Source organism: Ochotona princeps, chromosome 8 (genome assembly GCF_030435755.1).
Source record: "Ochotona princeps isolate mOchPri1 chromosome 8, mOchPri1.hap1, whole genome shotgun sequence".
NCBI classification, from domain to species: Eukaryota; Metazoa; Chordata; class Mammalia; order Lagomorpha; family Ochotonidae; genus Ochotona; species Ochotona princeps.
Genome location: NC_080839.1, coordinates 47,212,810 through 47,273,757, shown reverse-complemented (window position 1 = coordinate 47,273,757; position 60,948 = coordinate 47,212,810). Strand labels below are relative to the sequence as shown.

The following is a 60,948-nucleotide window of genomic DNA, read 5'->3' as shown; positions in this document are numbered from 1 at the left end:
TCGAGGACAGCCCAAAGCTTTGGGACACTGCACCCGTGTGGGAGACCTGGAAGAGGTTCCAGGTTCCCGGCTTCGGACTGGCGCGCACCGGCCGTTGTGGTCACTTGGGGAGTGAATCATCGGACGGAAGATCTTCCTCTCTGTCTCTCCTCCTCTGTGTATATCTGACTTTGTAATAAAATGAATAAATCTTTAAAAAAAAAAATTCACCTTTTTTCTTTGCTGTTGTGTTTGAGGTTTGTTTTTGTTTTGTTTAGATTTGTTTGCCTGAAAGGCACAGTTTTATTTCTTTGGTATCAAGTGTAGTGTCACCTTTTTAATCTCATGTAGATGCTTTTTTACTTGGTTAGTCTAACTAAAGGTTTGTGAGTTTTGTGTATATTTAAAAAAAACCACATTGTTGATTAATGTGTTTAGCCTCTATTTTGTTTATTTCTGCTCTGATATTGTGGTACTTGTTTCCTTATAAGCCTCATTAGGTTGTTTATTTGACGTCCGCATCGTTTTGATGTGGGTACTTAATGCTGCAAGTTTCGTTTTCATCATTACTTTGCCGTATCCCACAGGATTTAGTATGTTGTGTTTTCACTTTCATTTGTTTAAATTGTTTTCAAATTTCTCTTTTGTTTTCCTTACCCATTGGTCATTCTGAGCATACAAGATGTTTTTTCTTTCTCTCAGAAATTTGAATATGTTCTTCCATTCTTTCTTAGCTTGTAAGAGATTTTTGCCAAGACGTCTGTCATTAGGGGAATCCCTGACAAGTGATTCGATGCCTTTGTCTGTTGTTAGAACTCTTCATCTTGTGCGTTGACAGTTTGACTACAATATCCCTTGGAGAGGAACTCGGTTCCTTGAATCTTGTGTCTTGTGCAATTTCTGAGTTGTTTCTCAAGATTTGGAAGTCTTTTCAATAGCGATTCTGTTGGATAGGCCTTCTGTGGCTTGTCCCTTCTCTCCTTCAGAAACATACATCAGATGACGCATGCTTACTTGCTGATGCTCTACAAGTCTTGAAGAGACTTTCTTCATTATATTTATAACATATAATATGTATGTGACTATTTCACTATTGACTATTACACTCACAAATTCTTTTTTAAAAATATTTATTTTTATTAGAAAGGCAGATTTACAGAGAGAAAGATCTGCTATCCATTGGTTCATTCCCCAAATGGCTGTAACGGCCAGAGCTGAGCTGATCTGAAGCCAGGAGCTTCTTTCAAGTCACCCACAAGGGCACAGAGTCCCAAGGCTTTGGACCATCCTTGGCTGCTTTTCCAGGCCACAAGCAGGGAGCTGGTTGGGAAGTGGAGCAGCCAGGATATAAATTGGTGCCCATACGGGATCCCGGTGTGTGTAAGACGAGAACTTTAGCCACTAGGCTACTGTAGACCAAGCTTCTGAGCAAGGGTTGGCCCACTGCTTTATGGGCCACGAGAGGGTGGGTGGGGCCACTTGGTTGCTTCCTTCAAGGCTCAGCAGGCCAAGTGAGTCTGGAAGAGCTGCTGGACTCCTTCTCAGGGTCACAAGTGGGTGGTGAGGCCTGCTTCTCTGAGTGCTTACTGATGGAGTTTCTTACAGCCCTACTGAGCTGAGATCTGGACAGAGAGAACACCCAGCGCAGCCTGGACACACAGGAGCAGTCCAGGGTGCAGCCTGTCACACACACTCTTTGGTCATGAGCAAAGAATCGACTGCTTCAAGGATGTGGTAACGACACCTCCCAGATAAGCGGGCAAGATCACCCTGGGTGTGTTCTGTGGTTAAAGAGCCCTCCAAGGAAAAGAGCACACTGCCATATAAACAGAAGAACTTAACAGAAACCCATATAACTTGGCATCAGGATGGTTTTATTTTAAAAGCCCATGGTGTTGTTGAAGAAGAGACTGTGTCCTCGGCCCATTTTGGCCACAGTTGCAGACTGCTTAGGGAACTGTACGATTGATGCGTATGTTCCTGGGCCTGGAGTTTTCTGGAAACAGAACAGAAAATAGGGAGTGATGAGGTGGTGGCACTAAAACCCTGAACCTGCCCATACCTGACTTCTGGTTAGGATGCGCTCAAGCCTGGTGGACCCTGGAATCAGATGGAGTGTGTGTCCTTGGAGCAGGAGCAGCTCTTTGTCAAGGATAAGCCAGTCACAAGGGAGGAGGTGTCTCACTGCACATGCACTTCCAGGCATACAGTGAACACTCTGCCCAGGCGGTTCCAGTCCCAGGGAGTGCCCGCGGCCTGCCCTTCAAAGACATCAGGCTACCAGCAAGGGGCTGGAGCAGTTGCATCCTCAAGCTGAGTGGTCTAATTCAGAAGTCCTCTAGGACTTGGCCTGTTTCCATCCCTCACCCAGTGCAAAAAAATAAGATGCTTCCTAACCAGGCTCTGTGGGCCCCAGATCAGAAGTTGTCTCCAGGGATCAGTGAGGTCTGTTTCAAATCCTGTTGCTTTAGTTTAAGGGAACAATACAGAGAACGAGAGAGAGAGAGAGAGAGAGAGAGAGAGAAAACACTCCCATCTGCTGCTTCATTCCCCAAACTTCACCCATGACCCAGGCTGGATTAGTCTAAGTCAAGAGCCCAAAACTCAATCCAAGTGGGTTACAGAGACTGTTACTTGGGCCAACACCTGCTTCCTCCAGGGTCTGTGTGAGTAAGAACCTAGAAATCGGAGCAGGAGAGAGGGATCAAGTCCGGATGTCCCAATGTGGGATGCCAGTGTCTTAACCACAGGCCACCCCAGAAGTCACACTTCCATTTTGATGAACTGTCTGAAAAGTTATTTTGCCAGTTGTTTATTAAGTTTGCTTATTGCTATTTATTCAAAAGGAAAGAGAGATCTTCCATCCACTGGTTTATTCCTCCAATGCTTGAAACAGCTTAGCCAGGCTGAAACCAGGAGCCAGGAACTCCACCCAAGTGCCCCCCAACTGTGGCAAGAGCCCACACACTGGAGTTGGCACCTGCTGCTTCAGCGTGTGCACCAGCCAGGGGCTGGATTGGAAGTGGTCATGGGACGAGATCCCAGGCTCTCTGGGGGACGTTTCAAGCAGCAGTTTAACCTAATACAACACAACACTTGCCCCACATTTTGCTGATTATTTAAAGAAAACTTTTCTTCCCTAGTGATAACATGCAAATGAATTCAGGTTTGTTTGTTTAAGATTTATTTATTTTTGTTGGAAAAGCAGATTTGCAAAGAGACAGAAATAAAAAGATCTTCCATCCACTGGTTCATTCCCCAAATGGTTGCAATGGCTGCAACTGAACCAATCTGAAGCCAGGACCCAGGGGCTTCTTCCTGGTCTTCCACATGGGTACAGGGGGCCCAAAGCTCTAGGCCGTCCTCTACTGCTTTCCACAAGCAGAGAGCTGGGTGGGAAGTAGAGAAGCCAGGATATGAACTGGTGTCCATACGGAATGCTGACACTTGCAGGTGGAGGATTAGTCAGTTGACAGCCATTGTGCCAGCTCTGCCCCATGAGTACCATTTTCATAGAGTGGGACTTCAGTGTCATAGGTTGGGTTTTCCATGAAGGGTGTGGCAAGGGGGCTGCACATCTTAAAACCTGAAAGAAAGTTGATTTAGGGTTCTCCTGGAGGAACACCCATGGAAGAGTTAAGGATGAAGACCAGCATCCCACAGGCCTGGATCGGAGTCCCAGTCCACCAGCCTTGGCTCATCAGGACCCTGAGGCATCCATCGGGGTAGCATGTATGCCTAGCTGTGGTATGTGAAGACCCCTGGGCCAGACCAGCAGCAGGTGCTTCCCACCTGCCACCTCATGTTGCCCTGTTATCTCCCACTGGCTGTTTCCAACCTCCTTTGCGATGAGTTATTTCTTTAGGAGACAACCGAGAGTGAGCAGAGTAGGGCCTGCAGAAGCCGCTAGAAATGACAGGATGTTTCCCTTGCCAGAAGCGGAATGAGCAGCTGGAGAATTTAATCAAGGCTAAGCCCTACGTCAGAGGAAGCCACGGCCTTTATTACTGCTGTTCAAGAGGCCGCCATGGCCATGTGCAGCCCTGGGGTGCTGGGCCATGGAACAGCAAGCACAGTGGGGCAGAGATGGGGTGCTGTACCCTACAAACTACTGCATGGCCCTCTGGCCCTCACTGTCACCCTGTGACCTTCTGTCTAGCCTTGACTTTCCTGCAGACTCCCCCTAAGGGAGGGGCTTCCCAGAGCAGCAGCCCAGGATCCCAGGACCCTCTAGGTGAATGCTGAGAGCTGAGCACTACGGTCTCCAGAGTCTTTCTCAAGACCTCAGAAACATGTGTTTCTAAATCATGGTGATACACCTGCTTCCTGGTGTGAGTCGGTGGGCAATCTCACCACCTGGCCTCCCAGCACTCCTCCAGGTCAAGGCCTCAGGACTCTGGCACTGCAGTTACATCACTCCAGGGCAAAGATTTCTAAGGTCTCAGCGTGGGGCAGCCCTGGGGGCTGGGAGCATTGGCATGTGGACTACACAGTGGCCAACCAGCCCCTCCTACCACTGCCCCAATCTCCTCCTTTAGCCCGTTGACTGCCCGGAGTGAGCCCATATTCCTGTCTCTCTAGCTATCTTGGGGCCTCAGAGAGCTGGGAACAGACTAGCCTTGACAAAGCCGTGGATGTTGGAGCTGACTTTCTGTGGTAGACTCGGGGCCCTGTAGGCCACTTGCACATTCTCTGTGGTCTTATCTCTCTTCATGGACTCATGCCTACTCCCTTGTCTATCCCTTGGGCACAGCGTGATGGCCCCAGGTCTTAATGGTCCCTTTTGTTTCCTGGGGCTCCCAGAAGCCACGCCCACAAACAGTGGTCAGGATGGCTGTGGGTGGCCATAGCACAGCAAGTATACACACAGCATGCAGTACACACAGGTGCGCCCACGATACCTGTTTGGAACATGCACAGTTTCACATCAGGCGCTGAGCCCGCAGCTGGCCAAGGCCTTCCAGGTGCTAGACACCCTGTCTGCCTCAACAGGCAACAGTAGATGCCAAAGACCACCCATGCACAGTTCCTCCAGCCCCAACACGACCCATGACTGCAGCTGCCCTGGTGGGGGTGTCTGCCGTGTACAGTACTCACCGAGCCACTGGGCAAGAACCGAGGGACTCTGGATTGAAAACAAGAGGTAATGCAAGTTGCTGGTGGTGTTTTCAAGTCATAATGGCCTGGTCCTGGTCCTTCATGCTATAGAACATTAAAAGAAAATGTTGTTTCTATTGTGACTAATGATTTATCCACCTTATTTAAGAGACAGATATCTTCCCACCTCTGGTCCACTTCCTAAATGCCCGCAATAGCTATGGCTGGGCCAGGCCAAAGCTAGAAGCCGGGGACTCAGGTGGTGATGTCCTTGTAGTGGTAGGGACCCGCATGGTTGGACCATCCCCTGCCTCCTCCCTGGCTGTACATCAGTGGAAAGCCCAGATAGGAAGCAGAGGTGCCAGGACTCCAGCAAAGCACTTGATAAGGGAGGCAGGTATCAACTGCTGTGCCAAGCATCTGCCGCGTACCATCTGATGTATTTTAATGTCTATTTGTCTTCCACAGACAAATGTGACTCATTGTGATGCAGCAGAAAAATACTGGGATTTAGTTGTGACCTAGGAAATAAGAGTAACACATATTGTACCTGCCTAACCATCCTTGTGATGATGGTGAGAGCTGAATGAGACTAAACGATCTATTTAAAGTTTCTATCACCAGACCAGTGCTGTATTTGCCACGGCTTAGTAAACTAACCCCCAGTCAGCAGCAGTGCTGGTTCTAGTCCTGGTTGCTCCACTTCCCACCCAGCTCCTTGCTTGTGGCCTGGGAAAGCAATGGAGGATGGCTTTAACTCTTGGGACCCTGCACCCATGTGTGAGACCTGCAAGAAGCTCCTGGATCCTAGCTTCAGATCAGCTCACATCTGGCTACTGCGACCATTTGGGGAATGCACCAGAGGATGGAAGATTTTCTCTGTTAATTTTTACTTTCAAGTAAAATATATATAAATATTTTTTAAAATAAAAGCAGACAAGCAAACAGAAATCTGGCTACAGATGGGTCCGGTGGACTGGATGTTAGTTATTTAAAAAGATGATAGAGTTCTAGTTCATATGATATTACGATATTGTTACGCGCAGCTAATTCCCACAACCTGGTTCTTTACTGTGAGCTGAAACACACCAGACGCAACGAGGTATCTTAGGAGGTTTATTCCAACGGGGCAGGAACAGGGTAGAGGTGGTGAAGATCAGGAAAGAAGGGCAAGAGAGAGAAGAGAAGGAGAGAGGAGAGACCAGAGAGTGAGCCACAGCTGGGGGGACCTTTTTGTCTGCCAGGTGTAGGGGGCGGGGATTGGGAGGGATTGAGGGCAGGCCCCCAGGGGATTGGTGCCTGCAGGTGAATGCCTAGGGATGATTGGCGAGTGGGTGGGGTTGGGGAGGGGACTGGAAGATTAGGGGGGTGGGATTCAGGTGGAATGCCAGGTTACATCCGATTGGTGGATAGCTAGGCCGGCGGGAATTTCGTGAGCTATGAGGAAGAAGGAATGGCGCCAGGTCCAGGGAAGGACATTGGAATAAGCCCTTACACTGGACAGAACAAGCACGCAGATTGCAGCCACTCCATGGGATTTCAGAGCAAGGCTGCGCCAGTTCACATGGCTTCACCAAGAACGGAGTCTGACAGCCAAGGGCTGAATGAGCCTCATAACCCTCAACTCAAGCAGCAGTGTGCCCAAGCTGAAGCCAATGCCCATGAGTGGCAGAGGTCACCGACGGGGGGAGGCTGCTTGGTGTGAACCTGCATTCATGTGAGAGCAACTGGAGCCACCAGAAACGTAAAAGAGAGGAAGCCTAGGCAGTTGGGACAGCAACCAGGCATACAAAGTCCCCTCCGTCTGGCCACAGTCATGTAGGACTCAGCTGAGTGGCTGAGGCAAGCCAGGATGCTGAAAGTGCTACCGGTGGGTCCCCACCTGCCACAGCTATCTGCGCATGCCCTGATCTCGCTGCCAGCACTGCAGCCCGCACCCTCCCCCACACCTCTTTCTTGAGCTTTGGCTAACAAGCTCTCTGGGAGTTCAATGTCCTGCCTAGGGAGGCTCTGCTGGGGCTTCCTGCCAGCTGGCAGGCTCCTCGGCCTGGGCTTGAGGATCTGAACGAAAGGGACTGAGACTGGGTGTGAGAAGACACGATTGAGCTCTACAGCATGAGGGCCAGATGGACTGACTCTCCAAGAGGGATGATGGGGGAAGTGGATCCAGGCCCATGGTCATACTCCAGAAGCCACAGGAATGTGGTGGCAAAGCCAGGACAGCAGCATGAGACTGATCCCTGGAGGGTTGTGTGGTGGTGGGGACGCAGGGTGGACTTGGGGACAGGGAGTGTGGATGGCTCCAAGAGTGCCACTCCTGGAGCCAGTCGACGAGAGGGCACTTAAGACTTCTCTGCTTTGGGGTGGGCACATTCTGTCCCCTCTCTGGCTTGGGGGCCAGGAAGGGAGGTGGGCCTCCCTGGGCGAGACTCAGAGCTTTGGACTTGCATTGCATGGGACAGGCTGAGAGCGGGAAGGGATCGATCTAGATCACATGGCCTTGGGATGAAGACCTTGGGGGCAGCTCAGAGAACAAAATGCCAGGTGCCCCTGAACAACGACACTAAATGAGCCTGCCCCCAGGTGTTGCGTGTTGAATAAATGCTCCCACAATTCATAAACCCTGAGCTTTTTTTTTTTTTAAGATTTATTTATTTTTATTGGAAAGGCAGATATACAGAGAGGAGGAGAGACAGAGAGGAAGATGTTCTGTCCAATGATTCACTCTCCAAGCAGTCACAATGGCCAGAGCTGATCAATCCCAAGCCAGGAACCAGGAGCCTCTTCCAGGTCTCCCACACGGGTGTAGGGGCTAAAGGTTTTGGGCCATTCTTGACTGTTTTCCCAGGCCACAAGCAGGGAGCTGGATGGGAAGTGGGACTGCTGGGATTAGAACCAGCACCTGTATGGGATCCCGGAGCTCTCAAGGTGAGAACTTTAGCTACTAGACTACCACGCAGGGCCCAATCCTGAGCTTTTGTGATGGGTTGAGTTGTGGTCAATGATGAATGGGGTCTCCAGGCCCTTCAAATGTGACCTCATTTGGGACAGGTTGGGACAGGTGCAATCAATAGGATGGGTGTGAATCCAACATGGTTAGTGTCACCTATTATAATGCAGACCCCAGGAGGCAGCAGTGATGGCTCAAGCAGTTTGGTTCCTGTCATCCACTTGGGAGGCCTGGATTGAGTGCCAGGCTGCTATCCGGAAGATTTCTCTCTCTCTGTATCTCTATGTCTCAAATAAATAAATCTTTAAAGAGAGAACACAGAGTGTTTCTTGCTGGGTAGCTCCATATTCTCTGCTCTCCGGGATCAGGAAACCTGCTCCGCAGAGCAGCCTGCAGGAGCAATCAAAGGCTATAGATCTACCACATCAACCCCAAGCTGCCTACAGCAGGGACTTCTGCTGCTTCCCCTTCTTCCTTCCTTCTTTTCAGATTTGTTGTTTGAAAGGCAGAGTTACAGACAAAGACAGAGAGAGAGAGATCTTTCATCTGCAGGTTCACTCCCCAAACTGCCACAACAGCTGGAGCTGGGCCACTCCGAAGTCAGGACCCAGGAGCTTCTGCTGCATTTCCATCAGGGAACTGGATCAGAATTGGATCCACCAGGCTGTGAATAAACATCCATATGAGATTCCGGTACCCTGGGTTGGAAGCTTTGCCTGCTATGCCACTGTTCCAGCCCCCAAGGCAAGAGGCTTCATAGAGGAGAGAAACAGATGCAGCATAACTTAGTCCAAACTGGCCAGAAGGGTGTGCCTTTCCTGCTGCAATACAGTTTACACTCTAGTGGAGAAGACAGATAGATGATAGATAGATAGATAGATAGATAGACAGACAGACAGACAGACAGCCTGGTCCACGGGGCCCGAGGAGCCCCTTAAGGAAGTGCATTTTAGTCAATACCTAAAGAATCATAAGGAACTGGCAGGGCAAGCAGCTAGAAGACAGGCTTGTGCAGGAGACAGTGACAGGGAGGGTTAAAGCAGGTCAAAGTGGGCAGGTCCTGGAGGATGATGAATAACACGGGGGGTGGTTATTCATCAGAATCTGCTGGAACAAACTCACTGCATTGCAGAAATAAAATCAGAAGAGCTAACAAGCTTGTGCTGATTTCATCAGTAGAGAAGACTAAAGAACCAATAGTTCGTGGCCACTGGGATGTCTCCATGGGTATGTGTGATCCTACCAGGAGTTCTCTTCCAGTCAGCTTCCCGCAAACCACAAAAGGTTTCAGGGGGCCAGGGGCTGGGGCTGGGCTGAATGTGTCAAATTCCGTTAAAACCCAGCTTAATAAATCAACTCCATGAATAGTCACGGAAGCCTTCTGGGTTGTAAGACATTTATGGTAGGGGTGCTGGTAGGTGTCAAAAATGTTCCGGGCAAGATTGTAGACTCAGGGGAAGCTGCTGTCCAGTTGTGAAAACAGAGACAAAAATTCAGCCAACATGACAACGAGACAAGAATCCAAAAACAGAACAAATAATACCGTCACAGACTAGATATTACTATATTGACATCCAAGAAGGGATTTATTACTATTATTAGTGCTATTATTATTATTTATTTGAGAAACAGAATTCAGAGGCTGGCTCACTTTCCAAATGCTTGCAATAGCCAGGGCTAGGGAGACGCATGAGGGCAGGGCAGGCAAGGGCTGAGCTAGGAGTCCAGAACTCAAACCAGGCCTCCCACACGAGTAGCATCCCGTTGCAGAATGCCCAAGTTTTTAAGTCCCAGCTCTGCTTTCTCCTCCAGCTTCCTGCTAATGAGCATCCAAGAGGGCAGCAGGTGATGGCTCATGAACTTGCACCCCTGACACCCGCGTGGAAGACCCAAGTTGAAGTGCCCTGCTCCGGGCTTTGACCTGCTGCAGCTGCAGGCATCCTGGGCATTTGCAAAGTGAACTGGTGAATGGGCGAATTCTCTGTGTCCCTGTCTCTCTCTGTCTCCCAAATACATTTTTTTTCTAAGTATTCCTTTTTTTTTTATTAAGATTTTATTATTATTGGAAAGTCGGATATACAGAGAGGAGGAGAGACAGAGAGGAAGATCTTCCGTCCGATGATTCACTCCCCAAGTGAGCCACAACAACCGGTGCGCGCCGATCCGATGCCGGAAACCAGGAACCTCTTCAAGCTCTCCCACGCGGGTGCAGGGTCCCAAAGCTTTGGGCAATCCTCAACTGCTTTCCCAGGCCACAAGCAGGGAGCTGGATGGGAAGTGGAGCTGCCGGGATTAGAACCGGCGCCCATATGGGCTCCCGGGGCTTTCAAGGCGAGGACTTTAGCCGCTAGGCCATGCTGCCAGGCCCTAAGTATTCTTAAGAATTGTTAAAAAATGTGTCTAAACATGTTCAGACTTTTTCCTTGACACTGTTCCATAAACAGTACAGTAAAGGAACTATTCCTTTAGCACGGATATGGTGTTAAGTCTCATGGGTAATCTAGAGTGACTCAAAGTAGATGGGATGATTGCATGGAGGGCATACACATGCCGGAGCATTTTATAGAAGGGCCGTGAGCATTGCAGCCATTTGACACACTTGGGGGACCCTGGGACTGGTCTTCAGGTGCACCCAGGGACGATCATTTTGTACTGTGAAATTTTAGCTTTCACTTAAATTTTTGAAATAAAAGCATATAAACTGCTAAGGAAAATAAACCACAGAGCAAAATTTCAACACAAGACTTCATGACTGAATTATTCTCCAGAGTAACCACTGGAATTTGCTAGACCCATTTTTATCAAACCGTCTTTCCATTTCTCTGGCAAAGACTCTCTGTGCACCAAGTAACTGTCCATAGACGCCTGCCTAGACGCCTCCCAGTCAGCACCTTGCTGCTTTTTCCAAGGTGCATTATTTGGCCTTGACAATGCCTTCTACAATTTGATCACAGCTATACATTCTTCCACCACGCACTTCCAGTCTCTGTAAACCTTCATGGCTTGCAAGCCTTCTCTGCAGGAACAGGTGCAGCTGGGGACACCCATAGGTACTAGTCGTGGGAGGTTGACTCGATACAGGTTAATCCAGCCTGATCTGAAATCAGCTCAGTACACGCCTCCGTGGCTGCCCATGCCAGCTGCCTGCAGTCTTTCAGCACTGCCCACAGCCCCCAGCCATCACTAGTTGCTGCCGTCAGCTTGCACATGTGCTCTCACTTGATGCTCCCACCTCTGCCTCCACTCAGCAGGTAAGAAGCAAGTGAGGGAGCCAGGGCCAGACACTGATCTTGCTTCTGGCTGCCAGGAGGTAATGGTACTTAGTTCTCAGTTGTACTCTCTCTCTCTCTCTCTTTTAAGAGGTATTTATTTTTATTGGAAAGTCAGATATACTGAGAGCAAGAGACAGAGAGAAAGATCTCCCGTCTGATGATCCATTCCCCAAGTAGCCACAATGACCAGACCTGCACCAATCCGAAGCCAGGAGTCATAGTCTTCTCTAGGTCTCCCACGTGGGTGCAGGGTCTCAAGCTTTGAACTGTTTTCGACTGCCTTCCCAGGCCACAAGCAGGGAGTTGGACAGGAAGTGGGGCTGCTGGGACTAGAGCCGGTGCCTTTATGGGATCCTGGGGCGTGCAAGGCGAAGAGTTTAGCCACAGGCGACCACACTGGGCCCTCGGTTGTACTCTTGAAAGCCATGAAGTTGGAGGGAACCTAGAAAGAGTACATCCCCATCCCTGCATATCCTAGGGACAGAAGGCTTCAGTTTGTCTTATTAAGGAAAAGGCCAGAAATACATCTGTGGTCCCACCACTCTAAATATACATCAAAAACTTGAAACTGCTATTCCATGGGGCTATGAAATTGACTTGGCCCTGGGACCCACAGTGAGCAGGAGTACACAGCCCTAAAAAGGAAACCCAGGCAGCCCAGCAAGGGAAACTCCTAGGTGGAGGTGGGCACAGGGGCAGGCTGTGGTGCCACGGCTCTGAGAATTCAGGAGGAGGCTGTGGCAGCACCTGTCCCACCCTGGAGGCACTGAGGCCTGTGAGTCTAGCTCAGCAGGTTCAGAGAAGTCAGACACGCACACATGCTGTAGGATGGGATGGAAGCCACCTGTCACACCCATAGGGTTTATTCCCCTTGGGGAAGTGAAGACTTGGCCGTACCTGGGTCTGTTTCTGCAGATGGACATTGTAGCCATCTGGGATTCCATGGAGGGTGCAATGTGGGGGTGATCACAAACCTGCCCCCCCATCAAAAGGGGCAGTTCTTACAGGAACCAGGAATGCCCAGGGAATCCAGCACTGAATGACAGGTCAGCGCCCCACCTTCTGTTTCCTAGGGCACCCCAGAGGCAACAGGAATGGCCCCCAGGGTTGCTGGAACACCAAGGTAATGTTTCTGACCATGACCGTGAACTCGGGGGACCAGGAACTCCTGCTCACCCTGGCTGTGACAGTGCCTAGGTACTAGGAAGAGTACAACCCCATCCACACCCACCGTTAGGCCTCTAGTATCTTTTTATTTTATTTTATTTTATTTTATTTTATTTTATTTTATTTTATTTTATTTTATTTTATTTTATTCCCTAAGCTTATGTTGGATGGATTTCTGATTTCTGCTTTCTGTTACTTGTAATAAGAAAAAAAAAAGAAGGAAAATAAAAAGAAAGAAAAAATTCTTAGCATAGTTTTCTGTTTCCTGCTCCCAGATATTATTACAAGAAAGAAGCTCACTGTGAGATAGTCCAGCACTGCTGGATGGCCATCCGTGACTCCATACATGTCATCAGCAACCCTGGGGGCCATTCCTGTTGCTCTGGGGTGCATAGATGCTTTTAAGAAAACAAAAAGATTGGGCCCAGCGGCGTGGTCTAGCGGCTAAAGTCCTCGCCTTGAAAGCCCCGGGATCCCATATGGGCTCTGGTTCTAATCCCGGCAGTTCCACTTCCCATCCAGCTCCCTGCTTGTGGCCCGGGAAAGCAGTCGAGGACGGCCCAATGCATTGGGACACTGCACCCACGTGGGAGACCCGGAAGAGGTTCCTGGTTTCCTCCATCGGATCGGCGCGCATCGGCCCGTTGCGGCTCACTTGGGGAGTGAATCATCGGACGGAAGATCGTCCTCTCTGTCTCTCCTCCTCTGTGTATATCTGGCTGTAATAAAATGAATAAATCTTTAAAAAAAAAAAAAGAAAAGAAAACAAAAAGATTTTCAGAGACCAGCATGTGGCATAAGGTGTAAAGCCACAGCCTGCAACATCCATCCCATGTGTTTGGGTCCTGGATCCTCCACTTTCGATCCAGTTGCCTGTAAATGGCCTGGGAAAAGCAGCAGAAGATGGCTCATGTTTCTGGGCCCTTGCCACCCATGTGGGAGATCTGGATGAAGCTCCTGGCTCCTGGCTCCTGGCTCCTGGCTTCTGCCTGACCACAGTGGTACTTGCCATTGTGGCCAGCTAGGGAGTGAACAAGCAGAGGATTCTGTCTCTCCCTCATAAATACAAACATCTTTAAGGAAAAAAAGAAAGATAGAAAAATTCCCAGAATGGATATATTTAATCTGCAGCTGAATTTCAAGTGCTTTGTTTATCTCCGTCTCTGAGGAGCCCGAGACAGGAACCTGCTTTAACCATCTTCTACTCCAGATGCCATTCTGGCAAAAATCCATCTTCTGCTTACTTTAATCTGACCATGTTTTAAAATTGTTTTTCTGTTCCTCACAGAACTTCAAACTCTCTGTTCAGCTACTTCCATGTTTATGTAGATATGCAAATAAATAAATCTCTCTGAGAGTGAGATTCACTTATTTGAAAGGCTAAGTGACAGAACGAGGGAGAGGGAGGGAGGTTTCCCATCTGTTGGTCCACTCCTCAAGTGCTCCCTACAGCTGGGGTTGGAACTCCATTCAGCCATCGGAGATGGCTGGCAGGGACCCACGTACTTGAGCCACCACCTGCTGCCTTCTAGACTGCCCGTTAGCAGGAAGCTGGCTCTGAACTGCAGGTAGGAGCCAGACTTGTGGTTCAGGAGGTTAAGCTGCTGTCTGTAGCACCAGCATCCCATATGGGCTACAATCAGCGTTCCAATTGCTCCTGCTCCTGTGCCTAGAAAGAAGCAGATGGCCCAAGTAGCTGGGCCTCTGTTTCCCAAATGGGATAGAGTTCCAAATTCCTGACCTCCGTTTGGGGATTAAATTAGCAGATTGGGAAATAAATGAGTGCGTCGTCTCTCTCTCCAATCAGCACCGATTAGGGTTTGCAGCGCCTCAGGCGGCAGCTTTACCCGTTGCACCATTGCATCAGCCTATTATTTGACTTTTGAAGGTTTGTTCTCGTGGTTAGGAAAGGTGTGTGTGTCTCATTTTTGCTTTGCACACAACTGTGAGAAACACCAACTGCAAGGAGTCTGCGAAGTGGATCACCACAGACCCTAATCCTCCTGGGCCTGGCCGAGCCTACAGAAGCAGAGAAAAGCAGGACAAATTTGAAGTAACAAAATGTTCACATTGTTGACTGCATTGAAGGCTGTTTCCCTCCAGCACTTAATTATAAAAGTAACGGGACAGAAAGGAGACCAATACCCACCTGCAGCCAATGCACAGCTCCTGCAAGCATGTTGGGGCTCTGCAGTTTTTTCATTTGCGTTATTTTCCTCACATGACTTTCATCATAATATGCATATCAGTTTGTTTTCTGCTCATATCACTGTATATTACATCATAAACACTTCTGAGACTATTGAAATAGCTTAAATGGCTACCGAATGCTCCATTGAGCAACTACCTAATTTTTTTTCAAGATGATTTCCCTTCTGCTGTGTGTTAAATGGTTGCTGTTATCTTCTTGCCATTACAAATAACCCCCCATGATTTATTTGTAGAGCTGAATACCTGAATTTAAGATAATCATTTTGGGAAGGTTTCCTCCAAGTGGAATTAATGAGCTAGAAGACTAAGACACACATGCATGCGCACACACACACACACTTCTAAGCGTGTGGTACACATTGCCAAATGGGAATCTGTATCCTCCCTCAGAAACCAACAAGAAAAGCACTGGTCTCATGATCCATATACCAAGTAGTTATAGAGAACAAAAAATTGGCCAAATAGAACCTTCCTCACTCGTCCCCATCCTAACAGGAGTAACAAATCAAGGCAGCAGGAGCCCTGTGTGCTGCTGGAAGTTGTGCCCAATGTCTGAAACACATTCAAGAGGGACCACAAGCCTGAAGGTTTTAGTTGTATCAGGAGACTTGTGTAGGTTGTTTATGAAAGCAATAAGAACCCCTTAAAGAGGCAGAGAAACCACAAATGGCACGTTTCCCTGGGTGAGAGTGATGAGGATTAGTTGCGGTTTTCATTTGTCGAGCTGCATCTTTTGGTCTTGGGATTTCTGGGACTGTTCTCAAAGGGCTGGCAGCAAGTGGTGGCTGCTACAAACTGCCAGTGTTGGGGCTGATGAGGGGGCTTGTGGGCTAATCCTCTGCCTCCAGCAGTGGCATTCCAGTGCCAGTTTGAGTTCAAGCCGCTCTACTTCTGATCTGCTCGATGGCCTGGGAAAGCAGCAGAAGACGGTCCAAGTGCTTGGGCCCCTGAATCCACGTGGGAGACCCAGCAAAAGCTCATGGCTCCTGGCTCCAGCCGGGTCCAGCTCTGGCCACTGAAGCCATTTAAGAGTGAACCAGCAGACAAAAGATCTTGCTCTTGTCTTTTGTAACTCTGACTTTCAAGTAAAATAAATAATTTGAAAGTGTTATTTTTCCTGAGCATGATAACGGCCCTTTTCACTTACTGTCAGACTCTGAAGGGCCTGGGGGGGAGGTCTGTAGGCCTATACAGCATTGCACCACATCCCCAGGGCAGATTTCTGGTCGTTATGGATTCTACGTAGGCCAACAATGACAACAGGATCTCACCACACAACCACAGACAAAACATATTTCAGGAGATCTCGAGTAGGCTATTTAAACACAAAGGAGAAAGGAGCGGGGAGAAGGCAGAGGAAGGAGGAGCAGAGCGAAGCAGCAGCAGGAGCAGCTGGTGGCTAGTGTTCTGGCATAGTGAGTTACGCTGCTGACTGTGACACCAGCATCTCAGGGGAGCACCAGTGGGAGTCTCAGCTGCACCAGTTCTTTCTTTCTTTTTTTAAAGATTTATTCACTTTATTACAAAGTCAGATATACAGAGATGAGGAGATACAGAGAGGAAGATCTTCCGTCTGATGACTCACTCCCCAAGTGAGCCGCAATGGGCCGATGCTGATCCGATCCGATGCCGGGAACCAGGAACCTCCTCCAGGTCTCCCACACGGGCGCAGGGTCCCAAAGCTTTGGGCCGTCCTCGACTGCTTTCCCAGGCCACAAGCAGGGAGCTGGATGGGAAGTGGAGCTGCCGGGATTAGAACCGATGCCCATATGGGATCTCAGGGCTTTCAAGGCGAGGACTTCAGCCGCTAGGCCACGCCGCCGGGCCAGACATTCATATCTTATAATGACAGCTATTTGGATCCCAGTCACCCATGGTGGAGACCCAGACTCAATTCCAAGTTCCCTGGCTTCAATCTGGTCCAGCCCTGATTGTTGCAATCATTTGGGGAGTGAAACACTAGATAGCAGGTCTGTACGTCTCTGCCTTACAAATAAAATAAAAAACAAATTACTAAAACAAAAACAAGTAATTGGTAACAAAAGCTTTCTAATGAAAAACAGAAGGTCTAGTCCCACCCTTCTCCAAGTTCATCCCCCAGACACCGTTTACTATAGAACATGTAGCATAGTAAAAAGAACACAGCATTTCACTGAAATAATATTGAACTGATTCATAAACACAATTAGCACTCCAGAAACATCTTTTATACTTGTTTCTTTAGAGAATCTAAAGCAACCAAGTTTAACTCATAGTAGTTCTTCTAGCACCTTCTTTGTGCTCACTGCTATTCCTTACTTTATGTATTTTTTAAAAATATTTTTTTTATTGGAAAGTCATATTTACAGAGAGAAGGAGAAACAGAGAGAAAGATCTTCCATCCACTGGTTCACTCTCAAAGTGACTGCAACGGCTGGAGCTGAGCCGATCCAAAGCCAAGAGCCAGGAGCTTCCTCCAGGTCTCCCACGCTGGTGTAGGGTCCCAAGGCTTTGGGCCGTCCTCTACTGCTTTCCCAGGCCACAAGCAGGGAGCTAGAAGAGAAGTGGAGCTGCCGGGATATGAACTGGTACTCATATGGGATCCCTGTGCATGCAAGGCAAGGACTTCAGCCACTAGGCTACTGCGCCGGGCCCAATTTATTATTTTTTAAAAGACTTTTTGTATTTATTTGAAAAGCAGAGTGTCAGAAAGAGGGAAAGAGAAGGAGAGAGCAAGAGTGAGAAATATCTTCCTTCCACTGGTTTGTTCTCCTAAATGCCCACAAACACAAAGCCAGGTCTGAGCCAGGCTGAGTCCAGGAGCTGGGAACTCCATCTGATCTCCAAAGCACCTGGACCTGCCTGCCCTGCTTTTCTTCTAAGTGCGTCAGCATCGGCAGAAAGCTGGATTAGAAGCGTAGAGCCAGGACTCAAGCCCGCCCTCATATGGGATGCTATGCAAATGGAGGTGTGACCCTCTGCACCACAACTGCTTGTTCTGGATTTCTCTTCTTACAATCTTTTGTTTTATCTGGAGTCAATTAGTGCCTTGCTGTTTTCACTTGAACTTTTTGCTATTCGTAGTTTCTTAAAATTTTTTCCCATTAAATGTTGTCACTTAAAAAAAGATTTATTCATTTACTTAAAGGTCAGAGTTACAGAAAAAGAGAGAGCAATCTAGCCCCTAACTAACTCCCCAAATATCCATAATGGCCAGTACTGGGCAAGGCCAGGAGTCAGAAGGTTCATATGGGTCTCTCACATGGGTAGCAGGGTTCCAAAGACCTGGGCCATCCTCCACTGCTTCTCCAAGGCCATTAGCGTAGAACTGGACGGGAAGTAGAGCAGCTGTGACATGAACTGTTTGCCCACTTGGGATGCTGGTTTACAGTCAGTGGTTTTACACTTTATACCAATATACCCTTTTTACTTTTTAAATATTTGTTTCATTTCTATTTGCAGGGCAGAATTACACACACACACACACAGAGAGAGAGAGAGAGAGAGAGAGAGAGAGAGAGAGAGAGAGAGATCTTTTATCTACTGGTTTACTCCCCAAACAGCTACAGTGGCTAGAGCTGGACTGGTTCAAAGCCAGGAGATTCCTCCGGGTCTTCCATGTGGGTGCAGGGACTCAAGGTCTTGAGCCATCCTCTGCTGTTTTCCCGGGCTATTAGTAATGAGCTGTATAGGAAGGGCAGCAGCTGGGACTTGAACCAGTCCTATATGGGATGCCAGTACCGCAGTCAGATGCTTAGTCTAATATGTCACAGTGTGAGCCCAAGTTGCTCCTTTTTTAAAGTTTGCTTGTCTGTTTGACAGGCAGGATGGAGAGAGACAGAGAGAGGGAAGTCTTTAGTCACCGACTCACTCCCCAGATGGCCACAATAGCTGGGCTCGGCCAGACCAAAGCCAGGAGCTCCACCTAGATCTCCCTTGGGGGTGTCAGGGACTCAGGTACTTGAACCGTAATCTGCTGCCTTCCAGGGTGTTTAACAGCAGTGAGCTGGGTCAGAGGCAGAGGTAGAACTCGAACCTAGGCACTCTGATGTGGGTGTCACAACCAGAGACTTAACCTAGTGAGCCAATGTGGCTTGGTTTCTTGTCAGGTCTGCTGCACAGTAGCCAACCTGAGACACCTCTTCAGTAACCTCCCAGAGGGGAACTCACTTCCCCCTGGGTCCCACACCTTAATCTTGCTGCACCTATTCCTTGCTCTATCTTTGTCGCCGATTGCATCGCCACCCTCGTACATGCCTGGTGGAAGCTCCAGGTGTATGGCTGGATAGGATGAGATCAGGGCCACAGATAGGCAATGGATGCTTTTTCCTGCAGGACTGAGTGACAGGATGCTACTCCCTTTCCTGTGGACTGCTGGAGATTTTTCAGAGGAAAACATCACCAACCTTTTTGCTAAAGAGTGGCTACAGGGGGTTTCAAATTCAATGTCTCTGTCTATAGTTTCAAGTGATCGCATGCCTCAGGGCTTGTCCTCCTCCCAGGTCTCTAGCTTTCCTATAGTTCAAAGGGACAGATAGGCACAGCGTCGATTCCCTGGCCTTGACATTGGCCCTGCTGATTGAGGACCCTAAGTAAGCGGCTCAGTCGTGCTCACTCACCAGGTAGGCGAGCTTAGAGCCAGGGTTTTGTGGTTTCCATGGGCTGAAGTGAAGTCTACCTCTTAATAATTGTGTGATCTCAGGCAATTAACTTCCATTTTCTGACCTGTCTGCCAGGGGTGATGAAGAAATCAGATCTCACCCAGTTGAGAGAATTAAATGAGACAACCTGTGTCTGTCCCAGAGCCCTGTGCTAGGTGAGAAAACATTCCAACACTGAAAAGACTTAATGGCAGCCAAGATCATTATCAAAGTTAACTCTTAGTGGAGCAGTTGATTTATAGGGTTTATTTCTAGAGCAATTCAACTGCTTGATAATATCAACCAAATGAGCTTTTCAGATTAATGCAGAATGGAGTGTTTAATAGCGCAGGTAAGCATGCATGCATTCCTTCCAAGAAGCCTGAGGCTGTCTTTGCGGCCTCTTCTTTGCACACGCATGCACACTGCTGGGATCAGAGGCTCTTGCTCTCTGCAGTTTATATGTCTGTGGACCTCAATCAAACCTAAAAATCTGCTCCAGGAATACTTAGAACAGACATGAACCACAGCTCTGGGCTATTTCTTTAGCTTGGACTATTTTCTACAAACATTCTTTTAATTTATTTTATTTATTGATTGATTTTTTTGCAGGACAAGATACTCTCAATCAGTGCCTCGCTTTTATTTATACAATGGAATGGATGAGGAGATATTAGCAAAAATGTCAGAGTAAAGACTTCTGAAAACCTTTCTCATAAAAACAAATGAGGGAGCCGGCATTGTGGCATAGTAGGCTAAGTCTCTACCTGTAGTGCTGGCATCCCAGATGGGCACTGGCTTAAGTCCTGGCTGTTTCACTTCCCATCCAGCTCTCTGCTTGTGGGCTGGGAAAGCAGCACAGAGCATGCTCCAGGTCTTGGACCCCTGCACCTGCATGGGAGACACAGGAAGCTCCTGGCTCCAGATCTGCCCATCTCCAACTAGTATAACTATTTGGGGAGTTAACCAGTGGATGGAAGGTCTTTTTGTCTTTCTTTTTCTCTTTCTGTAACTCTGTCTTTCAAATAAAAATAAATCTTAAAAGTAAGAAAAAGCAAAAGACAGCATGGCATGAATATCAGAATCAATGATCTGACACTGGTTCATACAAGGCTGCTTGATGTGTGCAGGAAATATTTTCAGTGGAGTCGCTGTTTACTAACAGTAAACAAATCAGTAGCAACTCACAGCATTCACTGACAGCATGCATGTCAAAGGAAATGCAGCCCCATCATCCTGTGGGGCGGAGTGGGGGGGACTGGACTGCTTGTGGGGAAACCAATGAACACATGCCTCTATCCCCATTTCTTTCCTGTCAAATAACAAAAAAATAGTCAAACTGTGTCCCCCACATCCCATCTGCGCACACAGAACGAACCAAGAAAAGAGCCAAGAGCCAGCGGAAGAGGACGATGCATTTTTGGAAGATGTAGGGCCGTATGAAGGAAGCCAGTGAGCGGCTTTGCTCTCCAGCGTCCAAGGACGGAGCTGCTCTCCAGAGCCCAAGGAGAACTCTGGCCTTTGAGGAGTCGGGCATCGGTGGGCTGGGGTGGCGGTGGATTTCAATATTTCAACCCCGGTCCCCGCCCCAGCTCACCCACCACATTTCCCAGATCTCTGTGGGTGATAGGCAGACGGAAGATCTGGGTTCAGGAGCCAGCGAAGGCTGCAGCCTGTGCTGGAAATAGGAATTGAGTGAACTTTCATGCAGCGTGGTGAGACCCCCCACCCCTCAGCCAAGTGCCTTCCCCTGCCTTGATCATTCACCGTTTACCCACTATGATGAGGAAAGTGTTCTGTATGAAGGAATCACTGTATATTTTAACAATCAAATTCATCAGGATTCAACTGTTTACATTGTACTCACAGGTATGAAGCAGCCCGTTGGAAATCTTTGAACCGCAGAACGAAATATGAAGCTCCTGTATTAAAAAAAGAAGTTTTAAAAAGACCTCTGTTTACTTTGTCTGTCTTCATTAAATATTTTCAAATGCTCATCTTAATATGAGGTATGTACATAAGGCTTAAGAGTCATGTGTGATCTGTAAGTATGTCAACAAAAGGCATGAGTGAAAGGAAATTAAGGGGGAAATTAATTAAGGTGGAAATTACCTGGAAGGGTACTTGGGAACTGGTGCAGGAAGCACCTCGTACTGCCCGGGGCAAAGCCGAAGAGCCTACATGGAATGAACGAGGACATCAATAATGGGTTAATATAGGCTGTAAACTCATCTTGGTACCTGTCATTCATAATCTCTTGTTTCATGACCACATGTCATTATACACGTTTATACACATTTTCAAAGGGGCCGTTTCAAAACATCCCACGTCTATCATTTGCTTTTCCTGGTGGTTTTTTTTTTTAAAGATTTATTCAGTTTATTACAAAGTCAGATATACAGAGAGAGGAGGAGAGACAGAGAGGAAGATCTTCCATCCGATGATTCACTCCCCAAGTGAGCCGCAACGACCAGTGCTGCGCCGATCCAAAGCCGGGAACCAGGAACCTCTTCCGGGTCTCCCATGTGGGTGCAGGGTCCCAATGCATTGGGCCGTCCTCGACTGCTTTCCCAGGCCACAAGCAGGGAGCTGGATGGGAAGTGGAGCTGCCGGGATTAGAACTGGCGCCCATATGGGATCCCGGGGACTTTAGCCGCTAGGCCACGCCGCCGAGCCCTCCTGGTGGTTTTTATACTCAGCCTGCCCGAGATGCTGTACCTCAGATGTCCTAGATCCCATAACTCAAGCCACACGTCCAGGGAGCCTGCACTGGGATAAGGTTGGAGTCAGGGCTGGGGGCACAGCAGGAAGAGACTTGTGGTCCCTGACCAGCAGGAGGGAGACGGGCTCGGAAAACCCCAAACACTGGAGCCCCTCTTAAAGAGAGCTGGAAGGAAGACAGAGAGGGAGGGCCTAAACACACTGGAGTGGCCAGGAGGTGAGGATGGCAGGCTTACAAGGAAGACAGGGCTTTGTGGAGAAGCACCAGGGAAGGTGTTCCGAGGGAGATGACACTTCCCTGTTGCTGCCCAAGGTCGCATCTGTAAATGCCCCTCTGGCCAACACCTTGTGGCTAGCTCTAGAGATGTTCAGCTCAGAGGTAAAAGAACCAAGGCATGTCGGGAACTAGTGGGACAGGCAGTAGGAGCTTGGCAGGCAGGAAGGAACAAAGCAGTGAGAGAGGGACAGAGGAGAAGGAGAATTAACAGGGCAACCAGAGCATTCTATGTTGACGGAGCTGGGGCAGGGAAGTGTTAGATTATAAAACCCCAGAAAGAAAACCTCCCGGAAGCCAGCAGTCTCCTTTTGCGTCCTGTTATTTTCATAACCCATTTTAGGAAACAATACCACCTTTGTTGAAAACGAGGCTTTCTTATCCTGCAGTTACCACCATGTGGAAGCTCATGTACCAGAGTTCACCCTACAGCTGTCTGTCCCAGATGAGTCTACTGCTGAGATCATGCAGAAAACTTTTTCTGTGGGTGTGGCCATGCTGATAGTAACCTCAAATACATGCTGAAATACGCATGTCCTCCTGCTGCACCTGTGCCTTGTTCATTGCAACAGGATACAGGAGTATTCTTGTGCTACCCTGCAGAAGCACAAACCCCATCTCAAACAGGGGACTTCCTTGGGGGCCAGCAACATCGAACTTTCAAGTTTGGCAATGGTTACATGAATTTACTTTCAACTGTGCATGTAAGATTTATCCTCTCTCCATGTACACACATGTACACAAGAAGAGGGGAAAAAAAACACTTAAAGCAGCTGTTTTCTCATAGAAACTCAGCAATCGACCTGAGATTTCTGTAATGAAGCATTCATGGACAAAGACACACACTCTTAGACAACCTCAGTCGAGACGGGCACACCGCTCCCACAGCATCTTGGATATTTAACCAATATGTCGGGCACTATTCAGTCTTTGCTATTTAACTTAGCTGATAGAGGGCTTTTTATTTTCCCATAAAGCCTTAAGTAGTCAGCTCCCTGTCATCGGGGACTGCATTTCTGAACATTGCTAAACTGGCTGCAAACTGTGGGGGCGGTTCCAGGGTCCCTGGGCCCTTGAGTCTGCATGCGTGTGCACACACACACACACACACACACACACAGCTATTTCTTCTGTAGTTCCCACATATGCTTTTCAGCTCTTCCTTGGGTGTAATGTAAGGCTCAGAGAATATACAATGTATCTTAAAAAAATATTGTAGCAACGGTTTCAAACTACGCCAATTAGACTCTCAGAAGTCCTGTAATAGCTTGAAGACATAAAATACGGCAGAATGGGCATCGATGCTGTGACCTAGCATGTGAAGCCAGGGCCTGTGGTACTAGTGCCGCCTCAGGGCACAGGTTTGAGTTCCACCTGCTCCACTTCTGATCAGCTCCCTGCTGATGGGAGTGAAAAGCAGTGGAGGATGGCTCAAGTCCCTGGGTCCCTGCACCGAGAGAGATCAGGAAGAAGCTCCTGGTTCCCAGCTTCAGACCAGTTCAGCTCTGGCCAGAGTGACCATTTGGGAAGTGAACCAGTAGTTGGAAAATCTGTCTCTCCTACTCTCTCTATGTAACTCTTTCAGGTAAAATAAATAAATCTTTTTTTATATAAAGATTTATTTATTTTTATGGGAAAGTCAGATATACGGAGAGGAGGAGAGACAGAGAGGAAGATCTTCCGTCCGATGATTCACTCCCCAAGTGATCACAACAGCCAGAGCCGAGCTGATCCGAAGCCAGGAGCCAGGAACTTCTTCGAGGGGTGCAGGGTCCCAAGGTCTTTGACTACTTTCCCAGGGCACAGGGAGCTGGATGGGAAGCGGGGCTGCCGGGATTAGAATCGGCACCCATATGGGATCCCAGGGCACTCAAGGAGAGGACTTTAATCACTAGGCCCTAAATAAATCTTTTCAAAAAATCCTTCCAAACTACCTCCCAAAGGGGCTGCATCACTGCGCATGTCTGGCAGTGAATGCGTGCTCCTGCGAGGCCACCCCCACCCACCAGCCTCAGCTTTGACAGTGTTCTGGGTTTTGTTCATTCTGACAGTAGTGTAGTGGCATTTTACAATCATTCTTTTTGGATTTCTCTGACGATAAATGATGTGGAATATTTTCCATATGTTTGTTTTCCATCTGTATGTCTTCTTTGATGAGGTGTCTGCTAAGCTGTTTGGTCCACATAGGTATTCATGTTGAATTGCAAAATTTCTTGGTTTATTTTGGATAGTAATCCTTTATTAGATCCGTCTTCTGCAAATATTTACTCTCAGCCTATCTTTCCTTTTCAGCCTCCTCACAGCGTCTCTTTGCAGAACAGGCATTTTGAAATTCATGAAGTTCACTGTGGTATAGCAGGTAAAGTCGCCACCTGAGACCCTGGCATCCTGTACAGTTGCCATTTCATAGCCTGGCTACTCCACTTCTCATCCAGGTCACTCTCTGCTAGTGACCTTGGAAAAGCAGTGGAAAATGGCCCCGGTATTTGGGCCTATGTACACGTGTAGGAGACCCAATCTGTCTTCCAGGTAAAAATAAATATTTAATAAAAATATAGTTTATAAGTTTTTTTTCTTTCATGAATTGTGCCATGAGTGTTGTTTCTTTTTTTCTTCTTTTAAAGATTTACTTATTGGCCTGGCATGGTAGACTAGTGGCTAAAGTTCTCAGCTTCCATGTGCCAGGATCCCATATGGGCACTGGTTCATGTCCTGGCTGCTCCACTTCCCATCTAGCACCCTGTTTGTGGCCTGGAGACCCTGCACCCACCTGGGAAACCGGGAAGAAGCTCCTGGCTCCTGGCTTTGGATTGGCTTAGCTCTGGCTTTTGCAGCTACTTGGGGAGTGAACCAGCAGATGAAAGATCTTTCTCTCCGTCTCTCCTTCTTTCTGTAAATCTTTTTTTTTCTAAAGATTTATTTATTTTTGTTGGAAAGGCAGATACACAGACAGCCAGGAGCCAAGAGCCAAGAGCTCTTCCAGGTCTCCCACGTGGGTGCAGGGTCCCAAGGCTTTGGGCCATCCTCTACTGCTTTCCCAGACCACAAGTAGAGAGCCGGATGGGAAGCAGGGCTGCCAAGATTAGAACCAGTGCCCAGATGGGATCCCAGCGCTTGCAAGGTAAGGACTTTAACTACTATGTTATCATGCCAGGCCCCTCTCTGTAAATATTTTTTAAAATCTTTTATTTTTTAAAGTTTTATTTATTTTTATTACAAAGTCAGATATACAGAGAGAGGAGGAGAGACAGAGAGGAAGATCTTCCGTCCAATGATTCACTCCCCAAGTGAGCGCAACGGGCTGGTGCGTGCTGATCTGAAGCCGGGAACCAGGAACCTCTTCCGGGTCTCCCATGAGGGAGCAGTGTCCCAATGCATTAGGCCGTCCTCGACTGCTTTCCCAGGCCACAAGCAGGGAGCTGGATGGGAAGTGGAGCTGCCGGGATTAGAACTGGCGCCCATATGGGATCCCGGGGCGTTCAAGGCGAGGACTTTAGCCACTAGGCCACGCCGCCGGGCCCTTTTTAAATCTTTTTCAAGAATATTTTAAACTCTTTTAAAAATAAACTCTTGTAAAATAAAATTTCATGATTTCTAGGCAGATATATGGCCAATAGAAGAGAAAGGCACTCTTTGCTGGCTATGTGTATGTGTTTGTTTTCATTTAGAGAGACACGGAGGTGGGGCAGACCAAAACATCTTCCATGGGGTGGTTCACTCCCCCAGATGACTGCAACAGCTGGTACAGGTCAGAGCTGGAGACAGAAGCAAGGAACCCAATGCGGGCCTCGCAGGTGAGTAATACGGACGCAACTTCCCGAGTCATTACTTGCTGCCTCCCAGGGTTGCCTCGTCATGAGGCTGGAATTGGGAACGAAAGCCAGGAATCTAATCCAGAGATTTCTCCATGGGTTTGTGGACATCTTAAATGGTATTATTGCTGTTAGCCAAACACTTGACTCAGTATTGCTTTTAATTTCAAATTCTACTTATTCATTGCTGCTTTCTAGAAAAGCAACTGGCTTTTGTTTATTAGTCTTTGTCCTACAACCTTACTATGTTAGTTCCAAGAATTTCTTTTTTTTCCTTCTGAATTGTTTACATGGACAATCCCATCCTCTGTGCATGAGGACAGTCTTATTTCTTTATCCTTTTATTATCTTATTGCATTAACAAGAACTAAGACTGGTTGGAGGGTGACTTACTTTGTTCTTGATATTAGTGGAAAGCTTCTATTTTCTGGGGCTGGTGTGGTTGCTCTATGTGCTAATCCTGCACCCTATCCTGTCAGCATCCCATATGGGCACCAATTCATGTCCCAGCTGCTCCACATCCAACCCAGTTCTTTGCTTAAGGCCAGAGTATAACCCAAGTCTTTGGGACCCTGCACTCAAATGGGAGATCTGGAGGAAGCCCCTGGCTCCCAGCTTCAGATCTACTCAGCTCTAGCTGCCGTGGTCATTTGGAAAATGAAGCAGACAGTGGAAGACCTTCTCTACCTCTCCTTCTGTATGTAAGTTTGCCATTCAGATAAAAATGAATAAATGTTTTTTTAAAGCTACTTTCTAACTATTGGGTATGATGTTAGCTGTAGGTTTTTTGGTAAGTATTCTTCAGGTTGAGGAAGTTCTCTATTCCTAATGTACTGGGGATTGGATGACAAATAGATCTTGAGTTTTGTCAAGTGATTTTTCTGTTGGCATAATCTGCTACTTCTCTTCTTCAGCTGTTGGCCTTGGGGGTCTGCACCCACGTAGGAGAGCTGGAAGAAGCTCCTGGCTCCTGGCTTTAGAATGACTAGAGGGAAAAGTTCTATCACCTGTTTGCTCTCTCCTTGTCTCTCTCCCTCTCTGTAACTCTACCTTTGAAGTAAGTAAATGAAACTTTTTTGTAAGTAAGAAAGTGTCTTGCAGACACTATTTGTTTGCGTCTTGAATCTTGGTCCACTTTGACAATTTTATCTTTTAATGGATGCCCCTACATCACTGATGGTCAAAGTGATTTTTTTCAGTTGCGTTGATAGTAGCCATATTCAATAACTATTTTAATAGCTGCTCCTGTTTCTTCCTTTTTATTTTCTTTTCCATTCCTTTCCTCAGATTTTGTGGGTTTAACTAGGTTTTACATTATTCCATTTCTCTCCTTTCTCAGTACAGCAGTTTTTGGTTTGCTACTTTTAATAGAAAAATTTTTTTCCAGTGGTTGCTCCAGAGATTACAATACATATTTACATATAATCCAAGTTGCCTTCAAATAACACTGTACCACGTTATGGGTAATTGAGTACCTTGTTATAACCAAGTGATCCTCATTTCTGCCTCCTACACTTGGTGGCATGGCTGTCACTCATTGTAGCTACATATAAGCATACACGAACACACACAAGGTATAGACGTGAACATACACAATACGATACATAATACGATACTTCGCTGTTAATATTTTTAAAGAAATCAACGTTCATATTTAGATCAGCTGGAATTTTTTTTTTCATAGGGGCAAGCATTTGGCTCAGCAGTTAAAACGCTTAGTAAGATGGGTTTATCTCACACTGCAGTGTCTGGATGTGAGTCCAGCTGCGCTTCCCATTCCAGCTTCCTGCTACTATGGCGACCTCTGGGGAGCAGCAGGTTGGGGTCAGGTGGTTGGGTGCCTAGTATCAGTTGACATCCTGACTTCAATTTGGCCCAGTTCCAGCTGGTGCAGGCATTTGGGGCGTGAACCAGCAAATACAAGATCTCTGTCTCTCTGGCTTTAAAACAGATTTTGAGAATAGAAGAATAAAAACAACACTTTAATTTCACTTTCACTTATTTCTTTTCCAAACTCTCTGCATTTCTTCACTGTAGATCCAAGTTCTGACTTTTATCACTTTCTTCCCTCCCGAAGAATTTCTTCTGACATTTCTTACAAAACGGGTCTGTCTACTGGCAACAAATCTCAACTTTTGTTGGCCTAAGCAATTTCCCTTTCACTTCTACAGACTAATTTCACAGAATTCTAGTGTCAGAGACAGGAGCCGGTTAGTCCAGCTGAGGTAGTAAGACACAAATGGGCCTACGTGTACATAGACAGGTCTGCCAAAGGCAAGCTAGGGGGACTGGAAACGAACAAGACGGGAGGAATGAGAGATAAGGAAACGGGATGCGATCACAGCAAGGTGGGAGCACATCTGGAGTTGTGAAACTCCCCCTTTGCCCCTGAGTTCCCAGAGCCCTTGCTTGGAGGGGCTCGCCGATGAGGAGACCCCCCCTCTCACAGGGCTATGGGAGCCCTTGTTTTGTTTCAGTAAATTTCACCTGCCTTCGCTTGCCTGAGTGTTCAGTGCTCACCATGGAGCACCCCACCAGCCCTGCCTCTGTGCCCTGTGCTGCTTTGGGATTTTACTTTTGCCTTTGACTTTTTGTTGTTGTTGTTGCTGTTGTTAAGGCATTTTACCGAAGCAACAGTTAAACCATGGAGAGTGCTCACATAACTGAAAAGTGTTCTACCATATGACTCAGCTTTCCCATTCCAGGGGATATATCCAATTTCAGCATTTGTACTGCCGAAGCAAGCACCAGGGGATGTATCCAAATGAAGTGAAATCTGTATACGAGAAAGTAACCTGTAATCCTGTATTTACAGCAACACAATAGCAAAGATACGGATACAATCCAGCTGCCCATCAAAAGAGAAATGAATAAACTGTGATACATGTATTACATGGAATACTACACAGCCATTAAAAAGAACAACATTCTACCATTTGCAACAAAATGGTCCCAACTGCAGCCCATTATGCTCAGTGAAATAAGCCAGTCCCCAAAGGATAAATACCATATGTTCTCTCTAATGTAAGACAAATATCGTATGTTCTCTCAGATGTATTCATGCAAAATACAATACAAATAGATAAATATGTAAACAAGTATACACATGTATTCTCAGGGGTGAATTACTGTATAATGGAGATTAACATACTGGGAAGCAAAGATATGTTTCAGTATGCATCTACGCCCTAATAAAAGGAATATACCTTGACAATATGATACTGTATCATCTTTCTTTGTCTATACCTATAATTCCGTGATACACTTTAAATAGCAGAATGTTTACTTGTAACTGCTATAAAGGATTATACTACTATGATAATATGGGGGTGGAGATGATGGAATAGGAAATTGGGGAGGGAAGAAGAGAGGCAGAGGGAGGAATCCTTGTGTCTACAAAACTATCATAGAAAATAATAACAATAAAAAATGTCCTTGAACACATAGAAATGGATCCTTTGATTTGTTCTTTGCAGTTTCTTTTTTTATTAGTAATTCTATTGATTTTTGATGATGGTTGATTAGGGTGATAAGGGTCAAGGGCTACAGGAAGGTGGGTGAGATCACCATTTCCACCTTCTCTTTTTTTTTCCTTCCTGTATCTGGGGAATGGGGGAGACAGGTAGAGAAGCCACACTCAGCCTTCTAAAGGCCTCTGCGCCCTGGGAGGAAGGACAGCCCCCCGACACTGCAGTTTCTTGACCTAAAACAGATTTTAGGTCCTTGTGCAAGATCCAGATGCTTGTGCTAGACCTGGGTTGGTTCCTGGTCCATGGCTTTGGCCACTGCAAGAATCCCATCCCGGCATTTGGCAAGTAGGTCAGATGTAGAGGCAAGGCTGTGACACAGTGACCAGATTTCTGTCCTTTTATGTGAAAAAGCTAATCTGGATAGAAGCTTCCAGTGATTTTAAGCTTTATTCATTTGCAATTTTTATTAAAAGTGCCCAGTCCAGGAAGAAAACAAGAGAATTTTAAAAATAGAACAAATAAGGCCAGCATTGTGGCATAGTGGATAAGCCCAACTTCCAACAATGTTGGCATCCCATGTGTGCCATCTTGTTTTTTTTTTTTTTTAAGATTTATTTATTTTATTACAAAGTCAGATATACAGAGGAGACACAGAGGGGAAGATCTTCCGTCTGATGATTCACTCCCCAAGTGAGCGCAAAGGCCGGTGCTGTGCCGATCCGAAGCTGGGAACCTGGAACCTCTTCTGGGTCTCCCACATGGGTGCAGGGTCCCAATGCATTGGGCCGTCCTCGACTGCTTTCCCAAGCCACAAGCAGGAAGCTGGATGGGAAGTGGAGCTGCCGGGATTAGAACCGGCGCCCATATGGGATCCTGGGGTGTTCAAGGCGAGGACTTTAGCTGCTAGGCCACACCGCCGGGCCCTGTGTGCCATCTTGTTTTCCAACTGCTCCACTTCTGACCCGGCTTCTTGCTAATGGTCTGGGAAAAGCAGAGGACAACAGCTCAAGTATTTGGGTTCTTGTCACCCATGTGAGAGACCCCAATGAAGTGCCTAGCTCTTGGCCTAAGGTTGACTGTTGTGGCCATTGGAGGATCTCTGGCTCTCCCTCTCTCTGGAACTCTTTAAAATAAATAAACAAATCTTTTTTAATGGAACTTATAAAGAGATTATATGAGGAAAAAATTGGAAAAAATTTTCAGTTTCTTACTCATGAATATAGTTGAAAAAGGCCATTACACAATGAAAACAATTCAAGATCTTAAACAAAGAAATAAAGGAATGTTCACACCCTGTGTGTCCCCCACTTCCCAAATAGAAACCAATGTTAATTAAGTGCCCCGTAAAAAGACAAATATGCATTTAATATCACATCTATGAACTATCACCCTCCTAATTTATATATATATAATTGTCCTATGAATATTAATCTAATGGCATCCCTACCCATGGGAATTTGGGACATTAAAAGGGCCCTTTCTGAAAGTCAGTCCTACCACCTCGTCCCATTGCCCTAGGAACTTCAGGGATGCTGCGATGCTAAGTGGAACTGAGAGGGGGCAGAACCCATCCTTGAGAGGTGGGGTCTCCTCTGTGGGTTCCTGTCTAATTCACAGCACTGGAGTGATCCAAGAACACATAAGCAAGTGCATTGCAAGTGGAGCCAGACTGGTAGCTTCCCTACATATAGCAGAGACAAACATACAAACCTCCCATGGCAAAAACCACTCATCCTCTTGGGCCTCAGGGAATTCACAAAAATAAATGTTCAAGGGCCCGGCAGCGTGGCCTAGCGGCTAAAGTCCTCGCCTTGAACACCCCAGGATCCCATATGGGCGCCGGTTCTAATCCCGGCAGCTCCACTTCCCATCCAGCTCCCTGCTTGTGGCCTGGGAAGGCAGTTGAGGACGGCCCAAACCTTTGGGACCCTGCACCCGTGTGGGAGACCTGGAAGAGGTTCCAGGTTCCCGGCTTCGGACTGGCGTGCACTGGCCCGTTGCGGCTCACTTGGGGAGTGAAACATCGGATGGAAGATCTTCCTCTCTGTCTCTCCTCTCTGTATATCTGACTTTGTAATAAAATGAATAAATCTTTAAAAACAAACAAAAAATAAATGTTCAAGATCAAAGATAAACTGCAAGAGAACAACGTGACTCTACAGCCAGAAAAGCTCCAAGACTCCGCTAAATGACCGTTAGAACTGATAAACAAATTCAGTGATGCCGCAGGATACAAAATCAACATATTGTTAAAAGTTGCACTTTTATATAGTAATTAATTAACTTGCTAAGAAATATATCAAGAGGGCCCTGAGGCGTGGCCTAGTAGCTAAAGTTCTCACCTTGAACGCGCCAGGATCCCACATGGGTGCCAGGATCCCACATGGGCGCTGGTTCTAATCCCAGCAGCCCCACTTCCCATCCAGCTCCCTGCTTGTGGTCTGGGAGGGCAGTTGAGGACGGCCCAAAGCTTTGGGACCCTGCACCCGTGTGGGAGACCCAGAAGAGGTTTCTGGTTCCCGGCTTCAGCTGCGCAGCACCGGCCGTTGCACTCACTTGGGGAGTGAATCATCGGATGGAAGATCTTCCTCTCTGTGTCTCCTCCTCTGTATATCTGACTTTGTAATAAAAATAAATAAATCTTAAAAAAAAAAAAAAAAGAAATAAGAAAGCAAGACAGGAATTTGGCCTAGCAGTAAAGACACCATTTGGCATGCGCACATCAGCGGGAGTGCCTGGGTTCAGTGCTGACCTTTGGCCTCCGACTCTGTCTTCCTGCTGCTGTAGACCTTGGAAGGCAGAGGTGCTGATTCAGGTGTTCATGATGATTGGGTTCCTAATCATCCTTACTCAAGGCCTGGGTTGCATTCTTGGTCCATGGCTTTAGCCTTGGTTCAGCCCTGGTCACTGCAAGAATCCCCTCATGGGCATTTGAGACATAGGTCAGCAATGAAACTTCTCTTTCTCTCTCCCTTTCTATCTACCCACCCTCTTTGCCTCTTTTTTTTTTTTTTTTTTTTTTTTTGAAGATTTATTTATGTTTATCGGGAAGGCAGATTTATAGAGAGGAGAGAAACACAGAAAAAGATCTTTCACCTGCGGGTTCACTCCCCAAGCAGCTGCAACGGCCAGAGCCAATCTGAAACCAGGAGCCAAGAGGCTCTTCCAGGTGTCCCATGCAGGCACAGGGTCACAAGGACTTGAGCCATCCTCCACTGCTTTCCCAGGCCAAAGCAGGGAGCTGGATGGGAAGTATAGCAGCCAGAGCATGAACCGGCACTCATATGGGATCCCAGAGGATGCAAAGCGAGGACTTCAGCTACTAGGCTACTGCATCAGGCCCCCCTTTGCCTTTTAGTAGTTATATTAATAAGTATAAATTTAAATTTAACCAAGGAAATGAATAACTTCTACAATGTCAAATTCCAAAATATTAACTAAAGAACTGGAAGACGACACAAAACAACAAAAAGATCTCCCATATTCATAAGTTGAAAGAATTAATGTTACTAAAATGTACATACTACTCAAGATAATTTACAGATTAAGTGTAATCCCCATGAAAACACATTCTTCACAGGAATAGAAAAAAATTCCAACCACCAAAGAGACTCAATAACCAAAGAATTCTTTTCTGTAAGAAGCGAAGTTGGAGCATTACAGTATCTAGTCTCTATAGTAATCAAGACAGCATGGTACTGGCACGAAAATTGACATGTAGACCAATGGAACCGAATAGAGAACACAGAAATAAATTGACATATTTACTACTAGTTGGTTTTTCTATAAAAACGTATGGCGAAGAAAAGACAGAATGCTAGGACCACATATTTTGTGATTTCCCCTGTGACTGTAGTTTGAGTCCAAAGTTCAGCTGGAGAGTTTTTCAAGAAAGCTTGTTTGAGTGATCCCCAGACCTGAGTCTTGTGGACACCAGCTAGTATGGGGTCTGGTTCAGCCAGACACCTTCATCAGCCTACACACATCCTGGTGAATGCAACTGCCTGGTCAGTTCTGCCTCCAACTCCATCTCCTATACAAGCTTCTGGGTACTGCGGGCTAACCCGACTCAGCCCAGTACAAATCCAGCCCTTATGCACACCAGTGGGAATTGCAGCCTTGTTGGGGCAACTCTCAATAACTCCAACCAGGCCCATCTGCAGCCCTAACTTCTGCGCATGACACCCCACCACCCTCCATCGCCAGTCTCGGCATTTGTGATTGGATGCTGCAGCCTAGCCTGGCCCAATCCCCCCTCAATCCCACCCTAAGCTCTCACACAAACCGGGGGTGCTACAGTCCCAAGGGGGTGAGCGCACAAATCCCCTACAGAATTTGCCGCTAGACCCAGTCCTCTTGTGTGCCAGTTGGTGTCATGGCCCAGCCCCAAAAATAGACATTTCTGAAAAGTAGATATGCAAATTGTCAAGAAGTATATGGGAAAAATCTCGACATTAGTCATCAGAAAAATGCAAATGAAAACTATAATCAGTATCTTCTTATCCAAATGGCTTTTATCCAAAAAAGCAAAGAATGCCAAATGCTGGAGGGTCTGCGGCGGGAATGCACACATCAGTTAGTGCAGCTGCTGAAGCCTCAAGGAGCTAGAGAGCCATCATGATCCAGCCACCTCACTCCGGGGTATGTGAAATCAGCCTATCAAGGAAACACCTGTACTCCCTCAGTTACTGCAGCAGTAGTCACAAACGGCTAAGAAAAGGTGGTATATACACCCAAAACAAAATTATTCAACCATACAGAATAATGAAATCCTGTCATTTGTGGCAACAGGGACAGAACTGGAGGACACTATGTTAAGTGAAATAAGCTAGACCCAGAAAGACAATTACTTTTCTGTTTTCTAGGCAGAAGGTAAAAAAAAAAAAAAAAAACCTGACACCAAAGAGAACAAGCTGGTGGTTCCTGAAGGCCAACAAGAACAGGGGAAGCAGGGCTAGATGTAAGTTGGTACCGACATACTGTCCTCAAGTTCAGCAGGGGAGAAACACGCTCAGAGACAGCAGATTAGGAGTGCTAGGGGGCCAGTGAAATGGAGCTTTTAGGAAGGAAAGACTTGAACAACAACTTAGAAAGGAGTGAGAGAGGATATTTAGGATTGGAGCATTTCAGCCAAAAGAACACAAAGAACTGGAGGCCAGAGGAGTGGTGAGTACAAGATGTAGCCAGGAGCCTACTGGCTCAGCAGCAGTGAGAGGGATAACAGGGAAGCCAAAAGGTGCATGTCTGGCCCAGGTAAGTTGCCGTTTAGGAATCCTGAATCCCAACTCAGAATGTCTGTTTCGGACCCAGCTTTCCACTAATGCCCACCTTGGGAGGCCACAAAGAATGGTTCAAGTACTTGGGTCCTGCTCACCACATGGGCAGTGTGGATGGAGTTTCAGGCTCCTGGCTTCAGTCTAGTTCAGCTGTGGCTGTATGGGCATTTGGGGAGTGAATGAAAGTTGTCTTTCCGTTCCCCAGTGTGTGTGTGTGTGTGTGTGTGTGTGTGTGTGTGTATTCTGCGTTTCAAATAAAATAAAATACATGGGAAAAAAAGTAAAACTCCACTTTAAAAGGGCAGGTGGGGGTGAAATCAAGAGTGAAGTCATTTCATTATATATAGGCTGTCAAGAAAAACTTTGGAGATCGCACCCATTATCTTCATGCCTTAATGCCTTAATCCAGTGGTCCTCAACCAGGAATATCTCTACCACCCAGGGGACATCTGGTACGGTCTGGGGACATTTTTGGTTGTTGCCACTGGGAGGAGAGATTGCTAATGGCATCTAATGAGTATGAGCCAGGATTGCTGCTAAACATCATACATTGTATGATGCACCCTCTCTAAACTGAAGTTGGGAAACTCTGGATTGAACAAGCCGGCATGTCAAAAAGGCACTCAGACATGCAAGCATGCAACTCAGGAGGATGGTGTGGGCAGACGTATGTGAGGTTAGGCACAAATAAACAGTGTTCCTAGCCATGAAACTGGATAACGACTCACTCCGGGGAGTCACTGTAAATCAAGAAGAGGTTTGCAGGTCTGGGGTCCACCCAGGGGTCAAGGAGGAGGAGGAGCAAAGGCAGCAAGCACCAGGAGAAGGGGAGAGAGCTGGGGAGGAGGTGTTGGAGGTTTGAACAGAGATGTGTGATAATGCCACATGGATAAGTAAACAAACTAGCAAAGTCCATTTAGTCCCCACTGGGGGTGAAGGGGTTCAAACAGAACTCCGCATTCAACTACATGGATGCAGGTACAAAGTATGCCAAGAGTGAGATTCAACCAGGGTGTGGCTTTGTCAAGCAACTGGGAAATGAGCAGTCGGGGCAAGGAAATTGATGGTGTGTGCAGGGAATAACTATAATGATTAACTATGGAATTTAAGCTTCAGAAGGAAAACACCAGGGGGCTACAAGGTTGTGAAAAGGTGGAATTACAGGCTGAGAGGAATAGAAAAACTGCTGGGGCTGGGATATCACAAAAGGGACTGAAGCACTGTGGCATAGCAGGTAAAGCCACCACTGGCATCCTATATGGGTGCCACTTTGTGTCCTGGCTGCTCCACTTTCCATCCAGCTCCCTGCTAATGTCTTGGGAAAAACAATGGAAGGTGACCCTAGTCTTGGACCACATGGGAGACTTGGATCAAGCTCCTGGCCTCAGCCTGGCTAGATCCTGGCCTAGCCCACATTGTGGCCATTGTGAAATAGATCACTTACTTGCCACCCCATCCTATCCCTGTAACTCAGACTTTCAAATGAGAGAGAGAGAGAGAGAGAGAGAGAGAAGGATTCATATGATGGAGATTATTAAAAGACTGCCATTTTTGGTCTTAAAAAGATTCCAAAGGGTGAGGTAGAGGATTCTAGAACCTGAGAAGTCAGTTGGTTGGAAGTTCATCTCCACGTGCACTGAATTTACGATAGGAGTAGTAGAAAGAGTGGCAGGGGACAAAGGGAGCGAAGATCACCAAGAAATGAGGGAAAATGCCCAGGGCTCAGTGGGTGATTGTAAAGGGAGGGGCAATAGCATGTCTTAAAGGGAACGCGCGCAGAGAGAAGTGGCTCCAATTTTGTCCATGACAAGGGTATTTCATCTCCAACATGAGTGGCGAGGACTCCAGGAACTGAGCCGCCATTGCCTGCTGCTGCTCAGGGTGCACATTAGTAAGAGGCTGGACAAAAGAGGGCAAAGCCAGGACTGAAACCCAGGCATTCTTGATACGGAATGTGCTGTCCTAATGGGCATTCATGTGGTGAAGCTAATTAAAAGATTGTCATTTTTGTCCTAACTGCTAAGCCAGTGCTACCTCCCAGGAAATTTTTGAAGAGTTTGCATGGACATGGATTTCAAAATTATTAAGATTTATTTATTTTTATTACAAAGTCAGATATATACAGAGAGGAGGAGAGACACAGAGAGATACAGAGAGGAGGAGAGACACAGAGAGGAAGATCTCCCGTCCGATGATTCACTCCCCAAGTGAGCTGCAATGGCCGGTGCGGTGCCGATCCGAAGCCGGGAACCTCTTCTGGGTCTCCCACACGGGTGCAGGGTCCCAAAGCATTGGGCCGTCCTCGACTGCTTTCCCAAGCCACAAGCAGGGAGCTGGATGGGAAGTGGAGCTGCCAGGACCAGAACTGGTGCCCATATGGGATCCCGGGCCGTTCAAGGCGAGGACCTTAGCCGCCGGGCTACACCGCCGGGCCCTTAAAACCTTTATTCTAAAACAGTAATTCAGCTGGTGACTCAGAGCCTAACTAGAGATATGCATATCCGTATTTGAGCTGTGAATGTGTTTGTGTGTGTATATGCACTCATTTCTACATTGCCCTTTCCCAAGGGTATTTGAGGTCGCCCCGGAACTTTTGCAATGATTTTGTTGTTATTAGAGAAATAACACATTTTTATTGTAGAATGCAAGGATACTTTCTTTTTTGTTTGTTTATTTTTTTGATTTTGCAAGAATACTTTCAAACATTAATGGAAAAAGAATTGAAAAACTAAGTTTATTTCTGTGTAATAATTTTGAAATCCAGGGCCCTGCAGCACGGCCTAGCGGCTAAAGTCCTCGCCTTGAACGCCCCGGGATCCCATATGGGCACCAGTTCTGGTCCTGGCAGCTCCACTTCCCATCCAGCTCCCTGCCTGTGGCCTGGGAGGGCAGTCGAGGACGGCCCAGGGCTTTGGGACCCTGCGCCCGCATGGGAGACCTGAAGGAAGTTCCTGGTTCCATGCCGGAGTCCAGCTCCAGCTGAGTTCGGAACTCAAGAAGGGTGCCTAGATTAGGCGCAAAGGGGAAAGAAATGGACCACTACGATTTCATGATCATAATGGATAATGCGAGAAAGCTGTCCGCTTTATTTATACAAAACAGTCAAACTCTGGCTCAGACATTTTACCTCATGGTCAAGTGGGTGTTTCTAAGGATAATTCTGCCATTTGTTTTACCTTAAAACAATAGAAGTTCCTATTATAATTCTTATTCTACAACTTAATCTTGTATCACAAAGAAAAGGAGAACCTAAAGATCAAGGAAAGAATGAAACCCTAAATACAGGTCCTTTGATTAGCAGAAGGTCAATGGGGACAGCCAAGACAGTAGGAATAATAGAAGGCCCTTTTGTAAGACATTATTATTGACATTAACCTCCAAGCTCACATTGAGTAAATGGCGAGCTCCACAGTAGCAAACAATGCCTGAATGGATTAGAATTCTTCTGCAGGGTGGTCCAGTGTCCAAGCAAAAGAAGGTGGAGTTGCAATCAGGTGGTTGTAGAGACATCCGCCAGGCCCTGCCATGCAGCGGCAAGTTCCTCGTGGCCCTGCCTGCAATGGAACAATACTCTTCACACCTTCCTGTCCCCCACATCCACTGCACGAACTCCAACAGTTCCCCGCTTCGGATCGGCACAGCACCTGCTGTTGCGCTCACTGGGAAAGTGAATCATCGGATGGAAGATCTTCCTTTCTGTCTCTCCTCCTCTCTGTATGCCTGACTTTGTAATAAAAATGAATAAATCTTAAAAAAAAAAAAAAAGAATGAAGGTTTTAAGAAGAATGGTAACTGGAACCAGTGTGATAGCCTAGTGGTTAAATCCTCCCTTTGCATGCACCGGGATCTCATATGGGCACCAGTTTGTATCCTGGCGGCTCCACTTTTCCCATCCAGCTCCCTGCTTGTGGCCTGGGAAGGCAGCTGAGGATGACCCAAAGCCTTGGGACCCCCACATCCGTGTGGGAGACCCAGAAGAGACTCCTAGCTCCTGGTTTCACCTCATCTCAGCTCCAGCCATTGCATCCCCTTGAGGAATGAACTAGTGGACAGAATAGCTTTCTCTCTGTCTCTCCTCTCTGTGTATCTGCCTTTCCAATAAAAATAAATCTCTAAAGAAAAAAAAAAGCAATTACTAGAGAAAGCAGTAAATCTATATTTTAAAAAGTTAAAACTTCTTTACAAATGAAAAGTGCTAATGTACAAGGTCAAGTTTCTATAAAAATTACTGAGTTTGATAATGCTATTCTATTTGAATGACAAGAATGTACTTTATCTACCTAAAGTTCAAAAGATTCTACTATTTGATAATATTCTATTTAATAGTACTCTATTGAATAGTTCTATTAACCAATAGAATTATGAATTTTATTGGTAAGTTAACAGTACGACATCTGAGTATTTCTCATGTTGTAAACATTTTATCATATGCCTTTGAAATAGAAACCACAGAAGTGTAGAAAGACTGAATTCTTTTAGTTGCTGGAGCTTAATACTTTGTAGGTGGTAGGGAGCAGAAAAAAAAAGAAAACATGCTTTTTGTAGGGTTTATTTCTTTTTAAAATTTATTTACTTATTTGAAAGACAGAGTGAAGCTGAGAGAGACAGAGCACATGACCTTCCACCTTGCTGGTTCACTCCCCAAAGGCCCTCAACAAGGAGGGCTAAGCCAGGCCCAAGCCAGAAGCCAGAAACTCTCTCTGGATCTCCCACTTGGGTGACGGGGACCCAGGTACTTGGGCCGTCATCTGCAGCCTTGCAGGGACATTAGCAACAAGCTGGATGGGAAGCAGAAGAGGTGGCTCTGGATGCAAGGTTCTCTAACATTTGTGAGCATCCCAGATGGCAACGTCACACATTGTCCTTCTGCACGCCCTACACATCCAAATTCTCCTGCCACTTAACACTTTGGGACTGTGCCCAGTGCCAGCCTTCTGTGCTTTCCCTTTCAATAGTGGGCCTGTGGTGGACCTCCAGAGACCCACAAAATCAAGTAGTGAGGAAGCAGAAAGAAAGTTAAATGCAGGGGGGAAAGGAGGATTTTGTGTTTAAAATGACCAGAGCAACTTCACATGTAGCTTGGTTACCCAATCCCACGTCATAAAGTGCAAGCATAAATGATCACATTCATCCACTAGAACAGACAGGGTAAGATTTACCCAGTTCACACCTATCATTCTGTTCTATTTCAAAGCTATAATTTGCCAGGCAGTAGGAGGTGTCTATGTGTCAACAGTTGTATGCCCAACCTGCTAAAGCTTCCTTGTTCACCTTAAAATCCCAACCCTTTGCACCTTTTAGTGTATTTTTATGTGTTTGTTTCGCTTTTATTTTAAAGGAAGAGAGAGATAGAGAGATCTTTCATCATGTAGTTCCCTCCACAGATGCTGGCAGGGCTAGGCCAAGAAAGGAGATGTCAGTATGGGTTTCTCACATGGAGAGCAGGGACCCAAGCACCTAAGCCATTATCTGCTGCCTCCAGTGGTGTGCATTAACAGAACTCTAGATTGGAATCAAACAAATGCAACTCTGATATGGAATGCAGGCATCCCACGTGGCTTGTGAACCACCCGTAACCCCGCTGCCCTGACTCTCTCATCTTAACTTGTGGTTGCAGGCCATTTCCTCTCAAGCTGTCACAGTAATATTCTGATGAACTTGTGAAGGTTGATATTACGATCAGCTTCTCCATACAAGAGAACTATCAAGACACAGTGAACAGAGACAAGTGCCCCAAGACCAGGGCATCAACACATTTCTCTTCTCTCTCTCTCTCTCTTTTTAAAAATATTTATCTATTTATTACTGGAAAGGCAGATTGAAAAAGAGGAGAGACACAGAGAAAGAGCTTCTGTCTGCTGATTCACTCCCCAAGTGGCTACAACAGCAGGAGCTGTGCTGATCTGAAGCCAGGAGCCAGAAGCTTCTTCCAGGTCTCTCAAGCAGGTGCAGGATCCCAGGGCTTTGGACCATCCTTGACTGCTCTCTCAGGCCACAAGCGGGGAAATGGATGGGAAATGGAGCAGCCAGGAAATGAACCGGCACCCATATGGGATCCAGAAGGATGCAAGGCGAGGACTTTAGCCGTTAGGCTATCAGGCCAAGACCACCAGTGCATCTCTTGAATGGGCCATGTTCCTGCCAGTTTCACACCTTCAACAATACCCTCCTCCCTGGATAGGTCTCTTGTCTGTGTACAGCCTGCCCCTCATGCACAGCGGAAGGCACAAAGTAGACTGAAAACAGAAAGTTCTTAGTAAAAAGCATTTATCTAGCTTACCCATGTATGCACCCTGTGCCTTCAAACAGGCTATTTGGGTTTTCTTCCAGGAAAAATGGGAGATCACATCTGTTCTACCCATTTCAAAATGAAAGAAAAAGGAAGAAGCAACAGAGAGCATATACATGGGTGCCCACAGAGCCACATGAAAGACCCATGGTGGTCAAGGTCCAAGAAGCCCTCCCTAGTGCAGAGGCCTTCCAGGCCTTCAAGCCAGCCTCTGCTGACCTCTCCCCTTGACGCTTCCCACTACGCAGTTCATCTCAGCACTGCACGTGTTTTCATCTTATGTGGCAACTTCAGCATTTCCAGGCCAACAATGCCTTCCTTCCCAGAGCCTAGCACGGAGTGACAAGTGTAGTCCTACAGTGTGCTACCACCAAAGCCACGAATAAACTGGTGGCTTCAACTGAAAACAGAATCTGACCCTCCTGCAACCAGGTACTCATTTACATTAAGAAAAAAAACTTATGGAGCTTCTCTGGGGTACATGGTTGTATGACACACTAATAAGAATACTCAGCCAGGGCTTTCTCTAAAACACCTCGCTGTAATCACCGCTCAGGGAACTGGTATGGCTGAATCACACATGAGGACCCAGAGGCTCCTGAGCTAAGACAGTCCTGCCAAGCCACTCCACAGGACTTTTCCCAATGTCCTTTACTTAGATTCAGGAGCCTTCACCAGGTAAAGTCTTAATGGGCACATTTGCAAGTCAAGATTTATCTTCCTCCCTCCCTCCCTCCCTTCCTTCCTTCTCTCCCTTTCTTAAGATTTATTGATGAGGGGGCCTGACACGAAAGCCTAGTGACTGAATCCTTGCCTTGTATCCACTGGGGTCCCATATGGACACCAGCTTATGTCCAGGATGCTCCACTTCTACCCATCTAGCTCCCGCTCGTGGCCTGGGAAAGCAGTCGAGGATGGCACAAAGCCTTGGGACCCTGCACCCATGTGGGAGACCTAGAAGAAGCTCCTGGCTCCTGGTTTTGGATTGGCTCAGCTCTGGCTGTTGAGGCCACTTGGGAAGTGAACCAGGGGATGGAAGATCTTTCTCTCTGTATTATCTGCCTTTCCAATGGAAATAAATCTTAAAAAAAAAAAAAAAAAAAAAGATTTATTCATGGGTCTGACATTATGGCATAGTGGGTGGAGCCACCACCTGAAGCACCAGCATCCCATATATGAGCCAGTTGGAGTCCTGACTGCTCCATTTCTGATCCAGCTCCCTGCTAATGTGCCTGGGAAAGCAATGGAAGAGGGTCTAAGAGCTTGGGACCCTGCACCCATGTGGGAGAGCCAGAGGAGCTCCCAGCTCTTGGTTTCAACATGGCCCGGTCCTGACTGTTGTGGCCATTTGAGGAGTGAACCAGTCAGTGAAAATTTTTCCTTTTTTTGTCACTCTGTCTTTCAATAAATAAATCTTTCTTAAAAACAAACAAACAACTAAAAATGCTCAGTCTTCCACACGCTGGGTCACTTCTCCAATGCCCTCTGAAGCCAGGGCAGGGCCAGGCTGAGACCATCCTGATTTCCCGCTCAGATGCCAGAGATCCAGGCATTGAGCCACTCTGCTGACTTCCCAAGGTACGTTAGTGGAAGTTGGATACGAACAGGTGTAACTAGGACTTGAACTAGTGCTCAGATGTGAGGAGTGTAGGCACCCCTAGCACCAGCATAATGCACTGTGCCACAGCCCTCACTCCTCCATTCTTGCTTGGTTTCTATAGGAAATAAGATACGCTAAGGGTTCCCATCCCCCCTGGAGGAAGACATATGCACAGGATAAGGCCTGTTTTCCTTAGGGACTCTTAGTAGATACCCACAAAACCTAATGTGGCAAGTGCTTACCTTATCTTTATCAACTAGCATGCTGGGGCTGGGCCGAGGCCTGTCTTTGAATGAGTAAGTGGCTACTTGCTTCTTTAACAGGTCCAGGAAATCAGGAGGCATGTACTGTGGAAGATCATTCAGGACTGGATTGTTTCTTTGCACAAGAGGTAGCTTTTTCCTTCCTTCATTTTTAAAATTGTATGTTGCTGTCACTGGATTTAACAAAGCTTCTTCAAGGAAAGTTTTCAGGTGGTACGTGCCAGGTATAGGAGTATTCTGGGGAAAATCAACACCTGCTATAAGCCATTGCATTCACCTGTACCTGCTCCCAAAGCATCACTTCCGGAAGAGTAATTTATAAGTAGTATTTCTTACTGTTTCGTAATCTAACAATGAAATCCTAGGGGCCTTCAAAACTTTCACAGAAAAAGCAGATCATCTTTAACAATTACAAAATGGATTTCAAAGTGCTTTGCATCAAGGTAAATATATTGTTCAATTCCACTTCTGCACAAACTTTTGGAGTTCCCCTGATATAATAGACACTCCTGATAGACAACATTTCAAGGGAATAATTATTAATTTCTTTCTGAACAAGTTGTGGTTACAGCAAATCAGTTTTATGTGAATGTTAACATATAAAAGGCACCTTTGGGCCCATCGCAGTAGCCTAATGGCTAAAGTCTTTGTCTGCATGTGCCAGGATCCAATCCCAGTGGCCCTGCTTCCCATCCAGCTCCCTGCTTGCGACTTAGGAAAGCAGTAGAGGACGGCCCAAAGCCTTGGGACCCTGCACCCGCATAGGAGACCTGGAAAAAGCTCCTGGCTTCGGATCAGTTCAGCTCTGGCCATTGTGACCATTTGAGAAGTGAATAAGCAAATGGAAAACCTTTCTCTCTGTTTGTAAATCTGCCTTTCCAATAAAAATAAAAAATTTTTTAAAAGTAACTTCAGGGGCTGGTGTGGTAGTGTATCAAGCTAAACCTCTGCCTAGAGCACCAGCATACCTACCATATGAGCACTGGTTTGAGTACCAACCGCTCCCTGCTAATGCCCTGGGAAAGCAGTGAAGGATGGTCCATGGCCTTGCGTCCCTACACCCATGTGGGATACCTGTAGAAGCTTCTGGATCCAGATGGGTCCAACTCCAGTTGCTATGGCCATTGAGAATGAACCAGGGGATGGGGGTTCTTTCTGTCTCTAAAGCAATTTTTTTTTTACCTTCACATACATATTTCAATATGCAATAACTATGACTCTAAATTCCAGGCCACTAGTGAGACTGCTTAAGGATAGTTTCCTGACTATTCTACAGCCACTTAGTGAACAGTGTTCCTCTGCAGCTTTCAAGAGAGTGAATGAAACTGGGGTGGGACTGGCAGCCCACATGGTCTACTTAGCCCAGTGAGAGGTTTAGTACTTTCAGCAGAGGCTTGGTACTTTGAAGTCACAACCACAGTACTGCTGAACAGCCAGACCTGGTTTAGCGGCTGCTGTTCTGGTGGCCGTCTTCCCCCTGAGAGCACTTAGCTCACTTGCCATTACAAACATGAGCTCAGGGCAGGTGCTTGGCCTAGCTGTCAAGACAGCCCGCACCATGGAGCCTGGGTTCAATCCCAGCCCCATCCACCTTCGAAGTTCACTGAAGTGGTTTGAGGAATAAACTAGCAGATGAGAGTTTTTTCTCCCTAGCTGTCAATTAATAGGTGAATATTTGTAATGATTTGCTCAGTTCCAAGCAGGCCTTGACCCATGGGTCCCTCTATTATTGCAGGGTACTCAATACAGAAAATATATCTGCAATACAGCAACTGTCTCTTGAGAGGACAGTCTTCGGGTCATTTTTCTTTTTTGTAATACCCTCTTCATATGTGTTCACCATGGCAACAAATGCTACTGCAGGTTCCACAGCATTTAAGATAAAAGCTGACACCAATGGTCCCTTCTACAACACGTGGGTTTTTTTTTTCTTTCTTGCACAATCTCACGAAGAGGATAAGAGCATAGACTGACCTCATCTAGCTACCCTGTAAACCATCCACATTCCTGAACTTGCTTTGCTTTCCCCATCTTTTGTTGCACTCAAAATTTAAAGTTGATTTTGCATTCATCTGCTGGTGCTGACGTTAGAGGGCCACACGGATCCAAATAACGACTGTCTTCTTACGGTTATGTACTGATTAAGGTACTAAAGCGAATTGCAACCAATTGAATAGGAAAGACTGAAGATATACACACTGTTAATGCTACTCGCCACCATCCTTCTCTTTCAAAAGATGACGTCTTCCGGGTTGGTTTCTATCAACAAGCACAAAATACACTTATTTTTGATAGATGATCCTTTAGAAATAGATATGTTATAAAAAATTGGGAGAAATACATGTATCAAATTGCTAAGCCTTTATGAAAATAAAAGCTACATAATGATCAATTACACTCACTTATTTCTTTAAATTGCTATTTTATAACCTTTAATGCATTTGAGTCTCTAGATTCCCTTTGCTGAACTTAAACAGTAATACATTCTGTTTTAGAGAGGTATTTTAAGAACATTTGACATAATACAACATGGTGTTCTTAGTACAGAAGTGTTGTACTTGGTGGCATGTTTGGCCTTGAGGCCCAGCCCCATCACTTCCCAGCTAAGGGCACTGGATAAGTTATGCAATCCTCACACCTCCGCTTCCTCACAAGAACATAAAAATAAAGTACTACAGGAGTTGGCGTGAGAATAAAGCACTGCTCGTGTAAACACGTGCTCCCATGATCCTTGCTCAACAAATGGGCTGCCTCTGCCAAGCAAAGAGGTTCAGTTAGAGCAGTAACTTTTGTCCACTCTACTTTTATCCACTAGGCTTTCATTTTAACGAGGAAATATGTGCATTTCTCTAAAGCATTTTGTTTCATCCATGCTGCTCTGTCTGGCTTCTATAGATTCTCTTATCAAACATGAATCATTGTATATTTTATAGTGATGGGCCAGGGGAGCTTTCTCAGTCAGGTCAAGTGAGGTCTCCCAACTCTATTCAGGGAAATGAGGTGGTAGGAGAGGAAAGAAAATAAACATGCTAAATCTAAAGCAAGTAATTGGCAGCTGCTGTTTGCTTTTGCCCAAGGGAGGTGATCTAAACTCATTTTCTATTTTAAATTCTCTTTGAGGTGAAAAAAATAATCATCATAATAAAAGAAGGGTTAAGCATCCCATCCAAATTTATTTAAAAACTGCAACAAAAACTTTAAAATTTTATAGATCAATATTAAAATAGCAGGTGGGGCAAAATGGAGCTAAGAAAATTCCATTCTCCGGGCTAACAGGAGGAGAAAGAAATCTTCTCCTAATTGTCTAGTGCAATTACTCGTGAGAAGGAAGACACACGGTGAAGGTGGCAGCTATGGCAGCCGCACAGGAAAAGGAAATAGAATTCAGAAAAAATTCTATCTATCAAGACCAAGTAAAAAGAGCAGCAGGAACGCAAGGCCAGGGCAGATGGGCTGAAGTTACAAAGATGAGTAGACGCAGTTCACTGGCTGTGGCAAGCACTTTACACTCCAGGCCGTCTTACTCCTGCGGTGGTGATGGTGACGCCCTGCTGGTCCATGGCAGCCTCCTCTCCCAGCCCAGGCTGGTGTGCCGTTGCTAGGAGGCCTCTGTGATGGCGTCCCCTCCCCTCCCCCACCACCGAGCGCGCAGACCTTCCTGGTCTCCAAGGGTGGGCGCACATTTTGGAGTGCACGGGTGGCTCACAGGTGATCCTCCCCAGGCGGTAACACACACAGAATCTAGAGGGCCCTGGGGTGCCCAGTGTCCTCGGGTGATGCACAAAGGGAGATGGCCAATCTCCAACATCCCCGCCCCCAAACGCCCTATTATCCCACATAGCCACACACACTGGGAGATCCCTTCAGGTAAAAACCAACCTTAGCACCCACTCTAAGTTCCTCCAAATAGAAATTCCGGTCGGGAAGGCTGCTTTTCTCGCCTGCAGAACAATTCGCTGTGGCTTCTTGACCTACACATTCTTGCCTTTAGAAACAAATCCTTGGGTCCAGCGCGATAACATAGTGGTTAAGGTCCTCCCCTTGAACGCGCCAGGATCCCATATGGTTGCTGGCTCTAATCCTGGCAGCTCCACTTTCCATCCAGTTCCATGCTTGTGGCCTGGGAAAGCAGTCGAAGGACGGCCCAGAGCATTGGGAACCTGCACCCGCGTGGGAGATCTGGAAAGAAGTTCTGGCTTCTGGCTTCGGATTGGCACGGCACCGGCCATTGCGGCTCACTTGGGGAGCGAATCATCGGACAGAAGATCTTCCTGTCTCTCCTCCTCTCTGTACATCTGCCTTTCCAATAAAAATAAATCTTAAAAAAAAAAAAAAGCAAAGCCTTTTGGCCCTGCACCCACGTGGGAGACCCAGAAACTCCTGGCTTTGGATGGGTTTAGCTCTGGCCACTTGGGGAGTGAAAGCAGACAGAAGACCTTTATCTTTTCTATGTATCTGCCTTTCTGATTAAAAAAAAAAAAAACTTAGGTAAAAAAAAATCAACTCCCTCCCTTACCCTTAATTTCACTTTGTAGTGCCTGTGTTGCCCAGGCTTTGTATAATTTCATCTTCATAACAACTTGGAGAGCAGGCTTTAGTTCCAATTTTACAGGTAAGAGGCTTCCTTGGATAGGCTCTCAGTAGTTGGCAGACTGCAAATCCAGATCTCATTCCAGACTCCCCTGTGCCACATTTCACGAATTTCCAGGAGACATGGACTCAGTTCTTTCCTCCTCTTCCCATGCTTTGTTAGAATCATTTTCCTAACATGTCAACAAACCCACCTTCCAATAGAAGCTGGACTTGCTAGACCCTTAGTGACATGATGTCAGCCTTCATTTTGCATTGCTGCACTGATTGCTCTTTGCTTAACCCCCTCGTCCCCCCTTGGCTCCCAGCACCTGGACACTGGCTGCACTTGGTAGGATTTATTCTGGGCTGTCCTTAAAGGGGTTGGTTGTTACCAAGAGATGTTTGGAACTGTGTGGCACAGTGCCTGCAGTACACGTGGTCTCTTTCAGGACAAAAACACAATTTACAATGCAAGCCCTCATTTCTCTAAGACCTCACTGCTCCATGTCGTACTAGTAGAACCCACAACGCATCATCCTCAAACTGTTCTGTGCCTGGAATGCTGCTCTTTTTCTGACTGCCCCTCCTTGGCAGGGTCATCTTTCCAGGACTAATCCATACGTCCAAGGGACCGTGCTTACCTTTATTGGGGAACTCTGACAAGTTTTAAATTCAGAGTCCTGAGAACGCAGGAGGGCTTAACACGTTTGAAGAAATGACTGACCAGTCTGCATTAGAAGCTCCTCAAAAACTTGAGGTACATACCCAAGATCTCATGATTTTTTTTTTTTAATATTTTATTGTTATTGGAAAGCCGGATATACAGAGAGGAGGAGAGACAGAGAGGAAGATCTTCCATCCGATGTTTCACTCCCCAAGTGAGCTGCAACGGGCCGGTACTGCGCCAATCTGATGCCGGGAACCTGGAACCTCTTCCGGGTCTCCCACACGGGTGCAGGGTCCCAAAGCTTTGGGCCGTCCTCTCCTGCTTTTCCCAGGCCACAAGCAGGGAGCTGGATGGGAAGTGGAGCTGCCGGGATTAGAACCGGCGCCCATATGGGATCCCGGGGCTTTCAAGGCGAGGACTTTAGCCGATAGGCCACGCCGCCGGGCCTGATCTCATGATTTTTTAAAAGGAAGATTCCAATCTTCATTTCTTACAAATATCCTTGGTGACTTGCAGAGCAAGAGACAATAGGACTTCGACTATTCTTTCAAAAAATACTAATAAGGAACTGTGTTTAAAAATGAATGAAATTAGAAGGCCACCATAGTCCTCACTCCAACACAGAACTCAACCTCAACGTAAGAAATTCAGTTCATCCCTGTGCCTCATTCCATTTTCTTATTTTGGCTGAGCCTATAAAACTAGCTCAGTAGACTAGGGACTGTTACTCTCCAGAGGCAGGCATCAGTCCCAGTACACAGAAGGTACAGAGAAGTCCAGAAACCCATACAAGGTGTGCAAATGAAGAGAACATCTATTTGAGAGAAAATAGTTTAAGTATCTCAAAAATAGAAACAGTATGGGTCAGTAGTTTCAAGGACTTATCCATGAGATAGATTAAGCATGTAGGATAAACAAAATGTTCTCTGCAGGAAACACAGTGTTATACAGCCTAAGATTTATTTTCAGGGTATCCTAAATTTGGAACAGGTATGTAGGTGTGTGTGGGGAAAGGTAGTTTGAAGGAGGCATTTCTTCTTAATACTCCAGTCTGCAGAACAACAAACAACTCCATGGCTCAGATCCTCTTAAGTCTCACCCTCATCCACAGATTCTAAGAAAAATACATGCCATCCAGGGATCTTTAATCACAACGGTGATGGCTCCAGCATAAAATTGACAGTGAAGACGCTTCAGATCAAAGAATTATCAATTGCCATAATCCTAACATAAAATGAAAACTGAAAAAGACCTAAAGGTGACTATTTTAAAACTACTGCTCTGGATTCAAATATTACAGAAACAAATTTCAACCCAACTAAGTATTTATGAGTACTGTTCTATACTTTAACGTAATGCCTAGTGTGTGGCTTATGAAAAGGCTCAGAAAAACCAAACACGCAAGCCCAAATCCCCTCTTCTTTGTTACCAGCTTATAGAACTGCTCATAATACTATCAAGGTTCCTATCAGGTGCATCAGTAAAAAATGTGGTATATATGTGTACACACACACACACAATGGAATAGCATTCAACCCTGAGACTGGAATCCTGTCATTTGGAGCAAAATGGATGCTACTAGAAAACATTTAGTCAGATGGAATAAAGTAACACATGTTCCCTCCACATGTAGCAACTGTTGGGAATGGTGGGAGTGACAGCAAGAACCTGGATAAAATTAATAGGGAAAGCTGAATGTTATTTTTGGATAGTGACAAATATACAATTATACTAGTGTGTAATATAAGAAACTGCATAATTTTTGGTTTGTAAATTTGTAACTATTCCAAAAGTTTAAAACTTTCAAACTGGAAAAACTGAAATTAACTCAATTCCCTTATTTTACGGGGTTCAAAAAAACCTGAGTTGGGGCAGGTGCTGTGGGGGTAGGCAGACCAAGTCCCCGCCTATGGCACCAGCATCCCACATTTGTGCAGGTTCCACTTGTGATCTAGCTCCCTGATAATGGCCTGGGAGGGCAGTAGAGGAGGGTCCCTGTAGCTAAATGGGATGCCCAGAGGGATTTCTGACTGGGGAACCAGAGAGTGGAAGATCTATTCTAATTTTGCTTTTCTGATCTTAAATAAATTAGAAGATGCCCATGCTTCAGTCTCAACTTTGCCTGATACAGCTTCCAGCTAATTAATGAGCACCCTAGGCAGAAGGGATGGTGACAAGTACTTAGATTCTTTCTACCCAGGTGGGAGACCCAGGACGAGTTCCAGGTATTTGAGTGAACCAGCAAGACAGGTCTCTTTCAACAAACAAAAACCCCAAGTTAGAAACTAGCTGAGTAAATCATACCCATTTTACAGGCAAGGTTACTGACGTCCTTTCAAGCACTCACACAAGCAGTGATCTGAAGACTGCTATAATCGAACTCCAGGGTCCATGCTTATTTTAACATCCTAAGAGAATGCCTCAACAGTCAGAAATAGGAATCTTGTTCCACTGTTTAGTTTGCATGTCCCTGCATCGAATAAACGGGTCTTCAGAACACACATCTAAAATCTTCCTATTTAATTCATTAACTAATATGTGACCATGTAATTACCCTCATTAAGATTATTAAGGCCTGTTAACTTCCCTTGCTCTGCCTGAAACACTTTAACCACTCTTCCTCCATTAATCATCCAATTTCCTATTTTTTTTAGAACAAAACAGTAGTAAAACAGTCAAAAGCTGGGGCAGTAACCTGCCAAATAAGGAATTAGTCCCCCGGCTAACTAAAATACTGTGGCTATTACCAGGTAAGTTAAATTTAATGTTTTAATCTTGGCTCTGCTTTGCTATGAAATCTTTCATTAAGTATTTAAAAGGTAGTTCAACCCTGACAACTACCTTTTTAGTAGCTTAAATTATACACAAAGCAATGCAAACAAAAACTGAAACAAGGCTTAGTCACTGCCAATCCACTCCCCTAAAACCACCTTTCTTGTGCAGCAAAACATGTCAGGTCAGCACAACTGAAAACTGTTGTCTTGAAGCAAAAATTAAAAAGCACAATGAGTGAAAGATTAGAAAATTAAGTAATCCTTTTCAACTAGATTAAAAGTCTTTATATTCTAAAAACCAATGCATAGCTAAAATATTTTTAAAAGGAAACACTAATTCCCAGAAGGTGAAACAGTGTTTTTATGCTTTTAATTTGAAGACTGGAAAGATGTACCCTCGTTTAAAAACTAAACACAATCTTAATTTCAAAAAGCGAACATTGTTTTATTCTCAAGATTAGACCTCGGAAGTTAATCAAATGACTCACATTCAGAGCAACAGTTGGGTAAATTGTAATTTTTTTATTGGAAAACAAATATACAACTTGGAATGGATTTGAGGCAAATTGTGCCATAAGCAGATTTTCTTTAAGTGGCTAAACAAAGTTTAAAAAGCAAGTAACAATAAAAGAAAATGTTTCTGGTACAGGACCAGCAGTACAAAAAAATAGTGTACGAGTACCTGGATAATACACCCGTTTTGCAATAGTGCAACTTTTAAAGTACATATTGTTGACTGTCCATAGTCCACGCAGAGTTACAACTCCACACTTCAACAACAACATGCTGACAGTTCCTAAAGAAAACTACTTAAAAAAAGGCATAACCAGATGTTCCCTCATTTGACCAACTCCTCCTAAGTTTAGATGTGCAGAAGGGCTTAGATATATCCAGAGTAAGCCACATGCAACATGTTACTTGATCAATTTCTAAAATAAGGTTTCAGGACAATGACAGTAAGATAAGGGAAGAAAACATGGAGGAATGAAGTCCTAATTACTATACATGCATACCTTTTTTTTTTTTTGACAGTAGGGGAAACCTTTTACAGATAAGTTACAAACAAAGAAAAGGCAAATAAACAATTTTGTACAAGAAATTTAACACATTCTGTACAACGTCTTCACTTTGCTGTCATCATTTGTACAAACTCTGAAAAAATACACAAAAAGTTGAGTCAATGACACATGACAGAACCAATCACATTTGCTCACTGAACAGTCTATTCCCCTTTACTTCCTCGGAATTACCATCAAGTATGGGCCAGAAAGATAGTTTACAACCAAGGGCAGAAAATTATAAGCTGTAATTGTTAGGATCACTACCAATAATAGCTTTACACACTCTTAGCTGTAAAAACTTAACTTGAATTTTAAGCCTGAGGTGTTACAAGTCAATATTAACTTCAGTGTTCTGAATTCAGTTTTTGAAAGTCCAAGTTTCTGCAGTTCTCTTAATTTAGAAGTTTTATCATGAAATCAAAAAAACTTAGAATTTAGTAGAAATCTTTTCAATTCCCAAAAAATGTTGCAAATACTTTTGAATTGAAGTATAAAATTTCAATCTAGGGAGGGAAGGGAAAGGAGCTCAAGTAAAGAAAAGTCACGTTTATTATCATTATAGGGAACTGGGATCAAGTGTGAAGCTTTCTAAGTTGTTTCACAAGTACATTTCTCCAAGTGTAAAATGTGCTTATTGGTCAGCCAGGAAGCTTTTTAAAATGCAGATGCTATGCTAGGGTAGAACTTGAGAAACAGCTCTAAAAATAGTCTCAACTGACAGTGAACTTGTCTCATCTGTATGTATAGCACTGATAGACACAGGCTCAGCACATCCACCTGGTCTGGCATTCTAACTTTGGGGCTGGGGAGTCACTAATGTCGATCTACCACATAGCTGACAAGTCCGTCTAATGTAACAAAGCACAGAGAGAGGAAGTGAGAGCCCAGCACTTACCTTCATAGTTTACTTGACCATCACCATCGATATCTGCTTCCCTGATCATTTCATCAACCTCTTCATCTGTCAACTTCTCTCCCAAGTTTGTCATCACATGGCGAAGCTCTGCAGCACTAATGTAGCCATTGCCGTCCTAAAAAACAAACAAACAAACGGTACTTGCATAAAATGATAGACTTAAGGCTGGAATGGACAGTTAATAGGTTTATTGATTTCATATTACAGGGAAGTTTCATTTTTTAAAGAAAATCCACAGGCCCAGTGCAATAGTCTAGTGGCTAACTCCTCGCCTTGTGCTCACAGGCATCCCATATGGGTGCCGGTTCATGTCCTGGTTTCTCCACTTCCCAGCTCCCTGCTTGTGGCCTAGGAAAGCAGTAGAGGACAGCCCAAAGCCTTAGGACCCTGCACCAATGTGGGAGACCGGGAAGAAGCTTCTGGCTCCTGGCTTTGGATTGGCTCAGCTCCAGCCATTGTGGCCACTTAAGGGAGTGAACCAGCGGACAGATCTGTATCTGTAAATCTGCCTTTCTGATAAAAAAAGAAAAAAGAAAATCCAAACAGTTGGTTCATAAATTAAATGTTCCAAGAATTAAGAAAGATGTCCTATACTTTGGAAATTATTATTTCAGAGCCAAAGTGACGTCTCCTTGGCCAAAAGGCTAAAGCATTACATTTTATGAAGAAATCTAAGTTTATATTGAACTCCTAAACATCTGTTAACAGTTCAAAGTGTACTAGTAGTTGCTCATCAGAAAATCAAGAGGTCTGGATATCACCATTTTTTGCATCCTCAAAAGATTTAACATATCCAATGCTATAGTATCTTACTTACCTTATCAAACACACGGAATGCTTCTCTAATTTCTTCTTCACTGTCTGTGTCTTTCATTTTTCTTGCCATCATTGTCAGAAATTCAGGGAAGTCAATTGTGCCATTACCTGAAATGGTCGAAATATTAAAATATAAATAACACTTCCTCAGTTCTTCCACCACTGCCCATTCCAAAATAGACTTTTTACCATCGGCATCTACTTCATTAATCATGTCCTGCAGCTCTGCTTCTGTGGGATTCTGCCCAAGAGACCTCATCACAGTTCCCAACTCCTTTGTTGTTATGGTTCCATCACCATCCTTGTCAAATAGTGAAAAAGCTTCTTTGAATTCTGTTCAAAAGATCACAATCCAAATACACCAGTTAACAACAAAAGCCACATAAAAGAAAAATCAAGGCAAAGATGTGGACCTAGCACCTGAAACTAGACTTTGACTACTCCAGAATCAGGTGGGAAAGTTTGTGATAGCAGTATTTCAAACAATTCTGGCTGAAGATACCAGTATATATATTCACATTGTCTAACAAGTAGTTCTCATTTTAAAATCCCACAAGGAACTCCACAATCTAGACCAGAAAAATTATTTTAGGTTGAAAGAAGGGGGAAAAAACCCCCAAAGTCCCAAATGACTGGCTTTTTATTTTCTACTTTATTTTCCAGTTAAGCTTTTCAGTGAAACTTAATTCAAAATTACAGGGCTAACCTATAGCCTCAATAAAAAACAAAATTGTCAGTATCAATCATGTATTTTTACAACACAGTTTGCACTAAGAGCTTCAAAGATCAAACTTCTTTTTGCCAAAATCAATCATTACCTTAGCTACAGTGTTTGGGTCCCTGCCACCCATCTGGGAGACCAGGAAACCAGTTCCAGGCTCCTGAATTTGGCCTGTCCCAGCCCCAGGTCACTTCAGCTTTCCCTTTCAAATAAATCTTAAAAATCTCCAGTGATATCATCCTTAAGAACACAGGTAATTACATCTTTCTTTAAAATAAAAAACTCCAAGCTTACAGAATGAAATGCTATTCCTTAAAATCTTCTTGTGAAATTATATGAAAAGTGGATGGACCAATACTCCCTACCGCCTGGCTTTACAATTTATTTTACAGATAGAGAAACAAACAAGATTACATTTGAAAGGTCATACCACTGAGTTAATAAAGTTATTATCTTCTGTAAAAGGTATCAGAACTACCAGCAACCAAATACAAAAGCGGTTCCAAAGTTCATGGGGCCAATAAGCTTGACTAGTGTTTGAAAAATGCCTTTCTTTAGTCCAATACACCATACCCGTCTATTACTGCTCTGTTCCATGTAGTATCTAAGTCTCTCAGACCACAGCTAAATTCAAATTTTTCATTTTTAAAAAAGACTTACTTTCATTTGAGTTAGAGAAGCAAAGCCAGAGAGAGCGAGCGAGCAACCTTCTACCCACTGGTTCATTCTCTACAAGCCGCCAATGACTGGAGCTGGGCCAGCCTGAAGCCAGGAGCCAAGCTGCTTCTGGGTCTCGCACAAGGGTGCAAGGTCCCCAAGCGCTTGGGGTGTCCTTTGTTGCTTTTCCCAGGCGTATTAGCAGGCAGTTAGATTTTTAAGTGCAGCAGCTGGGTCTTGACCTAAAGCCCATATGGGACACAATAAAACCAGGGCCATCACTGCAGTATAGCAAGTCAGGCTGTTACCTGCGATGCCCAGCTGGCTACACAATACCACAAATACAAGTGCAAATTTTGGAAGGTATCAGTAATCATATCCTTTATCTCATCAATCCACTATTAAAACTACTTAGATTCAACTCATCGGGTGATAAGGTTAGGTTCAGCAATGATCACCTACAGCTGCTCAACACCAAGCATCTTTCAGTATGCCAAGGCCATATGGCACATAATCTAAACTTGGAACTTAACGAAGGTGTTAATGTTTTTCAACTCTGCTACTTACTAGCAACGTAATATGAGCCAATTACTTGTGCTTCAACTGGTTTACCTTCCAAATCTAAGAATATGTCTAAAGCATTTATAGCTAAACATCTGGCAAATGTCAAAAAAAAAAAAAAAAAAGATTGGGGCCAGCATTGTGGCACAGTGGATAAAGCCAGACTGTAACAGCAGCATCCTGTATGAGCACCAGTTCATGTCCTGGCTGCTCCACTTCCCATTCTCCAGCTCCCTGCTGATGCACTTAACACTGGAAGATGGGCCAAGCATTCGGACACCTGGCACATACACAGGAAATGGATGAAGTTCCTGGCCCCTGGCTTTGGCCTGGCTCAGCTCTGGCTATTCCAGCCAATTGGGCACTGAATCAGCAATGAAAGCTTCCTTTTGAAAATACAGAAATCTTAAAAGTATACTTCCTTGTCCATTTCATCTATGTCTACTCATAATCTCAGTAATACTACCATTTTGAAAGAAAAAAACTTTCAAAATTTATAGTGACAGCATCTCCCACCCACTCTTTCCTCCAAGTGCCTACAACAGCTGTAACTGGCCAGGCCACACCACAAACTGAGAGTCCAATCTATCTGGCTCTCCCACGTGGATGGCAGGCACCCAAGTACTTGTGCAGCTCACAGGCTGCACACTATTAGAAGACACCAGGGTCAGATAGGAGTACCAGGGTCTGATCCCGAGTCTGCCTCCTGAGTGCAGTGCTCCTGCTAAGGTAGTCCCCAGGAGTCACCGGGTTCCTGACACCAGGTGCTAGCCCTGACTGTACTCCTGGCTCCCGCCCAGTCCAGTCTGGGCGCCATTTTGGGGCACTTGGAGAGTGAACCAATTGTCTCCCTTGAATAAACAGTTAAAAAACAAAACAAATGCTGGCAGCGAAATATGGGGCAAACAGAGACTTTATGATGGACCATATCAATCAGTGGACGACCTCATCGAGCAAAACTGGCAGTGATTCATAACTGGAGAACTATTAACACCACTTGAGCACATATCTCAGAGCTTGCCCCACATCCCGGACTTGGGGTGGGCGGGAAACTGGGTGGGGCTTCTCCCTCAATATCCCCCTTACCTCAGATACATGATGGAAACAATATTGACATAATAGCATTACCCACTTCCCTATCCCCCTGAATCTTTTTTTTCTTCTTTTTCCTTTAACTGTAACTATGTAAAGATTGTCAACAACAATACAATAAAATAGATTAAAAAAAAAAAAAGACCTTTCTGTATTTATATCTAATATCTTAACCCCTCCCTTTCTTACTAGAACTGCCTAACTGGGTTTTCACAAAACATGGCCATTCCTGATTTTCTTTTTTTTTTTTTTGGGGGGGGGGACTACCACATTACTTTCTTGTTTAACACCTTGTAACTAACTGCCTACTTCAACTTAGATCAGGTTCTATTTTGTACGAGTTTGCTATGAAAAGTTACATACTTCTGTTCTATTTAAAATACTACTTGTTTCCGGTAAAACTCAACTAACCTCAATCATAAGCTAATATCACTAGCAATTATTTGTGTAAAAAAAAGTATATAGTGCTAACTTATATAAACTGTGACAAAAATATATCAGGATGTCCCAGCACAAATAATCAACTCAATGAAGATATTTCCATTTTACTAAGATCCTAAAAAAAAAGATAACAAAGACCTTTCCAAGATATATAAGCACTGTCTGAAATACACAAAGCTCAGACATACAGCATCTATCACCTATTATTATTTATGTTTCTTGCGCTATATCTTATGTTCTTTATACTTAATTTTTGGCAAAAGTACTTAGCCATGCACTTTCTAACACCAAAAGGTGTATGACATTACAGTGTTTATCAATAATCATTTTCCTCTATTACAGAATTTAACTAAAAGATAAAGTTCCTAAGAAGCAGAATGTGTTTAACGTATTTAAAAAATGCCCTAAAATGTTTGGTGAAAAACAGGGCCCAGCAGCACGGCCTAGCGGCTAAAGTCCTTGCCTTGAACACCCCGGGATCCTATATGGGCGTCGGTTCTAATCCCGGCAGCTCCACTTCCCACCCAGCTCCCTGCTTGTGGCCTGGGAAAGCAGTTGAGGACGGCCCAGAGCACTGGGACCCTGCGCCTGCATGGGAGACCCGGAAGACATTCCTGGCTCCCGGCTTCGGATTGGCACAGCAGTGGCCGTTGCGCTCACTTGGGGAGTGAATCATCGGATGGAAGATCTTCCACTCTGTCTCTCCTCCTCTCTGTATATATCTGACTTTGTAATAAAAATAAATTTTTTTTTAAAAAAGTGAAAAACAAATTAAAACCTTATCTATAATTTACTTTATGCATTCAAGAAGAAATGAGGGCCCAGCATGATAGCGTAGTGGTTAAAGTCTTCGCCTTGCACACGCTGGAATTCCATATGGTCGCCAGTTCTAATCCTGGTGGCCCTGCTTCCCATCCAGCTCCCCGCTTGTGGTCTGAGAAAGCAGCTGAGGACGGCCCAAAGCCTTGGGACCCTGCACCCACATGGGAGACCCGGAAGAGCTCCTGGCTTCAGATTGGCTCAGCTCCAGCCGTTGCAACCACTTGGGGAGTGAACCATCGGACAGAAGATCTTCCTCTGTCTCTCCTCCTCTCTGTATATCTGCCTTTCCAATAAAAATAAATCTTAAAAAAAAAAAGAATAAAGATACAGATTTACTCCAAATTTCTACTTGTATTTTTACACTGACGAAAATTCTGTAAAAAATTCTGGATAAGTATAAATGCCAAAGTACAATTTAAGTTCACTCTGTATAACAAGGTTCTAAACCGCATCTCTAATGATTTGAAATACAAATTTCAGAGTTAAAACCTAATGATACAGTAAAATCAAGTCCTGAATGTCACAAAATGGCTATCTTTTTCACAAAATACTTATGTGTAAAAGGCCTGATATGATGGGTTAATTGGCTAATCTTCCTCTTGCAAGCGCCAGGATCCCAAACAGGGATCCTGTATGCTCCTCTTCCCAGCCAGCTTCCTGCTTGTGGCCTCGGAGGGCAGTAGAGGATGGCACAAAGCCTTGGGACCCTGCACCTGTGCAGGAGATACAGAAGTTTTGGGCTCCTGACTTTGCCATTGAGGCCACTTGGGGAGGGAATGAATGGACAAAAGATCTTTCTGTCTGCTTCTTGGGTCCAGCACACAGCTGAAGTCCTCGCCTTGAATGCCCAGGATCGCATATGGGCACCAGTTCTAATCCCAGCAGCCCTACTTCCCATCCAGCTCCCTGCCTGTGCCCTGGGAGAACAGTCAGGACGACCCAAAGCCTTGGGACCCTGCACCCGCGTGGGAGGCCTAGAGGAAGTTCCTGGCTTCTGGCTTCAGATTAGCTCAGCTCCGGCCATTGCTGCCAATTGGGGAATGAATCAGTGGTCAGAAAATCTTTCTCTTTGTCTCTCCTCCTCTCTATATATTTGACTTTACAAAGAAAATAAATAAATCTTAAAAAAGAAGTTCACAGGCAATTTTAGGAGTCTTTTCTGTTTATTATATAAATCTAATTTTAAGTCATACATTTGTAATTTTATCAAAATTTTAACATCTCATTTACAAAATTCTGAATTTAAAAATCCCTTAAAAGGTCTTTGTGTTAAGGATCTTTGCAAGGCACTACGTAATAGTGGCTTACAAACTAATATAATCTGGACCATGAAAAGCTTAAGCACAGATGTTAAAATAAAAATTTTTTGTGCATTTCCTCAGTACTACCAATGCGAAATACCAACAACTAAAGACACCATGGTGAAGTTCTCAACAGAAGTGACACATTAGTCACATAGTATTCTTCAAGATGATGTATAATACATCATGTATATCAACACACACATAAGAATTCTAGTGATTTCACCTAAATAACCAAATTTCTGGACTACGTTATTTGTTGTTAGAATTTCTAAACAAATCTGTTAGCATTTTTATTACATGTTGACAAATACAATTTTAACATTCATTGTTACGTTTTATGTAGGAAGCTTAAGAAACAAACAGCTCTTAAGAGTCTATAATACACTGGTCACCAGCAATTTTATAACTCACCACATTAAAAATAAAATTAGCTTCACTATGAAGGTAAATTATCATTATTGCTAGAGTAGTATAGCAGTGTTCTAAATTCTTCTGTGCAACTTCAAGAAGGAAACTTATCCACTCCACAAGTATTTAATGTTTACTTCAGGGCAGCACTGGAGCTAACGGAGAGAACGGTAACACCTTCCTGCCTCACATGTAAGCATAAAGTTTTGGTTCCTCTAAAACTTCAGTAAAAACTTTGAGCCCAAGAAACATAATAGATATCTGTGGTATGGGAAAGGCAAGGTAAGCAAAGACCAAATTGGGGGAGGGGGAGAAAGGAAAAAAAAAAAAAAGATCTTACCCTAAAGACAACGTTGTGGTAAACCACAAGTATTATTTTATAAACATGCACTCAGCCAATCAAGACTGATTCTCTTATATTTAAACATTTGCAAAACTGTGTGGCAGGGCAGTCACTTCAGACGCTGTGTAGGATACCCACACACCTGACAGTTCTCAAAATCCAAATGCTGAATCTGCTCTGTAATGCACAGCCTGGAGGCAGCAGTAAGGGCTCAAGTGTTTGGGTCTCTGGCCACCAGGGTGGGAGAACTGGATTCAGTTAGAACCTTTATCCTGGCCCAGCTCCAGCTGTTTTGGGCTTCTGGAGAGTAAACCAGTAGATCCAGTAGATGGACAACCTGTCTGTCCCTGCCTTTTAAATAAATAAAACAGGAAAAAATAAGAATGGGCATTTGGGCCCGGTGCAATAGCGCAATGGTTAAGATCCTCGTTTTAAATGCGCCCCAGGATCCCATATGGGCGCTGGTTCTAACCCCGGCAGCTCTACTTCCCATCCAGCTCCATGCTTGTGGCCTGGGAAAGCAGTCGAGGATGGCCCAAAGCCTTGGGACCCTGCACCCGCATGGGAGACCCGGAAAGAAGTTCCTGGCTCCTGGCTTCGGATCGGCACAGCACCGGCTGTTGCGGTCACTTAGGGAGTGAATCATCAGACAGGTTAGGGATAGCTACATTGATATACAATGTACTGATCTGAATTCCTGGTTCAGGTCCCAGATAGTCAGCTTCCCATCCAGCTTCCTGCTAATGCACCGGGCAGGCAGCAGATGCTCTGCCTCTCAAATAAGGAAAAGTAA

General features: G+C 45.3%; 2 protein-coding genes across 4 annotated transcripts in view; both read right to left on the bottom strand.

Moving 5' to 3' along the window:
* Positions 1 to 1,832: 1,832 nt before the first annotated feature.
* STPG4 (sperm-tail PG-rich repeat containing 4) lies at positions 1,833 to 46,621 on the bottom strand. Of its 3 annotated transcripts, none has more exons than XM_058667979.1 (7): positions 46,525 to 46,621; positions 45,200 to 45,259; positions 42,980 to 43,237; positions 21,408 to 21,472; positions 21,163 to 21,217; positions 5,077 to 5,181; positions 1,833 to 1,975 (listed from the first exon to the last, which is right to left on the bottom strand). In XM_058667979.1, exons 1-7 carry the CDS (start codon positions 46,558 to 46,560, stop codon positions 1,859 to 1,861), a joined length of 696 nt encoding a protein of 231 aa, XP_058523962.1. In that variant the 5' UTR covers positions 46,561 to 46,621; the 3' UTR covers positions 1,833 to 1,858. The 3 variants fall into 3 exon arrangements, 2 of the variants coding, with proteins under 2 accessions (XP_058523962.1, XP_058523964.1); XR_009245981.1 differs by lacking the exon at positions 1,833 to 1,975 and adding an exon at positions 14,313 to 14,484 and having other exon boundaries at positions 5,092 to 5,181; XM_058667981.1 differs by lacking the exons at positions 1,833 to 1,975; positions 5,077 to 5,181 and adding an exon at positions 17,687 to 17,772.
* A 4,894-nt stretch (positions 46,622 to 51,515) lies between these two features.
* The window catches only part of CALM2 (calmodulin 2), a 15,971-nt gene continuing 6,538 nt past the window's right edge, over positions 51,516 to 60,948 (bottom strand). Inside the window, exons 3-6 of the mRNA XM_004582790.4 lie at positions 53,996 to 54,139; positions 53,808 to 53,914; positions 52,970 to 53,105; positions 51,516 to 52,165 (exon numbers count right to left, since the gene is read on the bottom strand). Coding sequence (XP_004582847.1) covers positions 52,137 to 52,165; positions 52,970 to 53,105; positions 53,808 to 53,914; positions 53,996 to 54,139 — 416 coding nt within the window. The 3' untranslated portion in view covers positions 51,516 to 52,136. The remainder of the gene's footprint in view (positions 52,166 to 52,969; positions 53,106 to 53,807; positions 53,915 to 53,995; positions 54,140 to 60,948) is intronic.

Excerpts from the sequence above, each read along its gene's own strand:
- STPG4 (XM_058667979.1), bottom strand. The coding sequence starts at position 46,560 with ATGGACCAGCAGGGCGTCACCATCACCACCGCAGGA. Across the intron at positions 43,238-45,199 it reads GGTGGCGAGTAGCATTAACA|AATACTCCTATACCTGGCAC; the intron begins GTGTGTATATCT and ends GATTTTCCCCAG. Across the intron at positions 21,473-42,979 it reads TGCTAGTTGATAAAGATAAG|GCTCTTCGGCTTTGCCCCGG; the intron begins GTAAGCACTTGC and ends CATTCCATGTAG.